The sequence below is a fragment of the Silene latifolia genome, chromosome Y (assembly GCF_048544455.1).
Source record: "Silene latifolia isolate original U9 population chromosome Y, ASM4854445v1, whole genome shotgun sequence".
NCBI lineage: Eukaryota > Viridiplantae > Streptophyta > Magnoliopsida > Caryophyllales > Caryophyllaceae > Silene > Silene latifolia.
Genome location: NC_133538.1, coordinates 8,363,880 through 8,435,968, shown reverse-complemented (window position 1 = coordinate 8,435,968; position 72,089 = coordinate 8,363,880). Strand labels below are relative to the sequence as shown.

The 72,089-nt window shown below is 39.8% G+C and overlaps 1 protein-coding gene, 1 long non-coding RNA gene and 1 pseudogene across 2 annotated transcripts; 1 reads left to right on the top strand and 2 right to left on the bottom strand.

Moving 5' to 3' along the window:
- The first annotated feature begins 31,011 nt into the window (after positions 1-31,011).
- LOC141627170 (KDEL-tailed cysteine endopeptidase CEP2-like) lies at positions 31,012-33,058 on the top strand (annotated as a pseudogene).
- A 641-nt stretch (positions 33,059-33,699) lies between these two features.
- LOC141634193 (pentatricopeptide repeat-containing protein At1g06270-like) lies at positions 33,700-36,323 on the bottom strand. The gene has a single exon (XM_074446448.1). The coding sequence runs from the start codon at positions 35,965-35,967 to the stop codon at positions 34,924-34,926; it is 1,044 nt and encodes a 347-aa protein (XP_074302549.1). The 5' UTR covers positions 35,968-36,323; the 3' UTR covers positions 33,700-34,923.
- Positions 36,324-66,293: 29,970 nt separating this feature from the next.
- On the bottom strand, positions 66,294-68,538 carry LOC141634371 (uncharacterized). The gene is made up of 2 exons (XR_012539098.1): positions 68,306-68,538; positions 66,294-66,693 (listed from the first exon to the last, which is right to left on the bottom strand). It is a non-coding gene; the product is annotated as an uncharacterized LOC141634371 (long non-coding RNA).
- Between the last annotated feature and the right edge of the window lie 3,551 nt (positions 68,539-72,089).

The window sequence follows — 72,089 nt, the reverse complement described above, 5'->3', positions numbered from 1 at the left end:
TCGACGCTCTCATCACAGATATAAATCATCTCAGGAGGAGGATCATCTCTATAAATCAGCTTCTCTATCTCATCCACTTCCTTGCTCCATCGATATGACGCAACAGCAGGGGCGTCAGGTGAATTCCTATCAAAACATAAAGCAAGACAATCATCAAAACTAGGATAAAGAGCATTAATCATATGACAAGAAGCTTTTAAATCAGGAGGGTGTGATGCTTTGTCAAGACCAAAAGTGATAGTATCTTCTCCAATATTAAACGTAAGACTCCCATGTCTAACATCTATAACCGCTCCTACAATATGCAAGAATGGTCGTCCTAGAATAATAGGAACACGAGAATCCTCGTCTATATCTATCACTACAAAATCGACTGGAATGAAAAACTTCCCTATCTTAACTGGCATATCTTCTAAGATACCCATGGGGTGCTTAACAGACCTGTCAGCCAATTGGATAGTCATATTAGTACATTTAAGCTTAGTCATGTTTAATTGCTTGCAAATTTTATAACGCTCGCTCCTAAATCACATAAAGCATTGTCAATATTTAAAGGGCCTATAGTACAAGGAATATAAAAACTCCCTGGATCCTTAAGCTTAGGTGGAGAATTGGCTTGTAACGCGGCGTAACATTCATGAGTGAATCCGACAGTCTCCACTTCATCAAAAGACCGTTTCTTTGACAAATTTTCCTTTAAGAACTTAGCATAAGCCGGCACTTGAGCTACCAATTCAGTAAATGGCACTGTCACTTGAAGATTCTTTACTACCTCCATGAACCTTCCAAACTGTTGTTCAAGTTTGGATTTCTACAATCTTTGGGGAAAAGGTAGTTGAATTTTAATTGGCTCGTCTTCTTTTGCATTAGGAGTACGTTTAGAAACATCAACGTCGGTTACAGAGGTGCCTCGATCGAGCCCAGTAGTTACTCGATCGAGGAACCTATTTTTATCCATTGTCGTAACTGAAACACTATCAGAAGAGGTGCCTCGATCGAGCCCGGGGTGCACTCGATCGAGTAAGGAAGATCCTCGATCGAGCCTGTGTCTACTCGATCGAGGAACCTGGCTTTTCCTCGCTTTTTCGTCTTTCCTCTCAACCCGTGTTTGATCTTTGCAATTTTCTTTCTCGTCATCACTTAGCTCCAAATTCCCCAATCCCTTAGGATGCATGTAGGGAACCTCATCTTCATTAGTGGGCATGTCCGGACCCTTATAAGAAGTACCGCTCCTCAATGAAATAGAATTAACGTGCTCATGTGCTTGTTTACCTTGAGGAGGAAGGCCAGACTGTTTTGAAGGATTTTGAGCCGCCATTTGAGCAACTTGAGTATCCAACATCTTGTTATGAGCCATAAGATAAAAGATTTGAGCCGTTTCCTTTTGTTGCATCATCAAAGTTTGTTGCAATAGAGCTTTTAACTCTGACACCTCATTACTTGGAACTTGAGGAGGAGGTTGAAATTGTTGAAAACCTCCTTGATTTGGCCTTTGATAACCTTCTTGTGGTTGATTACCACGATTTGGAGGAATAATATATGGATTGTGTTGAGGAGCTTGAGCATAAGCATTCGGACTCTTTTCAGTGAAGAAGTTAGAATATGGAGTACCTTACTTGAAAGACTGGAAGGCATGAACTTGCTCAATAGTACTCATACACTTGGCCGCAGTATGGCCATCTATACCACATCTCTCGCAGGACACTTCTTGTTGAACCATATGAACCATCTCTGGCTTACCCAAAGACTGAGTAGTCTTCAATTCAGCTATTTGAGCCAATATAGTCTCCAACTGTGCCGCAACCGCACTATTTGAGCCACTTCCACTCTTACTTCCTCTAGGGTTACCATACTCAGCTGTGTGAGTAGCTATCTGATCAATCAACTTCCAAGCATTACTGTCATTAGTGTTATCTTGGAATCTCCCATTAGTAGCAGAATCAAGTAAAGCTCTATGATCATCATATAACCCGTTATAGAACTGGTTGCAAAGGAACCAAATCTCAAAACCATGGTGAGGGACGGAGCGAACTAGTCTTTTGAAACAGATCCAAGCTTCATTAAAATCCTCAGTAGGACTCTGTTTAAAACTTGTAATGTGACTTCTCAATGCATTAGTTTTCTGTGGTGGAAAATACCTCTTGTAGAATGCAAGAGCTAGAGAAGTCCAGTTGGTAATTGCGTCGGTCTCCATGTCTAAGTCCCTTAACCACTCAGCTGCATCATCTCTCAAGAAGAAAGGGAATAAAGTTTTCTTGACCTGATCTTGAGACACCCCAGCTGTCAAAGGAATAGAACAGCAATAAGTAACAAATTTCTCCATATGCTTTGCGGAGTCCTCTCCTGCTTTTCCTGCAAATAAATTCCTCTCTATCAAGCTTATGTAAGAAGGCTTGATCTCAAAAGTTCCCTTATCAGCGGTAGGGAGCTTGAAGCCTTTAGGAATAGAATCAACCGTCGGTTCGGAGTGACTTGCTAATGTAGGCATATTTGGTGTTGTAGAAGTCACAGCAGAAATAAGTGTGTCCTCTTCTAAGGACGAGTCTACTGCGAAAGTATATCGCTCGTAGTCAAGTGTACTCAAATCTTCTACTTGACTTACTTCTCTTTGAAATTTTCGTCTGTAGCGAAAAGTCTTTTCTGGCTCGGGATCAAACGGTAGGTGTGGGATTTATCTGTATGCATCCCTTTATTTTTAAGGATTATAACGAATTATAAAGTGATGAATACTAGTCATAAAATTAAATTACATAAACAAAAGGGTAAAGAGAATTAGAAATAACCTTCGGTCCTAGCTAATTTGGCCTATGAACAATATCACAATGATATTCTCCTATCAGTTGCACCCAAGATGCTCCAAGAAATACCCCTCAAAATTGCTAGAATGAGATCCCCAATTTTCTGTAAATATTAGGGTTTTTGTGTGATTTTCTGATGAGAGAAATGATGAGCAAAACTAGGTTAAAAATTAAGTTCAAAAAATAATGATCTACCATCCCTTATAAAACCAAGTAAGGTGTAATAGGGTAGATATTTTCCTTCCAAATTTTCGGCCCATATACCGAAATTAAGAGAGTTAATTTCTCGTTTTTTCGGTTATTCCAAAAATGTATAAAATGTGTAAATTGTCATCTAGTGAGGATCGAACCCATGACCTCTTGGTTTGAGTACCCTCAATATTACCACTATGACGCATTCATCTTGTTGATATTAAATATAACCGATTAGATTTAATTACGAATTAACAGATTAATTCGTCCAAGCTAATATTACATACATTTAATTAAATATAACTTATTATATTCAATTTACGAATTGACAGTTAATTCGTCTCAACTAATATTATTTGATCTTCATTAAATAATTGTCTCATCAACACATTGACTAACTGTTTAGTCATATTAGGCATCAATGTGATCATATTTCTATAATCACATCTCTCAAACACATCCTATAGGTGTGACCTTTAGGGACCAGTTGATCACCGCCATCTGTATGATAATAACGTCAAACTTTCTAGCAAGCCAACCGTTATTAGGTAATCGTTAACCAACTGATTAAATATACTAAGTATACCCTTATGAACCTGTAAGAGATTTACAAATGTTATCACACTAATTTGTGGAGGACACAAGCTCCAACAAACTCCCACTTGTCCTCACAAGTGTATGTGCGATAACCGATTCTCATATCCTAAAATTTCTCTCACTCAATGTAAAACAATTTTCAAATCCGCATTCACAAAGGTCGTATTTTACAAGCGATCAATATCAAGAGTGGTTTCTCCGACTAGAGAGTAACTTAACTGATAAACGAATCAACATTCGAGCACGGCCATGCATTTCAGTTACAACTCCTCGAGTGGCCCTGAGAAATAACTATACCTGATAATGATTGGATATTTTCCTCAACTCGAATCCTGCAGATGTAAGCACAGTATGAAATGACCCATAAAAAATCTACTTAGCCTCCAATTACGGCAGACCGTGAGAAAGAAACCAAAGTCACCCAAAAACTGCCTTAATCTCAAGAGACAGTCGATAGTCAAAAGAATCGACTCTAGGAACACAATGAATGTGCTATCCACGACCTGGCACCAAATGTTTTTAAACATTTAGGCCTCCATTACGTTGTCACAAAAAGTTGTCCTACGAGGTATCGTTATAATCTCGCATCTGTGATCGATCAGTCAACCGCTTGACTTATGGCTCGTTGAACCCACCATCAATCGACTGCACAATATAATAGCCGGAGTTATCAGCTCACATTGGCGATTACGGACCAAAACAAATATAATGTAATTCATTTCACTTTGTGGCGTTCAATGTTGTCAGTACAATCCACATGAAAAACAAAATATTATATATAAAACGATGAAGTTATAGTATATGAAATAAGATAATGTATCAAGTCCATAATCAACTACTACAACTCAGGAACACGTTTAATTCCCATGGAAATAATGTGCCCTACATGCTTATCATAATTCAACGATTGAGTAGTAGAATCTGCTACAACACTGTCATGCGGAACTCTTCCAGCTGACCGCAGCACCATTAAGAGTGAAGACGAACCCGGACTGAGATTTTGAATCATCTCGATCCGTTTGGAAGCTAGCATCTGCGTAACCGGTTGCGCATAGCTTAGTATCTCCTACATAAGTCAATACCCAATCCTTAGTCCTCCGTAGGTACCTGGATTCTTTTGGTACTGACTCGTCATACTCAATGCATATGCCACGTCTAGACGTGTGCATATCATGGCATACATGATTGATCCTATGTCTGATGCATAAGGAACACGACTCATCCGTTCAACCCCTTCAGGCGCCGTGGGTGATTGAGACTTGCTCAACTGCATCCTAGACGTCATTGGAAGGTTCCCCTTCTTGGAGTTGGTCGTGCTGAATCTCTCAAGAATCTTATCCAAATAAGACTCCTGACTAAGTGATAACGTCCGTCGTGATCTATCTCGGTAGATATGGATTCCCAAAATGCGTTGTGCCTCACCCAGATCTTACATCTGGAAATGGTTCTTCAACCATCCTTTAACCGAAGATAGGAGAGGAATGTCATTCCCAATCAAGAGTATGTCATCTACATACAATATCAAGAATACAATCTTGCTCCCACTCGACTTGATGTATAAGCACGGTTCCTCGACCGATCCAGTGAAACTATACTCTTTTATCACCTGGTCGAAACGATGATTCCAACTCCGAGAAGCTTGCTTAAGTCCATAAATGGAACGCTTAAGCTTGAATACTTTCTTAGGATGTTCAGGATCTATGAAACCTTCGGGTTGCACCATGTACAACTCTTCCTCCAAATAACTGTTTAAGAAGGCGGTTTTCACATCCATTTGCCAAATTTCATAATCATGAAAAGCGGCAATCGCTAAGATTATCCGAATGGAACGTAGCATGACTACATGTGCAAAAATCTCATCATAATACAATCCATGCACTTGAGTGAAACCTTTTGCCACAAGTCGTGCCTTATAGGTATCTGGTTGCGCGTCTATAGAACGCTTTATTTTGTAAAGCCATTTGCACTGTAGAGGTTTTACCTTATTAGGTAAATCAACTAGATCCCATACGTTATTCTCATACATGGAGTCCATCTCGGATAGCATGGCTTTGAGCCATAGCTTTGAGTCGGAATAGGTCATAGCACCTTTATAGGTAGCGGGTTCATTACTCTCTAGGAGTAAAACGTCATTCTCCTCGACCATACCAATGTATCTGTCCGGAGGATGAGAGACTCTACCCTACCTCCTAGGTTCCTCAGGAATATTAACCGTATCATCAGTTGGAGGAACAACTTCCTCCATCCGTTCTTTGGTTGTTGGTTCTGGAATCTCCGATAGCTCGAAGGTTCTATTACTCGTCTTGTTCTCGAGAAATTCTTTCTCTAAGAACGTCCCACTAGCCGCAACAAAACTCGATGTTCGGTAGGCGAATAGAAGTAATGAACAAATGTTCCTTTTGGATAACCTATAAAGTATGTCTTGACCGATCGCGGGCCGAGCTTATCCTCGTGTCTCCACTTGACATATGCCTCGCAACCCCAAACCCGAATAAAGGACAAGTTAGGGACCGTTCCCTTCCACATTTCATATGGAGTCTTGTCGTGACTTTAGTCGGACTTCGGTTAAGTATAAGAGCAGCTGACAAAAGAGCAAAACCCCATAATGATTCAGGCACTACCGTGTGACTCATCATGGATTGAACCATATCAAGTAAGGTTCAATTTCTCCATTCGGACACACCATTTAATTGAGGTGTTCCAGGTGGAGTTAACTGCAAAACGATTCCACAGTCTTTAAGGTGTTGATCAAACTCATTTGAAAGATATTCGCCACTCCGATCTGAATGGAGTGCTTTAACCTTTCTACCCAGTTGGTTTTCAACCCTGTTCTGGTATTCCTTGAATTTCTCAAAGGACTCACTTTTATGCTTCATTAAGTAGACATATCCGTATCTACTCAAATCGTCCGTAAAAGTGATAAAATATCTATAGCCATCTCTAGCGGTAATTGACATAGGTCCACAAACATCAATATGTATGAGTCCAATAGGTCACTAGCGCGCATTCCTACACCTTTGAAGGAAATTCGAGTCATCTTGCCAATGAGACATGATTCACACGTGCCATATGTAGAAAAAAAATCGAATGCGGGAATAGTCCCATTATCGAGGAGTTTCTTCACGCATTTCTCATTTATGTGTCCCATTCGACAATGCCATAGATAGGTTTGATCTTTGTCACCAACCTTTAATTTCTTATTATTCACGTGTAATACTTCCGTGGTTTGATCTAAGATGTAAATTCCATTCATGGAAACTGCTTTGCCATAAATCATTTCATTAAAAAGAAAATACAGGTATTATCCTTTATTGAAAATGCAAAACCGTCTATATCGAGTACGGAAATAGAAATAATGTTCTTAGATAAACTGGGTACATAGTAACAGTTATATAAAATAACTCAAAACCACTAGGGAGTTGGATTACATATGTTCCCTTCGAGACTGCAGCAACTCGTGCTCCATTCCCGACTCGCAGGTCCACATCACCCTTTTCGAGAGGTATGATGTTCTTTAGGTCCTGCAAATTATTACACAGATGAGAACCACAACCAGTATCAAGTACACAAGTTCCGAAGCTTGTATGGTTAATCTCAATCATATGAATATAAGATGACATACCAACAGGAACGACGCGGCCTGCTTTGATGTCCTCACGGTACATGGGACAATTCCTCCTCCAATGTCCAGTCTTGTGACAATGGTGGCACTCAATGTCACCACCCTTGCTCTTTGTCTCACCGGGCCCACTCGTCTCACCGGGCCCACTCTTACCGTTTCCTGGCTTCTTAAACTTTGGCTCACCTACAGCTAGGTTGCCATGAGTCTTGCCCTTACCTTTACCCTTGTTGAAAATCGTGAGAACATCCTGCTTCACACTCCCACTCAATTTCATATCCTTCTCGGTCTGTACAAGAAGGGAGTGTAGCTCATGAGGACTCTTTTTCAAGTCGATCATGTAGTAGTTCGCCCTGAAAAGGGCAAAACCATCGTGAAGAGAATGAAGCATTCGGTCTGTGACAATGCTCTCACTGATTTTACAATCAAGTGCCTCCAGCTTCTCGACATTCTCAATCATATGAAGAATGTGTGGGCTAACCGGTTGGCCCTTCTGGAGTTTCGCATCAAAGAAGCGACAGGTATGCTCATAAGTAACGATTCTCGGTGCCTTTGAGAACTCGTTAGTGAGCGTGGTGAAAATCTTGTTTGCCCCTGAGCAATGAAGCGTCTCTGCAAATTGGTTTCCATTGCAAAGATGAGTACGTTCTTTATCGCACCCGCTTCCATAACGAAGTCACTATAAGCGAGTGACTCGTTGACTCCTGCATTGGGGCCTGGGTTGACCGGTATTGGCTCAGTTAAGTACTTAAGCTTACCGTCAGCAATGGCAGCATTCCGTAGTGTTGCCTCCTAGTCCGCAAAGTTGGACCCGTCATTTTTCAGACGTGTGAACTGATTCATGTTGTCCATAAAAACTTTCAGCTAGGACGCGCGATCACGTGTGGCACTTGGCATTGGGATTTCGTTATTTCTAGCCATTTGTTGTAACAGTAAAATTAACGTGTTCTACACTGCGAAAAGAAAATTGAATAATAATAAGCATGTGCATCGTTTATATTTTTAAGTCTAATGAACTACTGTCATAACGCGAAGACTCAAAAACATTTATACAATTGACCTCCCTCAAGAATTATATAAATGATCCCAAGACTCAATTCATTGTAAATTGATAAGCTAACCTTTTAGCTAATTCTACCGTTAGAATTCTTGGTCGATAAATTTCTGTAAATGCTATCTTTAGTCCATCATAATCACGAGAAACTCTTCGGACTATAATGTTGAGATAAACTAAGTCAACACAAACTACTTACCCAACGTAGAAGGGGTCATATTATGCCTACCGACGAAGAAGGGATTCATAGTTGTTTGCCCTTATAAAGACTAATCTCAATTTCCGTTTTAGAGGAAGATCCCATCAACTTTATTTCAATTCATTTTAAGTGAACTAATATCTAGCATGCGAGAATGAATAAACTAAGGTGATGGCTTAAAGACTGTGACATCTGCATGTCCATGAAAACTAACATACAACCTATATGAATCAATTTTCATGCATTTTAATAGTAGGTGGTTTGGTTTTAGGCGGAAAATGATGCATTAACTAGCATGTGAATGAAAAGCAATAAGAATGAAAACGTAAAAACAATAAAAAGTCCTAGTGTGGCTCATCCTATCAAAATGAACATTAAATACAAGTTTGGAATCCATCCTTGGACCCGAGAAGCTTGTCTTGATGTTCCATCTTGATCCATGTAGCGGGAGTGAGCTCCAATCTCCATCTTTAGTCTTCTTTGAAAATTACAATAAATAAAATTACATAATAAATCTATTTATTACATTCTAATTTCAAAACCCAAAACTAAAGAAAAAATAAAGGAGATTCGAGATCTCATAATTACATAAAAAATTATGTTTCCTTCATTACGAAAACATAATTTGACTAAGGCCACACTAAATATTACAAATTACAACTGATTGCAAAAATACGTAAATTAAATTCATTCAATCGATTCATTCAACTAAAATAAAAATGCATCAACTAAAAATAAATTAAACATACATGACACAATTCCTTAATTTGTTGATTAATTTTATCCAAACCACCTATTTAAATCAAATTAGGTTACAATTCCTCAATTAATCACATTAATTTCAATCTTAATTCATATTAAACTTGTAATATGAATTTAATCCATCAATATTTTAAACTAGGTTAAAAATTAGGTTCGAAAAATAATGATCTACCATCCCTTATAAAACCGAGTATAAGGTGTAATAGGGTAGATATTTTCCTTCCAAATTTTCGGCCCATATACCGAAATTAAGAGAGTTAATTTCTCTTTTTTTCGGTTATTCCAAAAATGTATAAAATGTGTAAATTGTCATCTAGTGAGGATCGAACCCATGACCTCTTGGTTTGAGTACCCTCACTATTACCACTATGACACATTCATCTTGTTGATATTAAATATAACCGATTACATTTAATTACGAATTAACAGATTAATTCGTCCAAGCTAACATTACATACATTTAATTAAATATAACTTATTATATTCAATTTACGAATTGTGATTAATTCGTCTCAACTAATATTATTTAATCTTCATTAAATAATTGTCTCATCAACACATTGACTAACTGTTTAGTCATATTAGGCATCAATGTGATCATATTTCTATAATCACATCTCTCAAACACATCCTATAGGTGTGACCTTTAGGGACCAGTTGATCACCGCCATCTGTATGATAATAACGTCAAACTTTCTAGCAAGCCAACCGTTATTAGGTAATCGTTAACCAACTGATTAAATATACGAAGTATACCCTTGTGAACCTGTAAGAGATTTACAAATGTTATCACACTAATTTGTGGAGAACACAAGCTCTAACAGTAGGATCTCTAACCTGTTAGACCTGGGCATACACGAAAACAACAAGAAAAGATAAAACTGTCTCAAGGAACTGAAGTTCCTTGAAACAAAAGACAAAAATAAACAGAAACAAATAGAACAATTGTTGCCTCCCTGGTAACGGCGCCAAATTTGATAAGGTTATTTTCAGTCGTTTGCCTTAATCAAAATAAATCCTATATTACTACTAACAAAATAGCTAGCGGTAAGTCAGGGTCGAATCCACAGGGAGGCGGTGATTATCTAGTTTGTATATATTTAAATCCATCTTAAGGTAACCAATTTTGGGGGTTTGATTATTTGTATGCTAATCAACTAATTGCAAGTAAAATAAAGATGATAAACAATAATATTAAAGAGTCTAGGGATTCGGGTTCACTAGGTAGTCATCAAAGGGTAGAATTTAATTCATTGATTGAGCAATTTATATTGTTGAAAGTCATATGATCAGTCGATTCAATATTTCTTTTAGATCTAATTTAACATGCGATCGCTATCATTGAATTATCTCTATTCAATTATCGTGCCCTATACTAGTCTTAACCCGGTCGGTGATAATCCTAGTTTATGCAAGACTAATTAATCAATTCTGATCAGTAATCAACTAATTAGAAGTAATACGATAATTAAACAACAATCAAGAGCAATTTAACAATCAATTCATAATAATCCCTTTTCTAACAATCTAGATCCCCTTTCACCCTAGATTAAAGGCTTAGCTACTCATATTAAAGGTAAGAACAACAATAATAGTAATGAAAAACATGATAAACAATAATAAAGATGAACAAGTAATTGAAATAATAATTGAAGAAAGATTAGAACAATACCGTAATTAAAGGCGATAGATCCGAACAATAATTAAACTAAACTAAGTATTTGAGAGAGTTTTCTAAGGTAGCTATACTAAACCTACCGAAAATAAAGCATAAAATAACCTAGAGTACGAGTTTTGGTATTTATAGTAGTCATAACCAACTTAAGGAAATTTGCGGAATATTATGAAAACAAGTGGTTCCTCGATCGAGCCTACGTGCACTCGATCGAGGCACAAATTCCCAGATACCCCAATTCTCGACATTGCAAAGTTTATTGATTAGGTTGGTTCCTCGATCGAGCCCAAGGTGTACTCGATCGAGCATGAAGCTCCTCGATCGAGCCTCACTGTACTCGATCGAGGCACCAATTTCCTACTTCGCGCACTGAACTTCAAACGGCCGCCATTTCTTCGTTACTTGTCAGAAACAAGCGATTTTCACGGCGTTGGAAAGCTAAAAAGATAAGCTTTCACCTTCAGTTGTAATCACTTGAAAACTAGTTGTATAACTCGATATATGGCTCTTAAAAGTAGGCACTTGTAATAAGAAACTCTTTTCTTCGTGTTTTCTTCTTAACTTCTCTTCCTTCATCCTTATGGATTCTCGTGCCATGCTTCGTGTATCCCTTCATGCCCACTCCGCGATGCCCATTTAATTCCTTTGCTCCTCAAATGCATCATTCCTGCATTAAACATCAAAAGACGGAAGTATCGACATTCTAATTTAAAAGGCATTTAAATGACCTAATTTAGCACGAAATCGTATCAAAAGCAATTAAGGGGAGGCATAAATATCTATATATATATATATATATATATATATATTTTTATATATATATATATATATATATATATATATATATATATATATATATATATATATATATATATATATATATATATATATATATATATATATATATGACTCATCACAAGGTATGTATTTTCCAGTTGGGTGTACCTTGTCTCGTATTCGATGAACTTTTTGCTGATGTAGTAGATGGCTCGTTCCTCGCCGTCGACTGTATGTGCTAGCATTGCTCCCATGGCTGTGTCGGTAACAGTCAAGTATAGGGATAAAGGAATCCCCGGTTGAGGTGGCATGAGGACAGGAGGTTTGGATAGGATTTCCATTATCCTGTCGAAGGCTTTTTGGCAGTCGTCGTCCCAATCGGTGTGATCGGAGGCGCGAAGCTTCTTGAATATTGGTTCACAAATCATGGTGAGCTTGGCAATGAAGCGGCTGATGTATTGGACCTGACCGAGAAATCCCCGAATCTCCTTCTCGTTCCTAGGCCGTGGCATTTGTTGAAGGACTTTGATTTTGGTTGGATCAATCTCAATGCCTCTTTTGCTGACGACATGTCCCAAGAGATTTCCGGAGGTGACCCCGAATGCACACTTCTGAGGATTTAGTCTCATGTTATATTTCCGCAGACGAGCGAAGAATTTTCGAAGGGCGCTTATGTGGCCGTCCCGTTCTCTTGACTTGACAATCATGTCAACGACATACACCTCTACCTCCTTGTGCATCATATCATATAGGAGAGTGGTAACGGTTCTCTGATAGGTAGCCCCGGCGTTGATGAGACCGAAAGGCATGACTGTGTAGCAACATGTACCCCACTGTGTAGTGAAAGCAGTCTTGTGCATGTCTTCCTCAGCCATTTTAATCTGGTTGTATCTGGCATACCCGTCCATGAATGATAGGAGAGCATGTTCAGCAGTGTTGTCTACCAGAATGTCAACATGTGGTAAGGGAAGTCGTCCTTTGGACTCGACTTGTTCAGATCCCTGAAGTCGACGCAAACCCGAATTTTCCCGTCTTTCTTCGGTACAGGAACATTGTAGGCCACCCAGTCAGAGTATTCAGAAACTTTGATGAAACTAGCCTTGAATTGTTTATCCACTTCTTCCTTGATTTTTAGGGCCCATTCAGGACGCATCCGGCGTAACTTAATGATGGGGGTTCTGGTTTCCCGTTTGTCAAGTTCTTTGGCTAGGTGAGGTGGGTAGTCACTCAAGTCAAATTCCTCATAGTCATTCAAAATTGCATTGCAGTTAAATTAAGACGAGTCATAAGCAAACTTAGTGTTCATTAAGTTGACACGAGCGAAAAGCTCAGAGAGGAAAGACATCTCATGGTCGGTCAGAGGCGACACAGCATAGGAGGTGGCCCCTGGAACATGCTCCAGGTTGTAACCTTTCATGGGAGTGGGGGTGACCCTAGTAGACTCAGCCTCTGAATCAGCCACGTCCTTGCGATAAAATAGCGGGAAGGGCACCTTGACTGGGACATCAGGAGTGTTAGGAGCTATGACAGACTCTAACTCCAACTTAGACTCAGATTCAGATTCTTCTCCACTTCCTTCTTTGAACATAGGGCCTTCTCCAGTTGTGATCTTGAGAATGCGGCCTCGGCGATCGGTCCACTTGACGGTTTTCCTCCAGCCTTGTGCGGCTTTCTCCGAGTCAGTGTCGGAGATCAAAGTAGTTGGGTCAAGTTGATTGTCCTTCAGGGCAATGTTTATAATGTCCTCATAGTCGAGGTGCTTGATATTATCCTCTCCAAAGAGGAGGGTGAAAGCTTGTCCATCGAGGCATGACGACGGCTTAGACTCAGTTGATGCAGCTTCGGTGTTGTCGGGGATAAAGTAGCAATCCTGGAAGACTTCCACACCAGGGTACCTGGCCTTGGCTATAGAGTCCTAGATCGCCTCCGGAAAGCCATGGTAGAGCTCTGATTCTCCCTCGGCGACAAAGTATCCGTTGAGGGTCAGATGATAGGGACGGAGGATAACTTCGTGCTTCTTGCGTTTTCGAACTAGGAGGTTCATCTCCTGGATATCTTCATCGGTAGGCTTATATCCCAGTCCGAAGGGAATGTTGGGGACCTTATCCTGTTTCAAGGGAGGTAAGGTGCTCTTCAGTGGATTGAGGGGAAAGCCCGGGAAGTAACCCTGACGCATCATGATGCGCTTGACTGTGAGGTTGGCGAACGGGTCACAATCAAAGGGTGTTGATTCATCAGTTATGGCATTCACAGCTTGGAATCCCCACATTTCATTATCATCTTCCTCAATGGTCTGGGAGGCTATTCCCTTCCTCATGACAGCTTTGATCGGGGAAGCGGGAATTGTGATCGTTTTCCCGTTGAAGGGGACCCTGATCTTCTGGTGGAGAGTTGAGGTAACTGCCTTGACGGCGTGAATCCAAGGACGTCCCAGGAGCATATTGAAGGACGCGTCGATGCCGACCACCGAAAACCTGGTTTGCCTTTCCAGTGGTCCGGTTGCGACAGTAAGAGTGATGAGCCCCGCGACCTTGCGACGAGTGCCGTCGTAGGCGCGTACTCCTTGATTTGTTGGGACCAAATCAGCTTCCTTAGTACCCAGCTTGTGAGCAGTCTTGAGGGGAATGACATTTACCGTGGATCCGTCATCTATAAGGACCATGGGTACATTCTTCTTGAGACATTGTACGGTAATGTACAGGTCAAGGTTATGATTAGCTACGAAGGGAGGGATGTCTTCGTCAGAGAAGACGACTGGGTTGTTCAAGTCAGGGACGTCCCTCGTCATATGTGCCACTATTTCTTCAGGGGAAGAGGTTGAGGGCACAGTCAATTTTCCCAAGGCTTGCAGCAAAGCATGTCGATGCTCAAAGGATGTCGTGATCAGTTGCCAGATCGAGATTTCGGCTTTTGCCTTCTGAAGCTGCTTGAGGATCGAATTCTCAGGAGCTCTTGGTTGAGTGTTTACTTCCGGGACGACTTGGTCGTTTGGAGCGATCACTGAATTGTTCGGGTTCTGATAGGGGCGGTCGGACCGGGTAAGGTGACCGATCTCTTTCGCCCGTTTCTCTTTCCTTGGGACAATATAAACATCTTCAACATCATCTCTCCAGATGCCATTGATTTCAGGATCTCAAAGGCGGCTTGGAGGGGTATTCTTTGGTAGGCAATTTTTTTGAGGGATATTTCTGTGAGGATAGTTTTTGTGGGGTTGATTAATGTGAGGGTGATTATTGTGAGGATATTTATTGTGAGGATGATTATTGTGAGGTGCATGCCAGAATGGTCGCGGGAGCAATCCGTCTTGGTGAGGGTAGTTTTGGGCGCTAGGGGGACACTCCCTCGGGCGTGGTGGTGGAGGATTGAAGATAAGCCGGCGGTAGGTATCGTCAAGTCGGGTAATCCTCTCGGAGAGGCTGGCTATGGTTTCCTCAACCTGTTGGAACATGGTGAGCATAGTTGCGGCACTAAACACAAATACCCCGTCAAAGGGATCTTTCTCTAAGTTGTTCACCTCGTCATCAATTGGCAGGATGAGGTGAGAGCAGTCCAGAGTTGGTTCATCATTGGAGATAGCGTGGATTCCGAGAGGATTTGTTTTGTTGTTCGGCTTAGTTGGTGGGGGTAAAGGAAATTCCCCTTTCTCAATCATGTCTTGGATGATGTGTTTGAGTTTGAAGCAGGTTTTTGTATCATGCCTTTTCCCTTAATGGTACTGACAGTAGGCGTTGGGGTTCCAGAAGCGGGATTTCTTAGCATCGGTCGGATTCGGGGTGGGTCCGATTGGTTGTAAATTTCCTTGGTCCATGAGCCTCTGCAGGGCACTTGCATAAGTTGACCCTATATTAGTGAACACTCTCTGGGGACGCTCAGCTCTCTTAGCAGATGGTTCAACGAGGTTGATCTCATCGATCTTATTCGTTTGACCATAAGGGCGAGATCTGGTTGAGGTGGATCCATGTTAGCCTCTGCCAGAGGTCTTGGCCAAGACACTCTTTCGGAGGTTATCTCCAATGCGTGTCCCCAGAATTTGTAGATCCTGGAAGGTCTTAATATTTTGATACCTCGGTAAGTTGGCATACACTGGGCGGAAATTGTTGACGAACTTTTCCACCAAAGTTGATTCACTCGGCTTGCTGACCAGCTGAGTACTCACCCTCCTCCAACGGGTTAAGAACTCGGTGAATCCCTCCTTGTCGTTCTGGGTTAGGACCTCAAGGGTACGGGTATTGGCTTGGATTTCAACATTGTCAGTGTATTCCATAGCAAATTCAACCGCGACCTCATCCCACGTAGTAAGATTTTTCGGGTCAAGGGAGTAGTAACATTGGCGAGGGATCGATTCCAAGGATGATGGGAAGATCCGGGTGAAGAGCTCCTTTTTTACCCCTTTTGTGGCCATGTAGTCTTTGAAGGCACGGATATGATTGAGCGGGTCCTCCACTCCTTTGAACTTAGGTACATCAGTCAGGGTAAAGTTTTCAGGTAATTGATCCCCAACAGGTTCAAACCTTCGGTTGTTCTCAAGATGGATATTGTTACCCCGGGCTAGGAGCTGTTCTTCTAAGAGCTTTAGCCTCTTCTCAATTTCAGTCAGAGGTGGAGTATTATGTTCTCCAGCTTCTTTGTTTTCCAGGGTGTTGATACGGGTCTCGACATGATCCAGGGTGACCTTAAGAGCGGTGAGCAGGCTGGCTAGTTGAGCAGTCGTGACATCTCTATTGTTATAATTGTTGTTGTTGTTCACAGACGAAGTTGAAGACGGGGTCATCGCTCTGAAGCAGAAAAACGGCTCACATTATAACTCAATCCGACACAGTTCGAAGATTGAACGCAGAAAACACAAAGGACGAGACAAAGATCAGTCTCAACAAGACGAGGATTGTAATACTACGGATTTTCTTTGGTGACTACTCGATCGAGTAGAGCCTACTCGGCCGAGTAGTGCTGTTGTTTTGGTTCTGCTGATGAATACTCGGCCGAGTATAGTGAATACTCGACCGAGTAGAGGATACTCGGCCGAGTATAACTTTAGTCGACCGAGTATTCGGTCTGGCGAGTGTTATTTTGATGGTTTGATTAGGGAGTGTTTAAGATTATTTTTATATCCCGCGTCAGTTTTTAAACATCATTTCAACTTCATCATTTCTACGTTAACCCTAATCTCTCCCTAATCACTACCTAATCATCCCATAGCATTGTTGTATGTGTAATCTTCAGAGTTCTTGCGTATAATTCCTCATTCTACTGTTGGTAAGTTCTATTTCTATGTTATTCGTATTCGTTGGGGTTACTGTGTACATTTACGTAATTGGGAATATGGGGGTTGTGCAATGTGTAATTGTGTTATATGATTATGGTATAGGATAAGACTTCGTAGGAGAGCCTTTCTGATTGTTCGAGTTCATTCCACTGTTGATTGCTAAGGTAGGGTTTCCCTACTCAGTTACTGTTCTTTGTTAAGACATGTTTGTTGTGTGACTATTGTTATCTGTTGATCATCGGAGTATGGAGATTGTCGTGACGATGTTGGTGTGAGGGTGTTGTGACGGCTGTGATGTCGTGTGATTGTGATTGTGGTGGAGTCACTTGCGGGAGTGGCTTCACAGCCTAGTTCGCCCTCCGTGGAACCCGCCACGGGAGGGGATGTGCACATTAAGGGACAGGGATTGTTTGTCGCTCGTTGAGGAGCTGGACTAGGTGGGATCGGCTGCGGTCACCCACTGGCTGCGAGGATTACCTGTTGCGATGGGTAATCTGGCAGGGCTACACACTTCGGTGTGTAGTCGATTACAGTGTGAGAACGGAAGATTGGGATTGGACGATGATCAGTTGATTACTTCGTTTGTTGTCTTATATTGATTGAGTAATACTAACCCCGTTGTTGTTTGTGGAATCTGCGGTGATCCATTCGGGGATGGTGAGCAGGCTTAGCTTAGCGGTATTGCTAGTGTGAGCTTGGGACACGATCATGGGAGTGTTGTCATCACGGTCATAGCATCACCGTCTGAGTCTTAGTTTGATTTCCTTTATTGTCAGACATTGGAATTGTATTTTGTTGAATCAGTATTTGGATTTGGATGTTGTAAACTTTATACTTTACAAAGACTTTAATAAATGTGCTCGATTGACGCTTTTGATATGTGCTAACCTCGGGCAACCGAGACGGTAACACACTTTCATGGTAGGGTGGTCCTGGTAAGGCACCTTGGTATGAGGGGGTGTTACAAAGTGGTATCAGAGCCGAAGATTCCGACACCTAAACAAATGAATTTAATGAACCTAGGGAGTCTGAATAAAATGAACCCGGGGAGAGTTGTTTGGAGCTACCGCAAAGACTCGGGAGACGTCCCGGAGTCGCAAATTGGCCCTCATGAGCCGGTAACATGGGGGGAGTGTGATGAGAGTTGGATTTTATATGTACATGTATGTGAAGATGCATGCTGGTAATAGTTGATAATTGAAAGGGTATGTGTTGAAATTTGTAAGTGTGATGATTGGAAAAATGGTGGAGGTGACGGGTTTGTGAATGTTTGTTTTGTTGGATTTAGAATATGCATGAATTGTATGTTGGTATGATTATAACGTGGCATTTAAGTTCTTGATGTTATGTGTTTGCTGCGAGATAAGTGAGCATGATAGAGGACTTTGTACTGTATACCCGTCTATTGCGTGACTCGGCCGAGGCGGTACTCGGACCGAGTAGGAGCACTCGGCCGAGTAACCAAGCACTCGACCGAGTATTGTTGGGCGATGAGTAGCAATGGCTCGTATGTGATAACTCGACCGAGTAGTCACTACTCGGCCGAGTCTTCGTTTTACTCGACCGAGTGTTGTTTCGAGTTTTCACGTTTGCTTCGGAGTCGAATACTCGACCGAGTATCTAGGATACTCGACCGAGTAGTCGTTACTCGACCGAGTATGGTTGTATACTCGGCCGAGTGTTCCTTTGGCGGAAGGTTGTTACATTTTGAGCCGTAGGCTTTTGTGTTTACGTTTCCTTGTTTCTTGTCAGCTCAAAATGCCGCCCAAAAGAACTCCCGCGCAAATCCAAGCTTCTGAGATGACTCTTGATGAGGTTGCTCGCATGATTGAGCAACAAGAGGCTCTCCTTGAAGCTCTCAAAAATGTGGGAAAGGGGAACGAGAAGTCGATGGATGCTACTCACCAAGATTATCATTGCTCGCTTCAACCCTCCCACATATGATGGGGTAGGTGAACCAAAGCTACTCGAGAAGTGGCACCGTGAGATCGAAGCTCTCATGGAAATGGTTAAGTGCCCCGAAGACATGATCGTCCGAGGTAGTGTACTACCTAAGAGGTGAAGCTGCAGTTTGGTGGCAAAACGTCTAGGAAGATGCTAGAGCTTTTTACCAGGCTGAAGGAGCTATTCCTCGTCCAGGTTGAAGAGTGCTATGAGGGAGCATTTGTGCGGAGCATATCCGACACAAGATGAGATCCGACTTTGATTCCTTCACCATGATGATGAGATGATAGTCACCGACTACTATCATCGGTTCCGGAGCTATCTCGTTATGTTGAGGACATGCGGCTAGGACAGAGAGGTTTGGCTCTCCATTTTGAGAGGGGTTTATCTGTTAAGATCGTGAGTCGTATGCCGGTAGGGGTTGCTACCGACCTCAAGGAAGTGTATCTCGAGAGCGGGTCAAGCCGAGAGAATGGTAGATCTCTCAAGAGAGATCGATGAGAGGACTGCCGCGAAAAAGAGGAAGGCGACAGTGGAAGCAACAGCCAGTCGACCAACAAGAAGGGGAACTTCAACCATGCTAAGGCTTTTTCTGGTGGAGCTGGTTTCTCGGGAGGATCTCGTGGCTGGGGAAAGAATGGAGGTCGGAGTGTGAGTGACAACTCTAACCTTACATGCTTCAACTGTGGTGGGATAGGCCACAAAAGACAGGAATGCACGAGCTACAAGCTCCCCGACCGGTTCACGAGCTCGGTCAGGGAATTTTTCTCAGGGGCCGACTCAGAGTTTTGCTAGTAACCAACCTGGAGGTTCATGGGGCAACAGAGGTGGACAGGGCAACCATGGCGGTTACAACCGCAGTGGTGGTGGATCATATCAGCGCCAAAACAACAGCACCACCCAGGATTCGGCAGCCAAGCCAAGTACCTCCAATGCTTGATTCGGGGGTGGAGGACATAAAAAGTGGGAAGCTTTTCATGATGGACAAGCGGGAAGCACAGGATGATGCTCATGTAGTTCTGGGTACCTTTCTTGTTCATAACGTACCGTCCTTTGTTTTGTTTGATTCAGGGGCTACACACTCTTTTGTGTCTAAGAGTCATGCTGTGTCTATGGGTTTGGGAAGGTTTGAGGTTGTAAAAGATGATGTGTTCATACCTTCGGGGGAGTCTGTGTCGTGTCTCAAGTTGTATAAGGGAGTATCAATCGTAGTTGGAAGGGTAGATTTACCAGTAGACCTGTTAGAGTTTCCTATGGGTGGGTTCGAGGTGATTGTCGGGTTGGATTGGCTGGGTAAGTATGATGCCAGGATAGATTGTCGGCAAAAGAGGGTGTCCTTAAAGGGTCCCAAGAGTGTTAGGGTGTCCGATAGAGGGTTTGTGGTAAAGCCTAAGTGTAGGTTTATAGCTGTGATGACTTTAAAGTCATGTTTGAGGAAGAAGTGTCCCTTGATTCTCTGTCATGTGAGAGACCACCGAGTAGAGCCGCCGACAGCTTCTAAGATATCTGTGGTGAGAGAGTTCGAAAATGTTTTTCCTGAGGAGATACCGAGTTTGCCTCCCAAGAGGGATGTTGATTTCAGCGTGGAGCTTAAGCCGAGAACGGGTCCTATATCTAAAGCACCTTACCGTATGGCACCTAAAGAGTTGGCAGAGTTGAAAAAGCAGACACATGAGTTGCTTGGCAAGGGTTACATCAGGCCTAGTGTGTCACCGTGGGGAGCTCCAGTTCTTTTTGTAAAGAATAAAGATGGGAGTATGAGACTGTGCATTGATTACAGAGAGCTCAATCGTGTCACAGTGAAGAACAAGTATCCGTTGCCTAGGATTGATGATTTGTTTGATCGGCTAAGTGGGCAGTGTGTTTTCCAAGATTGATCTGAGGTCGGGATATCACCAGCTGAGGATAGCAGATGAGGATATTCCTATGACAGCGTTCCGATCTCGATATGGTCATTACGAGTACGTGGTGATGCCTTTTGGGTTGACCAATGCACCAGCGGCTTTCATGGATTTGATGAATCGGATCTTTACACCGTTTTTGGACAAGTTTGTGGTTGTTTTCATCGACGACATCTTAGTCTATTCTAAGACTAAGGAAGAGCATGAGGAGCACTTGAGGATAGTCTTGCAGACTTTGAGAGAGAATCAACTATATGCCAAGCTATCTAAGTGCGAGTTCTGGTTAGAGGAAGTGGCTTTTCTAGACCATGTGATATCTAAGAAGGGGGTCTCTGTGGATCCTAGTAAGATTGAGGCCGTAACCAAGTGGGAATCGCCGAAGAATGTTGCTGAGATTCGGAGTTTCTTAGGCCTTGCTGGCTACTACAGGAGATTCGTGAAAGATTTCTCTACCATAGTGCGGCCTATGACATCTTTGATGAGGAAGGAAGTCAGGTTTGTTTGGGATGAGAGTTGTGAGATGGCGTTTCAGACCTTAAAGGAACGCTTGACCACAGCCCCTATCCTAGCCTTGCCAGAGGGATGTGAGAACTTTGAGGTATATACCGATGCTTCAAAGAATGGTCTTGGTTGTGTTTTGATGCAGGAAGGGAAAGTCATAGCTTATGCTTCGAGGCAGTTGAAGCAATATGAGGAGAACTACCATACTCATGACCTGGAGCTGGGTGCAGTTGTTTTCGCTCTTAAGATTTGGAGGCACTACCTTTATGGAGAAACTTTTAAGGTGTTCTCTGATCATAAGAGTCTAAAATATATCTACACTCAGAAGGAGCTTAACATGCGACAGAGACGGTGGATGGAGCTGATCGGAGATTATGATATGGAGATCATCTATCACGAGGGTAAGGCTAATGTTGTTGCAGATGCACTGAGTAGGAAGAGCGTCCATTCGCTATGTACAGCCATATCTTTGCTGAAGTTGAGGGATGAGATGTCTAGGATGGGGATCTTTATGATACGAAAGGGAGATACCATCGGGGATTTGACGATCGAGCCAGAGTTGTATGAGAACATCAAGAGTAAGAAAGAGCTTGATCCTAAGATTCGGGAGTGGAAGTCAAGGGTAGAGAGTGGAACGGTTTCCAGGTTTTCTATCCATACAGATGGGAGTATTCGTTTTGATGGGAGATGGTGTGTTCCTGAGGATGCAGAGTTGCGAAGAGTGATCTTGACGGAGGCTCATTGCACTCCCTATTCAGTTCACCCGGGTGGTGACAAACTTTACAAAGACCTTAAGAAGACTTTTTGGTGGCCAAACATGAAGAGAGATGTAGTGAGTTTTAGCCGGATGTTTGACTGTCAAAGGGTCAAGGGTGAACAAAGGAGACCACAAGGTAAGATACAGTCTTTGGAAGTACCCGAGTGGAAGTGGGAGTCGATCTCCATGGACTTCATTGTGGGGTTGCCTAGGTCACAGCAAGGTAACAACATGATTTGGGTGATTGTTGATCGGTTAACCAAGTCAGCCCATTTCGTTCCCATGAAAGATACTTGGTCTAAGATGCAGCTGGCATTGGGTTACAGGAGACATGTGGTTCGGTTACATGGTATACCTAAAGATATCGTTTCTGATCGTGATGCGAGGTTCATATCCAAGTTTTGGCAAGAACTGCAAGAGTTGATGGGTACAACTTTGAAGATGAGTAGAGCCTTTCATCCGGCAACCGATGGTTAGACGAAACGGACCATCAAGACCTTAGAGGACATGTTGAGGGAATGTGTTATGGAGTTTGGGGGCAGTTGGGAAGACAGGCTTGATCTGATCGAGTTTTCATGCAATAACAGTTATCATACGAGCATTGGGATGACACCTTTTGAAGCTTTGTATGGCCAGAAATGCCGAAGTCCAGTTTGTTGGGATGATAGTTCTGAGACAGTGATTTTAGGGCCACAGCTGGTACAAGATATGGTTGAGCAAGTCTAGTTAATTCTGCAAAAGATGAGAGCAGCTCAAGATCGTCAGAAGAGCTATGCCGATTTACACCGCAGGGACATTGAGTTTGCAGTAGGTGACAAGGTCCTTTTGAAAGTGTCACCTATGCGAGGTGTTATGAGGTTTGGGAAAAAGGGTAAGCTAAGCCAAAAGTTTATAGGTCCTTATGAGATTTTGGACCGTGTTGGCGAGGTAGCTTACAGGTTAGCGTTACCACCAGCTTTGGATAGGGTACACAATGTTTTTCATGTATCGCAACTTCGGAAGTATGTGAGCGATCTGTCGCATATCCTTGAGATGGAGAACATCGAGCTTGATGAATCCTTGTCCTACGCCGAGATTCCTAAGGAGGTTCTTGATCGCAAGGTTCGTAAGACCCGGAATGGTGAGACGGTCTTACTCAAGGTCCTTTGGTCTAATCATAATGGGGAGGAAGCCACATGGGAACCCGAGGAAGCTATGCGAGAACGTTTTCCTACCCTTTTTAATCAGGTATGTTTGGTTACGGGGACGTAACCGTTGTCTTTTTAGGGGGGTAGGAGATGGTCGCGGTCGTGTGTTGTCTTGTTTTGTTGTTTTGTTTTGAGTCGGGGTAGAGAATTTTATGGTGACTTGTGTAGTTCTTTGGCTTTGTTACATGTGGTTAGTATAGTCTTGTTGCGTTGTGTTGTGCCATGTTTTAGAGTGAAGTGTGAACTTCGGGACGAAGTTCTTTTTAAGGGGGGAAGACTGTAATACTACGGATTTTCTTTGGTGACTACTCGACCGAGTAGAGCCTACTCGGCCGAGTAGTGCTGTTGTTGTGGGTTGTTTTGGTTCTGCCGATGAATACTCGGCCGAGTATAGTGAATACTCGACCGAGTAGAGGATACTCGGCCGAGTATAATTTTACTCGACCGAGTACTCGGTCTGGCGAGTGTTATTTTGACGGTTTGATTAGAGAGTGTTTAAGATTATTTTTATATCCCGCGTCAGTTTTTAAAACATCATTTCAACTTCATCATTTCTACGTTAACCCTAATCTCTCCCTAATCACTCCCTAATCATCCCATAGCATTGTTGTGTGTGTAATCTTCGGAGTTCTTGCGTATAATTCTTCATTCTACGGTTGGTAAGTTCTATTTCTATGTTATTCGTATTCGTTGGGGTTACTGTGTACATTTACGGAATTGGGAATATGGGGGTTGTGCAATGTGTAATTGTGTTATATGATTATGGTATAGGAGAAGACTTCGTAGAAGAGCCTTTCTGATTGTTCGAGTTCATTCCACTGTTGATTTCTAAGGTAGGGTTTCCCTACTCAGTTACTGTCCTTTGTTAAGACATGTTTGTTGTGTGATTATTGTTATCTGTTGATCATCGGAGTATGGAGATTGTCGTGACGATGTTGGTGTGAGGGTGTTGTGACGGCTGTGATGTCGTGTGATTGTGATTGTGGTGGAGTCACTTGCGGGAGTGGCTTCACACCCTAGTTCGCCCTCTGTGGAACCCGCCACGGGAGGGGATGTGCACATTAAGGGACAGGGATTCTTTGTCGCTCGTTGAGGAGCAGGACTAGGTGGGATCGGCTGCGGTCACCCACTGGCGGCGAGGATTACCTGTTGCGATGGGTAATCTGGCAGGGCTACACACTTCGGTGTGTAGTCGGTTACAGTGTGAGAACGGAAGATTGGGATTGGACGATGATCAGTTGATTACTTCGTTTGTTGTAATATTGATTGAATAATACTAACCCCGTTGTTGTTTGTGGAATCTGCGGTGATCCATTCGGGGATGCTGAGCAGGCTTGGCAGGTATTGCTAGTGTGAGCTTGGGGACAGTCATGGGAGTGTTGTCATCACCAGTCATAGCATCACCGTCTGAGTCTTAGTTTGATTTCCTTTATTGTCAGACATTGGAGTTGTATTTTGTTGAATCAGTATTTGGATTTGGATGTTATAAACTTTATACTTTACAGTACTTTAATAAATGTGCTCAGTTCAGACGCTTTTGATATGTACTAACCTCGGGCAACCGAGACGGTAACACACTTTCATGGTAGGGTGGTCCTGGTAAGGCACCTTGCTATGAGGGGGTGTTACAAAGATGACCGTGTGTGGTTCCTCGGTGCTGACCCGATTTGAGACGTGACGGTGTTGACCGAACCTTTAACACGTGTCCAATGTAACGGTGTGACACCATTGGACAAGTCTCGTGGTGAGACGACTCATAAGTAAAGACCCATAAGTACGTTTGCTTCGACTCGATAGACACGAGGCGGAATTGGAATGGTGGACTGATGTTTTCGAAAATAGAAATTTTCAAAAAGATCCATTCGTCACTTTGTGGACGGCTTCCAAAGATAGAGATCTCCGCAAGTCGGTCAGTTGAAAGGATTGTCTTAAGTTTATTTGCTAAAGACGGTTTGAGTTTGAATCGGCTCGGAAAACAAGGCACTGCCTCCCAAGAAGGTTTTTTGAAATTCAAAATTGTATGTTTTGAAAATCGAGTTTGAAATGTTTGAAGAGGTCTCGGGAACGGTGCATGGTCCTCGGGATCTCGAAAGTGTCTCGAAAAAAGGGTGTGTGCTTTTCTCGGGTTTTGAAAGAGCCATTGTCGGCGCGAGACGGGTTAAAATCCGTGTCTAGACGCGGCGATTATAACGGCGTAAAAAGGTGATTTAAAATGGTTGTAGAAAATCGAGTTTGAAAATCGTCATTACGACGGCCTAGAAAGGCGTGTTGAAATGGTTATAAAAAAACTTTATTACGACGGCCTAGAAAGGCGTGTTGAAATGGTTATAAAAAACCGGGTTTGAAAATCGTCATTACGACGGCCTAGAAAGGCGTGTTGAAATGGTTATAAAAACCGGGTTTGAAAATCGTCATTACGACGACCTAGAAAGGCGTGTTGAAATGGTTATAAAAAACCGGGTTTGAAAATCGTCATTACGACGGCCTAGAAAGGCGTGCAACGGTCTGCAAAAGACCGAGGTTTGAAATGGCCATTATAACGACGCAAAAGGGTGATTTTAAAAGTTTGAAAATGACACGGAAGGACTTATGATAAAGTAGCACATAAGCACTCACAGTTCATTATATTATGCATTATGCTAACACGGGTTTTGGCTTAGAAGGGTGGGTTACACACCAAGCAATCAAACCCCGATTTGCGAGAGGGATACCAATCCAAACAAAATGTGTAAGGAGGGTGCCCTAGCCTCGTGCTCGAAAGTGATGAAAGCTCTTTGACGAAACAGAAATGTGTGACGTCAATGGTATGCTTGACTCAATCGGGATTCAAAACGCGGGGATGAGAAAACTCACGCCGACGAGACGAGCCAATTGGCCGATGAAGGTTAGGTTGTGGGCCCGGACAAGGAACCCGGCCGTGACCGTAATATCAATTAATGCATTCCAACCAAGACCTCATTCGAGTCTCACCATATAGGGATCACAAAGACGTAAGTGTCCTAGTTTTTCCCCAGCGGAGTCGCCAATCTGTGGACATGGCCCCGCCTGCGGGTCCGGTTCGATCTGCGGACGTGCAGCGGTCTTTTGAAAGCCACGCTCGGCGGCGTAAAAATGCTTTCGACCGGATTGTTTTGGATCGGTCGGTTTCGTCTCGGTAAGGTTCTCGAAACGATTAGAGATGTTCGGAGTTGCCACCAAGCATTTGTGGGATGCTTGGAACCCGTTCGAAATCCACTTTATACCTCGGTCAAATAGAAGCACAAAGCAGCGTTTGACATAGGTACTAAAGATAAGGAAATTGTCCCTCTTTAGCATCCTATCTTTAGAATGACTCTCGTACACCCTGGATAAGGTCGTCCACTATCCAAAGTTTCTGACTAAGAGGTGAAGGTACGTATTGGGAAGCCCTTTAATCAGACACCCAATTCCGCCTGCGGTAGCGGCCTCTACTGATCGATCTTGATTGGTTGAATGCAAAAGTTGATAAAACGGTTTAAATGCATGAATGCGCATCCAATAAGTTAAACCTAGCATGTGAGAGCTTTCTAAGTCGGTTGATTTAATCCAAGTATCAAGTATAAGATGTCGAGTTGGATTAATGGTTGATTTGCATACAAGACGAAAATTAAACATCCATTTACCGTATTAGGTTTATGGTGCATAACGTGATCCATTTGTCGTAATGAAGCATTTTGCAAATATGATTTTTAATGAGCAAATAGTCGTCTGATCCGTCCCATATCCGGGCTAACCGGAGTCGGGATCGTCCTAGACTGATGCTGGAAAGGGAACAGGCCCTGCACCAGGCGGCCACATGAGACGCGAGCCTGTTGGCAGTGCAAGGGGGTCTCCCCTGGTTTTGGAAATAAGAAAGAAGGGGCCTGTTTAGGCACGGGTCAACTAACGGTCGTATGTCGTGTTCTGACCTTCTGAAAAACATTTATAAAACGTATTGAGAAATGGGTATTTGACCCGATTTGGTTTGAAAGAGTCGTTTAGACCGCATTTGTTAATTTGAGGAACGAGACTCGACTAATCATCATTATTTTGATGATATTCGGTGTCGGGTTCAACTTTGACAAACTTGACATGAATAGTTTTGAAAATAATTATGAACTAATTGTTTTAAGTTCATTTGAATATCATTAGTCGATACTCATCATCGTACCCGGGTTAAAATCCGGCATGGTATGTAGAATCAAGGATGACTTTGTGTTGGTGACTAATATGCTTGTTTTGAAAATGTAAAGAAATGATGAAAGGCTTTAAAATATCTCCCAAAATGAAATAAAAGGCTTTAAAATACCTTTTAAATGTTATTAACCAAATATTATCACCGAACCAAGGATTTAACCGTCATGGTATGAGGAACCAAGGGTGAAAAATGTTTTATGGTTAAAACAAATGAAATAAAATAAAAAAGGGTTTGAAAATATTTGAAATGGTAAAAACCGATTACAAATATGAAAATGAATTAAAGGGGAAAGACGAGAACAAACACGGTTAAGTTCTGACCTGGGCACCCCATTGAGGCGCGAGCCTTTGTGCACAATAAGGGGCTTCTGCCTCAGGCAAAAACTCAGTTTTGGCTCGTTTATCCCATGTTTTAGATCATGTTATGCATGTTTTAGCATGTTATAGTCATGAAACAAATGAAGACATGATAAAAGAAGGATTTTTACACCCTCATACTTACATGTTTGGTTATGGCGAGAAACCGACGTAAGTGTAACAACTCGTTTGGTCGGAAAAGACTCGGTTTAAAACCGTTTTGGTAAGTTTAAAAAGTGTTTTATTAAGATTAGTGACGGTGTAGTGGTCGAAGTGGTCGGTCAAGTGATTTAATACACGATGACGGTACCAAACAATGTGTAAGGCTTGTATTTACGATCGGTAGGTCGTAAATACGCGTCGGATTGTGACTTAAGAAGTCGATTCGAGAATTTTAAGGGAGAAAAGAGGGGGCGGACACTCGCGCAGATTCTCAAATGCGGGCATTTGAGGGGTATTTATAGGAAAATGAGTGGTTGTGTGAGTTTTGAGCGACGTGGCCACCTGGGCTGCTCAAAGAGGCGCGAGCCACGTCGCGGGTCTTCGAGTTGTCCTGTCACTTTCACACAAGTGCAATCATGATTTGTTCTATCCTAGGATTTGTAGTCACATGTTTGGTACTTGACCATTCATGAATCCGGGAAATCTTAGTATAGAAGGTTTGAAATGGTTTGTTTTTTGTGGTTTACTCGGTGTGACTCGTTGTTGGAGTCGGGATTTGAATTTTTGAGTCGGTTTTTGGTCCGGTGTCGGTTTTGACTCTAGCTAGTGTCATTGCGACCTCGTCGTCATGCATTAAACACTCCAGGTACTTTTGAAAAGTTTTGAAAAGTTTTATTTTCGAAATGGTTTTAAGTTTTCCGACTTAAAGTTGTACACAAACTGTCGATCAAACGCCGCGATTCCAAAACATGTTATAGCCCGATAATCATCGGGTGTTTGTTGGAGTCTCAGCAGATACTGGGTATCTACAAGTATCAAGCAAAAATCTTTTGAGTCTCTTAAGTATTGTCTTAGAGGACTCTTAAGAGTTTGTATTATTAAAAATTTATTAATTAATTTAAGAAATTATCCTAAATAATATTTTTGATATAAAAAATATAGTGGAAAATATTTTAACTATTATTATAATTAGAATATAATTTATATTTCCTATATTATATTCAATATTTATAAAAATTACGAAAATAATATAATTAGATTGATGGTAAAAAATGCTACCATTAGAGTATAAATTTCATATTATTTACACATATTTTAATTATGAGAAAAAATAGAAAAAAAAACGTACGAATATTAATAGATGGTATATAATTATTACATATATTGAAGTACCAAATGCCCGTATTCGGAATTTGGGCGATGTCGAACTAGGTGCGAAAAAATGGTGTATTTCTTAGTATGTTATTTGTCCCACATTGAAAAATAATACAGTATGGTAAATATATTATATATAAATAGTAGAATTGTCTCATATCGAAAGATTAGTATAAGATGGGGTGATTCTATGATTATAAATATGAGGCATCATTGGAACTTATGTGTCAATCCAAAATCTTTTGAGTCTTTTAAGTATTGTCTTAGAGAGCTCTTAAGAGTTTGTATCATTCTCTCTACAATATGATATAATTTTCTATATTATATTCAAGTGACGATGTTTATAATTTTTATTTATATATAAAAACGTATACATTTCATTTAGCAAAAAAGTATAGTAAAAAAATATGAAAATTATATAATTAAAATTGTAGTAAAAAAATGTTATCATTAGAGTATATGTTTTATATTATTTGCACATTTTAATTATGATAAAAAAAACATACGGATATTAATAGATAGTATAGTATTTGTACATTATCAAATCGGGTTGGGTGTCAAATTAGGTGCGAAAAATATGGTGTACTTCTAAGTATATTATTTGTCCCACATTGAAAAATAATATATAGTTGAATTATCCCACATCAGAAGATTGTCAAAAAGTGAATTGTCCCATATCAGAAGATTATCATAAGGTCGGGTGATCCCATGAATATATATAATAATCATCATTGGAACTTAGGTATCAACACAAAATCTTTTGAGTCTCTCAATTATTGCCATAATACAAACAATAACATACAAATACTAAGAACGTAATATTTATAGAGGCGATTATATATTAGTGATATTATAATTTGTTTATTTAAAAAAACTATGAAAATAATATAATTAGATTTGTGGTAAAAAAAATATTATCATTTGAGTATAGATTTCATATAATTTACACATATTAAAAATTGTGTACTTTTTAGTTGATAAATTTGTCACACATTGAAAACTAATGTAAGCGTGATGAATATACTATGTATAAATAGTTGAATTGTCCCCACATCAAAAGAAGATTACCCATAAGGTGGGGTGATCTCATTACTATAAATAATAGTATAATTGAACTTAGGTATCAATTCAAAATCTTTTGAGTCACTCAAGTTTTGTCTTAGAGAGCTCTTATAAGAGTTTGTATTAACGGCACGCGTCAGTTACAACAATAACATACAAATATTAATCCTTACAACCATTTTTTGTTCATTAACAAAGTGTGTTATCTTTTATATTATTTGAAAAAGATATTTTAATCATATGTAGATAGATATTTAGACATTAATATTATAACCAAGTTAATTACCCCGTTGGAACGCACGGGTGTCAAACTAGTATCACATGATGGAGTCATTGTATACATAGAACGGTCTCATATGAGTTAAGAGCACGAGAACTTTGGGTGAGTTTACTCCAGCCTGAAAAACGGGACTTTTAAAAACCCAGTTGAAGCATTCACTAACAGATGCAACTGGTTAGAAAATCAGAGCTCATTGCCCAGTTTCTAACAACTCACGAATACGTGTAGGAAAATATGAGCAATTCACACAAAAATGGATTGCTTACGAATTACGATACCTGCCTTACTGATACAAGTAATTGCAGAAGACATGAGAAAAACAGTTATGACTCTTAACTACATTGCTTCATAGTAGTATACAATAAGGCATGAATTCTAGTCTCTATTAATACAATCCTGGGTTTCTGACAATTAACGCTCCATTCTAAATCTTGTCCTCCATCAAAACCAAAAACAAGCTAAAACAGCGCATGGCAGGAGAATGACTAGAGTGTTCCCTCCCCTCCCCCAAAACTGTCCTTTATTACTTCTCTTTTTCTTTAAGTGATTCTCTTTAGGCAGAAACCAAGTTGCTATTAAGAGACAGCACCAAACCAGTGCAATAAACCAGCACTTTCGAAGAAACAAAAGAAAGAGTACAGGATATACACAGCCATCTTAGGAAATAAAATCACCTGAGCCACAATGATAACACAACGACCTCGTATGATCATTTGTTCATTTCTTTTACTAACCAGTATCTTGTGGGTCACTTCAAATACAAATGCTGATATACTCAATCGACCAACATCCTACAACTCAACACTAATGGAGATGAGGTACCGAAAGTGGATGGTGGAAAATAAAAAGCAATATAAGGACATAAAAGAATGGGAACAACACTTTGGAATCTATCAATCCAATGTCCAGTTCATAGACTATATCAACTCACAGAACCTTTCCTATAAGCTTGTGGACAACAGGTTTGCAGATATGACAAATGAGGAGTTCAAGTCAGTTTTCATGGGTCGACTGACAGGAATAGGACTGAGTGACAACCATGCCCTGGACAATACAACCTACCATGCTTTGCCGAAAGTTGTTGACTGGAGGAAGAAAGGTGCAGCTACTTCAGTCAAGAACCAAGGGTCATGTGGTAATTTTTCTGCTCTTTTGCAACACAAGAGTGCTTACACTTTCTTTTTGTCTGATCTTTTAGGCCTATAAGATCCATTTCATCTCAACTTCGTGCCTATGTTATTTCAACACTTCACTTGGCTGCATGTTGCGTGCCAACACAACACTACTTTTGAGATTAAGGCTTTGTTTAGATACAAATAATGTAGGTGGGAAGGGGAAGGGAAAAGGGAAGAGGAGGCCAAGTTTGAGTAACATAGATTCATGCCAAACAAGATTGATTACCTGCATTCGAGTTGACAGCAAGAATAATTCTTGCATTCAGAAAATAATGCCGACTGGGAGCTTCATGACAAACATACAACTGCTGGAAATATTATGCTGTTATTTTCATAAATAATTTCATATAGTGTATATATTCTTAAAATCATCAAAAGCAAACTTGGTGTTTAGTGAGGTGTTTGGCTACCAATGTCTAGGAAAGACCATTGCTCGCTCCATTGAGTCGGATTCACTACATTTTCCATTTCGTTCAATTACTATATTAATTTTATGGATAGAAATCACTTACTTTGAAAAGCTCAAATAAGCCTCACAAAAGCAGGTGCCTTCACTGTATTCCCTCATCCGCTTGCCTTAATTTATGGCAATTTACCATTTCTACCTGTCCTACTTTCCACTATATAGAATAATGTGCCATATGCAAATGTAATGATTTCAACACAACAGATGGATAGCTAATTAAGACCTGGGGTTTTACAGGAGGCTGTTGGGCATTCTCCGCAGTTGCAGCAGTTGAAGGCTTCCACAAGATTAAAACTGGAAAACTGGTTTCTTTATCAGAGCAACAACTTGTAGACTGTGATCGCCGTCAAAATGAGGGCTGTGATGGGGGCTTCATGAAACAAGCTTTTCAATACATTAAAAGAAATAATGGTATTGCCGCGGAGAGATACTACCCATACAAAGGAAGAAATGGCAAATGTAACAAAGCCAAACTAAAAAATCACGCTGTTAAAATTACAGGTTATATGTCGGTAACTAATGATAACGAAAAAAGGTTACAGGCCGCAGTTGCCAAACAGCCAGTATTTGTTGCTATTGATACTTCCGGAATTGCATTTCAGTTGTATTTGATGGCTCGTGTGGGACAAATCTAAATCATGGTGTAACTATTGTTGGTTATGGACAAAAAAGGGGTAAGAAGTACTGGCTCGTGAAGAACTCGTGGGGTGCAGGTTGGGGAGAACATGGCTATGTAAGAATGAGACGTGATATAAAACGAAAAACTGGTCTTTGTGGAATAGCTATGAAAGCCAGTTACCCTATTTAAGTTGCCAGAGAATTAATGTCATATGGAGTAGTATTTAAGCTTATAAGAAAATCCAGTGGAAAAACTCAATAGAAGATTCAACTGGTTAGAACTTCAAAACTGGTACATAACTCAACCTAATGAAAAGTCACACTGTAAATATAAAAAATAAAGCAGTATACACAAAAAATAAAGCAATATACAACATATTATCCTTGGTTTAGCTACCAAGTAATTTTTCTGTGGACTACTGGATAGTTGGTCTCCCTTGAGACAGTCGTAAGTTACGACACAGGAAAGTGACCATTTTATGATAAAATGTGACCAATTTCTGATAAAAAGTGACCAACAGTTTACCACCACTAGGTCAGAAGAAAAGCTTGGAAAATAGGAGACAAAAGAAATCAACCAACTGTTCTAACCTTTTGGCGAGTACTAACTAGGTCAGAAGAAAACCCCTGATTACAAGCTCCTACCCCTTGCTACCAATTGGGTTCGCCCATGGGGAGGGGGAACCTCTATATGGTCAATGAAGCTCGTGTTTTAGAAAAGTCATAACAGCATACTAGCAATTTCCATCACAAAACGTTGTAAAACCTCGACAGAAACCTTCAAGTACTTCCAGCCAAGTCTAGGTTTCAAGACAACAGAAACCATAGATGATGGAATGCCAAACGTAATATGAGGAAAAAACCATCACAAGTGAAAGAGGATGAGGATAAGGAACGTAAAACTATGAAAAACTTGAAGGGTATGCAAAAAAAAAAAAAAAAAAAAAAAAAAAATACCAAGTCACTCCTTTTGCACAAACTTGGAAAATAGGAGACAAGAAATCAACTAATTGTTCTAACCTTTTGGCGAGTACTAACTAGGTCAGAAGAAAAGCTCAATCGTCAGTTCGAGAGACAAGCTCAATGATCCAATCTAAACTCGCTTTACAGTTTGAATATTACAAACATTACAGTTTATTTATTGATTTTTTGTCAGACACAACCTTTAAAAAACTTCTTTTCCCAAACACCACCTTTAAAAAAAAAAGTTTGTAAAACACATCCTTTAATAATTTTTTTTTGTCAAACACGACATTTTGGCCAGAGTTTGACCACTTGAAATGAAGTGACTTTCAGTCGATGTTTGAGATAGCAAACGAGGTCGGTTTGAGGTGTTCTTAGACTCGTTGGAAAGGTGAGAGTATAAGTTTTCCAGGGGTTATCAACATGGTGGTGATATGTGGACTTATGTGGGTCTATTGGTGTGTAAAGTAAGGCTTGTCAAAGTGGGTTGCTCTAAATCTGGGTTTATAGTGGGTGGTCGGGGGTTTCTTGTGAGTCTTTTAATGGGGTTATGATGCTTTATTTGGTCTGAAATTTGGTATGTAGGTAGAACGTAGAAGGGAGTGTAAGATAGGTTGTAGTTGTGTTGTTTATGGTGGTTGTTGGTTGCAAGTGGTGGTTCGAAAGGAGTAAATTGATCCACGAAAAAGTCCTACTTTGACTTTCTTTTTATTTGTTTTTACCTTCAATTCACTCCTCTCGAACCACTAATAGACCCACATAAGGCCACTTTCACCACCGTATTGATAACCTCTGGAAAACTTGTATTCCCACCTTTCCAACGAGTCTAAGAAAACCTCAAACCGACCTCGTATGCTATCTCAAAATCGACTGAAAGTCACCCCATTGCAAGTGGTCAAACATTGGCCAAAATGCCGAGTCCTCCTGCCAAATGTCGTGTTTGACAAAAAAAAAATTATTAAAGGTTGTGTTTTACAAACTTTTTTTTAAAGGTAGTGTTTGGAAAAAAAAAGTTTTTTAAAGGTTGTCTAACAAAAAAAACCTTATTTATTTATCTTAGATGTGTTATTAGTCATTAGTCACAATTTTAAATGACATAACATGATGGATACAAGAAAAAGAAGCAATGGAAAACCTATTTCACATGAAAATAGTTTGGTTACTGAGAAATTTAAGAGACACTCACAAAGCATGAATTTTTCATGTCAACAGGCAACAGCCTTACAGGCTCCCTCATTTCTTCCTTTGCATTTTGATCTGCTGAACTAAGAGTTTAATTCCGCAAATCTACGCCTCACAGTGCATGCTAACTGCCACTCACCAACTGAAGCCAACCCCTCAACTACCTTCTGCCTAACATTAATATACGGTATAAACCCTTTATCAATCATCATCATCACCATCTTTCCTGCCAAAATAAACTCCTTACACTCCAAGCAACCTTCAACCACAAGCTCATAGCTTTCGAACTTAACATGAGAACCCTTCCTCTCTAAGAACTCGAGCATCTCAGCCGCTCGCCATATCTCCTTGTTTGCTCGAAAAGCCGCTGCTAGTTGCACCAACATTCCTTGCCTAGGCGACAATTCCATCTTCCCTACCATTTCCTTCATCAATGCGATAGCTTTGTCGGTCTTTCTAATCTGACAGAATGCAGTTATGACAGAACTATAACTATCAACGTCAGGAATACACCTAGCCCCAAGCATTCCTTTTTGAACCTCAATCGCTTCCTCTAACTCATCAACATTACAAAGAGACTTGATAATGAAGTTACATGTTCCACTGTCAGGACGGTACCCAATTGAGTTCATGTCTAGCAAAATGTCAGGCACTGAGTAACATTCACGTCGGTGATCAATCCAAGCTCTGGAAAGCATAAGGTGAGTCTGAGGAATAGGGGAACAACCCGAACGAAGAGTACGTTGTAAGACTGCAAGGGCAATAGGAAAAGGTTTTGAACTCTGAAGAGTGTGAAGCAGAAGATATTGATATGTAACTTTCAGACGCGTATGGGGTCTAAGGGACATGAAAGATTGCAACATGTCATCAATTACTCGGATTCTATCAATTTTGTCGAAAGAGGACAGGAATGCAAAGGGGTTTCGGTTCTTGCAAGATTGTTCAGCGGGTTTAAGGATGTCGGGAATTTGTTCATACGCTCTGTTAGCAATGGCTACTTTGACGGATTCCTCAACTGACTGTAGGGAATTGTCCAAAGAAAGGGTTGAGAATTTGAGGATAGAATGCCAAATTCGATGACGGTGATGATGATGAGCTCTCAAAGTTGGCGCTATTATGAAAGCCATGTTAGGAGTCTACAGGGTGCAGAAACCAGGGTGAATCAGTGTCGTTCAGAAATACAGTTTTCATTGAGACATTTAGTCGAACAACTTATGGGCATGTCCAAACACGCCGAAACTAAAACGTAAAGTACTTTACCATGAACTACTCGTCTTCAAGCTTTGGCGGTCCACACTACAACAACTGTATTAAATGTGGTGTGAGCATTTTGGATTTAATCGTTTTCAAAGCAAGTGGTAAGAGTGGTGTTGTTATACTAGGAACTCAAGTATACGAAGTAATATAGTCTTTTTTTTTTTAAAACAAACGTGTACTATTTTATAGAAACGGTAAAAAAGGAAAATACATAGTGTCCGATTACATACCTCTACCATACAAACTGGGGTGTACTAGAGACCCCATAGTTGCTAGAAATCCAACGAACTGAGCTAATATTACAAGAAAGTAATTAATGAAAGACGACATTTTTAGAGGAGGATGATAATAGTCTTCAAACTCAATCATCCGAACCTCCTTTCGCTTAGATGCTTTGACCGCACCACTAGTGTTGGAGTACCGCAAAGAAAAAGCAGAATGGTTGTGAAACCCGAGATCTTTTCTTCAAATTAACACCTGCTCGAGCAACACGACCATGGCAATCAGGGTAATCCACCTTACGACTACGTCTCGTGCTTAAATTATCTTGGACCGCAGCAAATTGAAATTGAACCATGGAGACCTTACTAGCTAGAGAAAGGTCAGATGATAGTCGACTAATGGGAGATTGGGAGACGCCAATTCATGGACTATACAACCAGTTGTATATGTTACGGGTGTAAAATCTGAGCTTTGTGATAAAGTATCCGAGCTTTATGTTTTAGAATATGAGCTTATGTGATTTCAACTCGGGTCGTAAGGTTGAGAAAAAGAATCTTATACACATTTTTTATCTAAATCCCATTTGATATTCGGCTTTAAATAATCCAAATGTCGGGATACTATTTAAAGTATTTTTTGGTTAAAGCGGGTTGGATGTGGATTGTAAAATTTAAAATTGGATATAATCACAATTTTAATTTTTTTTAAAGTGAAAATTAGGCAAAATCAGTATCCATTCAATTTCCCTCTACAACCTTTCCATAATCATCCATTCAATTTCACTCTACCACTTTCCATAAAAAGAAAGCCAAATGACCATTTTGTCCTTATGACACCATCTTATTTACAACAATTGCCACTAAATGACTCTATGATGATTATACCTTAATGGTTTGAGAGCTTTACATGGTTTTTGGTGGAGTTGAATGGAGGAAGTATATGTACGTGTAATTGCCCATTAGTTACAAGTATTTTAGCCACCACATGGTCTACCAATGAAAGGGTGTGTGTGCTCAATCATTGTAACTGCAGTATGATAACTCAGTGATGACTGTTCCTTATTAGTTTGAGAGCTTTATTTGGTTGTACCTTAATCATTACTGTTGTTGCTTGTTGAGCATGGTCTACCTTCATTGTGTGTGTGTGTAGGAGGCTTGAATACTTGACTCAACTCAATGATGAGGGTACACTTAGCGTGAGAGTTAGTCTATGCATTTGCAACTGAATTTATCACATTGAATTTTTGTATGCATTTAATTGTTTCTGCCTATTGAATTTGTCTATGCATTTGAAACTGTTAACTGAACTGAACATTTATGTATGCATTTGAAACTGTTAACTGAACTAAACATTTAACTGTATGCATTTGAAACTATTAACTAAACTGAACATTTAACTGTATGCATTTGAAACTGTTAATTGAACTGAACATTTTTGTATGCATTTAACTGTTTCTGCCTATTGAATTTGTTTATGCATTTGAAACTGAATTTATCACATTGCATAAATGTAATACTACGAATGTTTTGAGTTATTGTTGTGATACTTTGTGATAAGATTGGTGTGGTTGATAATCGTAAATGGATGATTGTGGATGATTGTGTTGGATGGTGCTTAGTTGTGAGGATGTTTATAAGTGTCGTGGTAGAAGTTGTGGGCGAACTTCGGGACGAAGTTCATTTTAAGGGGGGCCGTAATTCGATAATAATTTATGAGAATAATTTATGTAATTTAATAATTGATTAAATGACATTTCTAATAATAAATTATTTAAATAATAAACTAAGTGTACAAATCGGGAATTGGGTTTAGCTAATATTTAGCATTGGGCAGTGTGCCATTGTTAGTTGGGCCGAATTTTATGGTTCATCTAGTATGAGTGTTATCGGGATTTGTATCGGGAATTAATAATAATATAATATGGAAATAATAATATATAAAGGTAATAATAATTATATTAATAATAATAATAATAATAATAATAATAAAGTTATGACAATAATAAATTAGTAAATATTATATGAGGAAATCCTAGTTATGGTAAGATTAATAATATAATATTAATGGCAATTCCTATACTAATTAGAATAAGGTAAATTATAATAGTTTCCTAATTGACCTCGCATTCTCTCTAATCTTACACTATAAATACCACCTTAAATCTGAGAAATTAATCACAAATTAAGAGGAGGAGCTTTAGGAGACGGAAGAAGAAGAAATTAACAAAAACCAATTAATCGACTCGAGGTAATTACTCATCCTAAATCGGTTTTATACTTAATTGTGCAAGCATCTTTAAGACGACCGTATGACCTCTATAGACCACCATAGGACTCGAAATTTGGACCTAGAGCAACCTCGGACTGCCGAGATGCTGACCTGACCTTATTGGACAGTCGTTGACCTTGCTAGGATGGTTTTTGGGATGGTTAAAGGTGGCTGGTCAGGGGGTTGCGGGTTTGGATCGTGGGTAGTTGTAGGGAGTAATTGAACCCTCTAATGGTCGAGTCTTGACCTGGGCATGGTAGGGTTGTGATGGGGGGGAGTTAGTCGACCACAGTGGAGGTATGGGCGTGGCGGCAGGTGACGGCTGGTGTTGGTGGTGGCCGGAATTTCGCAAAAACAGGGGATTAACCCGTGTTCTGGGGGGGACTACTTTCGGGGGGAGGGGGGTTGGTGGTTGTAGGTGGTCTGAGTTGGGGTGTTTTTGGGTGGCTTCTGTCGAGGGTGGATTGGGGAGTTGGGTGGTGGTTGTAGGCGACAGGATAGGAGATGTTAAATGGTGTTTAGGGATGGGTTTTGTGGGTGTATCAGGTGAGTGTTGTTGGTGTTGAGTGGAGTTAGGGCGTGCGTTTCTGGTCGGCTGGTGGTGGTTTGATGGGTGGTGAGTGGATGTTTGGATGGGCCGTGGTGTAGGGAGGAGGTAGACAGGTTGGGTGGTGGTCGTGGTGGCCTGTGGTGTCGGGTTGGAGGGTGTTTATGGGGGTGGTTAGTCATGGTTTCTAAACCGTGTATTGGGTGGTGTTTGTGTGTTTGGTGACGGGTTTTTAAATGGTCAATTTGGGTGACTCGGGTTATAATTGAATTGGGTTTTTAAGAATCATAAACCTTTTAATTATGATAAATAATTAATTTGAAGAATGAATGTAATTTAAATAATAATTGATGGAAGAATTATAATATTTTGATTAGGTGACGATTGTGAAGAAATTATAATCGGGTTTGGATTGCTTTATTATTTGGATCGCTTTGAGCTGCTTGATTTGGATTTGCTTGCCAGGTAGGATAGCTACTCAATCACTTTAATGTTTACTTGAATGATATTATCTGATTGTATTGGTTGAATTATTTTGAATTGTGATGGGATGATATATGATTGTTGGTTGGTTGTATTGAGATGATTTGATTATTGACTACCTCATTTCGTGGATCGAGATGATTTAATTATTGACTACCTCATTTTCGTGATGAGATGATTTAATTATTGACTACCTCATTTCGTGTGAGATGATTATATTGATTATTGGATTCCTCGGCTTCGTGTCTGAGATGGTAATAAATTGTGTTGCTCAATTGTTTGCATTTTCATATCATGAGCACTTGCATTGGATACCTCAGAACTGGTTCTGCAGGACATGTTCTGGGATGATGAGACTACCTCAACTTCGGTTGGGATGATGAGACTACCCCGGCCAGGGATTGGCGGGATGAACGGGAGCGTCGGAGGATTGATCATGAGCATACATTGCATTTGCATTTAATATTGTTCTTGTATCCATTTATTGTGGTTGTTTGGCTATTCCTACTCAACCTCGTAGTTGACAGTGTATTCGTGAACACCTGTGGTGAACCTTAATGGGGAGCAGATTTGACAGTTACTAAAGATTAGCTGACTTGGGAGCTTATGGGAATGCGTGAGGACTTGGCCAATCTACCTAGAAGTCTAGACCACATAGATTATTTAATCACTTTATTTATTTCCGCTGCGAGTTGTACTTTAATTTATATTAAGTTTTATTTTGGTTAAGTTGTAATAAACATGAAATCGCTAAATTTTTATTTAAAGTACATTGGTTTGTTGTACTTTGTTATTCACTACCTCGGGAAACCGAGATGGTAACGCTCTCATTTACTTGGGATGTCTAGCTAAAGGCTTCTGAATAAATGGAGGTGTTACAATAAATCTGAACTTACCATTGCATTTGACAATTTATTTAATTTCAAAGTGAATTTTAATGGGCATTTAGAATTGATAATTTTCAACTTAACTTTGAAAAGGATACTTTTAACTTAACTGAGCCTTTCTGTTGTCATTTAACTGTTGGTGTGTGCTAAATTTGTCTATGCATCTTAAACATGCATTTTCATAACTAAGAAGTTTACATTCAACTTTGAATTGAGCTTAATACTGAATATTGCATTTGACATTCCATTACATTTCAAACTGAAGTTTAATTGTCATTTGAAATTGATGTTTCAAATGAACATTAAACTTAACATTACATTGAAAATTAAAGTGAACATAAAACTGAACATTACATCACTTGTATATGACGATGCATTACATTCCATTTAACTGATCTACTATACCTTCAACATTATAACCTAGTTCATTCATAAGATATTCTAGCCATTGTGTTTTACCAATTCCTTGCAAATAGTCAATGCGTTCCCTGACCAACTCCTCATTGACCTCTAAATTCTTTGGTAACATACCAATGGCAGCAAGATGTCCCTTCCCCAAATGTGGATGGGAAAATTTGTTATGACCCTTGCATTTCATAATCTCCACCATTACGCTTGTAATGATAGGAAAATATTATTTAGTTTGTTTGGACTATAATCCACAAATGCCTGCAATTACCTCATTAACTAGATCATCCACTGTCTTTGTTGTATATTTTTTTTAATGACTGTAATGCCCTGAAATAACCTAGGTCATTACAGTTGAGGTCTGGTGAGTTAGGTAGCTGAAAAACCAACTCAATGTGAAATCCATCTGAGTTTGCTGCTGCCATAAACTCAGGATCATCATTCTTCATGTGAGGCCTCGCATTGTCTTGCTTTATGTATATGTGCTTGCTTAAACCTTCTGGCCAAACCCTATTAATTGCTGGAATTACTTGCTGAATTAGGCATTCTTTGATCACCTATTTTGTGATAGACTCAATTGGCTTAGTCTCTAATGTACCCCTTGGCCTATTTCTGCTTGCCCTAACTGCTGATACTTGATTTGTGAATGGAAACATGCCTATTTCACCATCAAATAGGCATTCCCCATCTGCTGAATATATTGGTCTGCTGGCTGCGCACATGAACATCACTTTTGTGATGTACCTCTTTAATTGGTAGCTTATATATGGCAGCTCATCACCCCTCCATAACATATACTTTCTCGTTGTCATCTGTAACGAAGAACCACTTCTCATCCATATGTATTGTGTTGCTCATTTCAGTAAACAAGATTTCAGTGAGTGGCACATTATTGAGATCAAAGAATCCCTCAACTACTTGTTTTACAACTAATGATCTAAGTGAATAAAGTAACCTTTGATCCTTATGTAAGTCACTGAGTTTAGGATGTAATGGGCTTGAATGAGGTTTAAGTAAACTTTCTTTCACCCATGAATAGACTGTTCCAACTAAAACTCTACTGTTTTGTAAAACTCTGAAAATGGTATCCCTTAGAGAATGATCCAGTGACTTTATGTGCTCAATGTTTGGTAGGATTCTTTTCCTATTTTTGTTGCCTATCCTCCCACTCTTCACATCTAACTTCTCACCCACTAACCTTGGTTTTTTGGCTAGTCTCCATATGTTAGATATGCTTCTATCACTCAAAGTGTACCTTAGCTTGCAGCTACCTCCTTGATGGTGCCAGGAGAAAGCTTACCATTTTGGGACTTTTCGAGCAAGTTGTAACACCCCCATACACCAAGGTGCCTTACAAGACCACCTAATGTATAAAAGTGCTACCATCTCGATTACCCGAGGCAAAGTATATCAAATTGACCATAAAAGAACATACTTTAGATAAATAAGTTTAACCGATTACATAACCAAAATCGAAAAACTTTAAAGTGATACAACTGTTCCAAATTATCAAAACCAACTAAAAAGAAAATATAAGTTCGACGACACAGCGGAAGAGTCTAAGTGACACGTGGTGCTTCAATCCCAGCTATCCCATGCGCGTCCATCTCATACCTGCTCAAGAACTTCTCACCATCCCCGAATGGATCACCACAATTTTAAAAACAATTAAACGGGATCAGTTACTGATTACACAATATAAGATACAGCAATATCAACAGTACATACAATTACCCAACTCCGTCATAACTCCAATCACCTGACTAGCCAGGAGGTCTAGCCCTGCCAGATTACGACCGCAACCAGTAATCCTCACCGCCAGTGAGGGACTGCAGCCGTTCCCACATAAGCCCCGCTCATCAATACCTAGCGAAAATCCAAGTTCCTTAATGTTCACATCCCCTTGTGACGGGAACCACAAGGGGCGAATCAAGGGCATGAAGCCACTCCCGCAAGTGACTCCACTCAGGCGAGGACGCTGATGTGACCATAATTAGAGCATATTTAGTCCCAGAATTAGCCTTGTTCCCATGCTTTTTAGTGCATATTTGGGTCATTTATTGTCTTTAGTTCTTTGTTTTGCATGTTTTTTGAGGTTTTGTGTCCTTGGTAGGAAAGGAGTGCATACCTTGCATTTTCATGGCAAAATGAGGCTAAATTGATTGAATTCAATGACCAAGCATCAAAGAGAGACAAGATTAGAAGGCCTTTGTACATATTATAGTAGATGGGCAATGATGAGAAAAGATCCTTGCATCCCCGAGGAAATCCTCAAGGATTTTATGAAGAAAAAGGAAGAAGAGAAGAAGGAATGAAACTGCCTGACAATCCGTGCGGATTGCCCTGAAGACGCCCGTCCCTCACCACAATCCGAGCGTCTTCCTCCACAAGACGCCCGGGCAAAAGCTCCACAAGATGCCCGTCTTCCCCTCTGGACGCCCGTCTAGGAACGCCCAAATTCGCCCGTCCCGTGCTAAAGACGCTCGGATTCCCAGACAGTTCCATTTCGTCTTCTACAAGCTTCAAGGAAGGATGCGCATCTTTTTCTAAGACCGGCGAAAAAGAGACCGAAGTCTCCCTAGAGACCGGCGATTCCTCAAGGATTTAATCGTCATTTAAGCCCTTAGTAAACCCTAATTTATGTACCTAATCCCCACTATAAATACCCCATTAGTCTAATTAGAAGAGCATGTTCTTCTTAGCAATCTTTAGTGTGGTTAATATCAATCAAATCTCTCTTTAATTTTGTAATCAACATTTAATCAAGTTTTAATACAAGTTTTATTTCCTTAATCTCTCTCTTGTTCATCCTTTATTTTGGGTAATTGAAGATTATTTGGGTTATTATTGGGAGATTGACAACCTTCCAATCAAGCATCAAGTACTTCTTTTATTCTTTGCTTTATTATTGGAATCATTAGTAGGTATAATTCTCTTAATCCCTTTTTAATTATTGTTAATTATCTTCATTTATTCATCATGTTTCACTTTGTTGGTATGATTGACAACCTTGCTAGCATGTTCAACATGATAATGAGTGAGTAGTTTCCTTAGCTAGGGTTAATGGGTAATTAGGGGAAATCAACATGGGGAATGATTCATTCTTAAATTAATGTGCTTTCATAGTTTATTTGCTTGCTTGTTGTGATCTCAACTTATGCACATGTTATGTGAAATGCGAGCCTCATTAGACCATGCATATTGTTGAGTAGGGAAGATTAAGTCGACTTGTAGGTGTTGTACAATCTAATCGATTCGGCTGTATGACCCAAACTTTCCTAGGATTGTAAGATATAAACCAACTCGATCCATCACAATAATAATTGCTTGCTTATAACTTGAGAATATGTTTGTATGATCAATTCCCATGAATCCCCTATGACCCCATGACACCCTAGTGCCTTTTATCAATTGTTTACATCTCTTTTAATTCATCTTGCTTGTTTACTTTCATTGCTATTTAGTATAGTGATCTTCTACTTCAAACCCCAATTGTGACACCCTTAGACACCACTAGTTGCAATAGAAATCTCATCTCAATTCCCGTCCCTTGGGATCCGACCTTTACTTGCCTCTTTACTAATTGTAGAGTTTTTTGTAAAGTTATAAATTGTGTTTTGGTCTAGGTGCTCCTAACGACAAGTACTGAAAACATAAATCCCATGAGGGATCACGACCAAAAATGGCGCCATTGCCGGGGACGGTGTTAACTTGATTTAGATTTTCTTATATTGTTATTAGTTGCGTCTTTCTTTGCCTTGGGGAAGTAAAACTCCTCAAGGTTTATTCTAACTATTTTCGAGTTGTTTGGTATTTTGCAAGATGGACCTTATAGATTGTTTTGTAGAGGACCACTTAAGTGTACATTTCTTCAAAGATCCCATGCAAGCATTGGAAGCCTTGGAAGCAAGTGAGGCTAAAAATATGTATTGGGAATTGGAGGTAGATCTTTTTTAGGCCGCTCTAGCTAACAAAGAACTTTCTCATGCACAATCCGAATTAGTGCATAACATCCTTGTGGAAGCATGTCAACCTATAGAAGATGAGCAATCCATCCTAGAAGACATCTTACAAGCTCAAGAGCAAGAGGAATTCGTCATGGAATTCGAATGTGATGAGATTGATGAGAATGAAGAACAAGTTGAATATGCAATGAGAATGGAATGTCTAATGGAGATGGAGCAAATTCTCAATGAACCTTCAAAGGAGGAAAGTGAGGTACAAACCCCTACTCTAAAACCCCTTCCCCCAAATTTGAAATATGCTTACCTTGATGAATCAAAGACCAAACCCGTGATTGTTAATGATAGACTTGATGAGAACCAATTGGGAAAATTGCTTGATGTGTTGAAACAACATGAAAAGGCTATAGGTTATAGTCTAGATGACCTTAAGGGGATAAGTCCCAACTTTTGCATGCATAGAATTCATCTAGAGGAGGACCATAGACCTACCATTCAACCTCAAAGAAGATTAAACCCCCACATGCAAGAAGTTGTCAAAGGAGAGGTTATGAAATTACTTGATGCGGGAATCATATATCCCATATCGGATTCTTTGTGAGTTAGCCCCGTTCAAGTGGTACCTAAGAAAGGAGGTACCACGGAGGTGACAAACGAAAAGAATGAGCTAATACCCACAAGGAATATCACCGGTTGGCGTATGTGTATTGACTATCGAAAATTGAATTCCGCAACAAGAAAAGATCATTTCCCCTACCATTCATTGACCAAATGCTTGAGAGGTTAGCCTCGAACAAATTCTTTTGTTACCTTGATGGGTATTCGGGATTCTTCCAAATCCATATACACCCGGATGACGAACATAAGACCACCTTCACATGCCCTTATGGTACTTTTGCATATAGGAGGATGCCTTTTGATTTATGTAATGCCTTCGCCACTTTCCAAAGATGCATGATGAGTGTCTTCTCCGACTACCTAGAGACCATAATGGAAGTTTTTATGGATGATTTTAGCGTTTATGGAAAGGACTTTGACTCATGTTTGCATAATCTTTATCTTGTATTGCAAAAATGTGAAGATGTTAGTCTTGTTTTAAATTGGGAAAAGTGTCACTTGATGGTCAATGAAGGAATTGTTTTGGGTCATTTAATTTCGGAAAAGGGCATCGAGGTCGATAAAGCTAAGGTTGAGGTGATTGAGAAACTCCCACCTCCCGTGAATGTTAGAGGGGTGAGAAGTTTTCTCGGTCACGCGGGTTTTTATCGCCGTTTTATAAAAGATTTTTCAAAAATAGCGAAACCCCTCACTCAACTCTTACTTTAAGATGCCCAATTCCATTTCACTGACGAGTGTGTTGAAGCCTTTAATAGAATCAAGGAAGCACTAATCTCGGCACCAATCATTCAACCTCCAAATTGGGAACTACCGTTCGAGATTATATGTGATGCTAGTAACTACGCCGTTGGAGCGGTTCTTGGCCAACAGGTAGGAAGAGCTCTTCATGCCATCTATTATATAAGCAAGACTCTTGATCCCTCCCAAGTGAACTATGATACCACCGAGAAAGAGCTTCTTGCCATTGTCTATGCTTTGGACAAATTCCGTTCCTACTTACTTCGATCCAAGGTGATTGTCTTTTCGGATCACCGTGCTCTCCGACATCTCTTGATAAAGAAGGAGGCAAAACCAAGGTTGTTGAGATGGATTTTGCTTCTTCAAGAATTTGACTTGGAAATAAGAGACAGGAAAGGAGCCGAAAATGTAGTGGCGGATCACTTGTCAAGGATCCGGTTTCATGATGAACAAGGAGAAACACAAATCAATGACTCATTTCCCGACGATATTTTGATGGCCATTCAAACACAACTTGAAAGGCACATCACCCCATGGTTTGCCGATTATGCCAACTATATTGTTGGAAGAGTACTCCCTCCAAATTTGAACCACAACCAAAGAAAGAGGTTCCTATTCGAAGTAAAGAGGTACTTTTGGGATGACCCAAACCTCTACAAGGAGTGTAGTGATGGGCTCTACCGGAGATGCATCCCTCAATGGGAAGTCCAAGGAATCTTGGAAGGGTGTCACTCATCACCCTACGGTGGGCACCATGGAGCGAGGAGGACCATTGCAAAAATTCTTCAATCGGGCTTCTATTGGCCTACAATGTTTCAAGACACAAGGGAATTTATCATTCATTGTGATGCTTGTCAAAGAACGGGGAATATCTCGTGGAGGAACGAAATGCCACAAAGGGGCATTCTAGAGGTGGAGATCTTCGATGTTTGGGGGATCGACTACCAAGGACCGTTTGTGACATCCAATGGGAATAAGTATATCCTTGTGGCCGTAGACTACATCTCAAAGTGGGTGGAGGCAATTGCCACTCCAAACGATGATGCAAAAACGGTCACCAAGCTCTTCAAGAAAATAATCTTCCCACGATTTGGAGTTCCTAGAGCAATCATAAGTGATGGAGGAACGCATTTTCATGAAAATAAACTCGCATCACTTTTGACCAAATATGGTGTTCAACATAGAACCGGCTTGGGATATCATCCTCAAACGAGCGGTCAAGTTGAAGTTTCGAATAGAGAGATCAAGCAAATCCTTGAGAAAGTTGTGAATAAGACCCGAAAAGATTGGAGCACAAAGCTTGATGAAGCTCTTTGGGCTTATAGGACGGCCTATAAGACTCCCAAAGGAGCCTCCCCTTACAAGCTTGTTTATGGAAAAGCATGCTACTTGCCAATCGAATTGGAGTACAAAGCTTTTTGGGCAATCCGAGCACTAAACCTTGATCTCAAATTAAGTGGTCAAAAGAGGATGATTCAAATTCAAGAGTTGGAGGACTTCCGACTACAATCCTATGAGAATGCCAAAATCTACAAGGAAAGGACAAGATTGCTCCATGACAAGAGGATTAAGTAAAAAGCCTTGCACAAAGGGGATAAAGTCCTTCTATTCAATTCCCGCTACCGACTCTTTCCGGGAAAATTGAACTCTAGATGGATGGGTCCCTATGTGATAACCGAAGTTGGAAAATATGGGGATTTTGAAATCAAGGCGGAAGATGGAAGCAAGTTCAAGGTCAATGGTCAAAGATTGAAGCCATACTATGAGGGATCGTTTATTGGAGAGGTCGAGGTCACCTACCTCGAGCCTTCTCATCCTTGAAAGAATCATCAAAAGGGAGAGATTGGTGGAGTCCTCCCTAAACCACCACTTGTAAATATACTAACCCTCTAACTTGTATTTATAATTTTATTGTATTCCTTTAATTATAAACATAAACTCTTTCCATGAGAGTAAGTGAGGGAGGGTCACTAACGAATTTTGAATGAAGGAAGGAACCAATCTTCAAGTGTGGGGAAGCATTTATGAAAGGGAAGGAAATCAAAGGAAAATCCGCAAGTAAGGAACCCGAGCGTCTTCCTTGGAATCCGCCCGTCCTGCGGGAATCCGGGCGTCTTTAGCAGAATCCGTCCGTCCATTTAGGCTGTGAAATTGAAATTTTGGGACTGTCGAAGAATCCGGGCGTCCTAGCAGAGAAGAAGCTCGTCTTGAAGAACCCGCTCGTCTTTGCGGAAAGACGCCCGTCTTTTTGCCAGAGCATTTCAAGAAAGGTTCCTGTCTCAGAATCCGCCCGTCTTTGGGAAAAGACGCCCGTCTTCTTTTAGAAAATCCGAGCATCTTGGGGTCGAGACGCTCGTCTTGGCTGCTCAAATTTTTGGAGAATCAACTGTGACAGAATCCGGGCGTCTTCCCTCAAATCCGCTCGTCCCGAAATGCTGGAATCCGAGCGTCTTATGCTCGAATCCGCTCGTCTTCCTACGGTAAATCAACCATGATTTTTCCTAATTTTATTACACCCCACCACACAATTTGTGACACGTCACCCTTCCTTCCACTTGTATTATAAAAACCCACCTCCTTATGACTACAAAGCATATCCCAATCACTCTCTTACCCCACAAAATCAAAAAGCCCCAATTTTTTAGGGTTCCAAAGGCAACATTCAATCCACAAGGAGCATCTTTATACTTTAACAAATCAAAAATTCCAGCTCAACAATCAAAGAATGCCACCAAAGGGATCTTCCTTTAGGGATAAGACAAGACCAAGGGTAAGAGGAAGCTCTTCTACCTCCCATGTCAACACATTAAGAAGGGAGCATGAAGAAATTGTGGATCTTACAAGGCTTGATGATTTCTCAAATGTTGAATTCGTCAATGATGTGCAAAGACTCGTTTTCCATTGGCTTCTTCGTAAGAACATTCTCCCTACTAAGTTTTTATGTCATGATACTTTAAGGAAACCTTGGATTTATCATCAAATGGAAGCTCTTTTTGAAGTGTTTGGTCTCTCTACCCTTTTTAACATGCATAAGCAAACTTACCGATCCCTTGTGCTTGAATTTTTGAGCTTCTTGAAGATTACAACCTTGAATAGAACAATATGCATAGAATTTAGGTTGGAAAGTGTTTCAAGAATGATGACTCTAGTAGAATTTGCTAATGTACTTGGTCTCGATGTCTCGCCTACCCGAACATCAAAACCGAAGAGATATAGTGTTGCACCCCTATGGAGGGCCATGACCGGCCGAGATTTCATGTACATCAAGGAGTGTCTAGCTTTCCACATTCAAAATCCTATTTTGAGACTCACTTACCGGTTCCTTTCCGGCACTCTACTTGCTCGCCGAGATCCGGCAATAGTGAACGAACTTGACCTTGTGTTCATGGAGTCTTATCTCAATATCCAAGGAAGGGGTGGATACCGCTTCAATGCGCCCCTTTTGCTACTCGAAAAATGGGCAAAGTTTAGGAACGGTGATGATGATGGGATGAAACACATTGTTAATGGAGGGCTCATTACGAAGATTGCAAAGCATTTCAATCCAAAATTCAATGAGAATAATGAGTATGCTCCTCTTTCCGGAAATACAAGGATAAATGAATACCTTCTTCTTATTCATCATCATTGGATAACCCTTTTGGGGGTTGATAAAAGGATCAAGTGGATAACGAAAGGAAGTGATCCAATCTACCTACCAATGACCGGCCTACCAAAAATCTCACCAAGAAGAGGACCTTTATCACCAATCCCATCCTACCTCATCCCTCCAAACCCAACCCAAGCAAGGCAGGCACCACCACCTCCAAATCCCCAACAACAACAACAAGAGCAACAACCTCAAGATGAGAAAATCAAAGTGCCTCCCTACCCATTTCCTTATCAACCGTACAACCATCCCAACCCCTTTATCCTTCCTCGTGATGACTTTGTAACGGGAATTCTATAAGATTTGCACTTCCGACAATATGAAACTACCGTGGACAATTATTATGCACTCTATCCTCAATACCACGATATGAATCAAAGGGGAAAGATTAGTGAGGAGGGAGCATTTCCCTGTTGGGCACAAATGGATTTACTCTTCCCCAATTCGGAGAGGGCAAATGAAGGGGCAAACGGGCGACAAGAGGAAGGGAGCAACAATTCTTGCGGAGGGCACACGGTGCAGCTTGGAAGTGAAGAGGACGAGTTCATGGACCCGAATACAAGTGATGCATCCAAGGAAATATGGGATAGTGATCTAGAGGGAGATGACGGCGATCTCTAGAGGATCTCTTCGTAGCTATATGGAGCGGGCGTGAGGCACCCATCTCAAGCTTAAGTGAAGTTTCCTCATCTCCTCTCTTTAATTTTCAAGTTTCATGAAAGAAGTTTATATTTTGTTAATTTGTACATTATTTGACTTTGTCATGGTTGGAGAGTCCTAGCAACATAGAGGACTAACACCTCGGCCCCATTGAAGTGTTCTTATTTCATTGTTCCCACTTTTGAAAATCCAAAATGACAAATTTAGTTTCATGCATTACATCTCGTGTACATGAACTACCCCAACTTTAGGACATTAGAAATAATGTCCATCTCGGTTTGGGGAAGTACATGCATACGCAACGGGAGGTAATCTAAATTACGCTCTCCGTCATAAACAAAAACCCATGCATCATGTAGTGTAGATTAGTATAGCTTGCATTTAGTGTAGAATTCATGCATCATGTTTGCATGATTTTCCATCATTTTGGCCATTGAGGACAATGCCCATATTAGTGTGGGGATGGGGAATTCTAACTTAACTTTTATTCAAAAATCCAAAAAATCAAAAAAAATTCCGAAAAACCATAAAAATTTGAAAAATTGAAAAACCAAAAACAAGTTCTTTTCCATTGTAGTGTAGTCATGTATATATTGCTGTATATATTGTGTTTGCTTTATCCTTGTTCACATTGATTGACTACGCCACATCCGAGACATGAGGATCATGAAGATCGCTTGGTATGATCTTTCCAATCTCCTTTTTCCTCTTTATGTTAATGACTATGTGGCTTTATTTTGATTGATGCGGTATAACAATGTGAACTTAGGACTTGCATTTAGTTTATATGTAATATTAGTTGGTAGAATCATTTGCATTAGGATGTTTATATTCTAGTTGCATCATGGCATGTAGTTGCATGTTAGAAAAATTTTGTGAAACCGTCTACTTGGGAAGCTTGACAAGTGTATATAGGCCCTAGTAGATGCTTTTTTTTCTTAAAACTTTGCTTGTTAGAATGCTTGTAAAACACCCTAAGATGTGTCATGCTAGTATCCTTTGGTCCATGGATTAAGGCCTAGTCAAGAGTAGCTTGTGGTGTGATAACTCATTGGCTACCGTTTATTACAAGGCGACCCTTGAAACCATGCATCCATCCATCATCCATGTTCTACCACATTTTTTGTCATCAAAGGGAATGGGCGCAAAAAGAAATCAATTTGAGTTCAATGAAATGAAAAGTGAAAGAAAGTTTGCAAAAATGCATCAAATGAAAAGAGGAGCAAAAATAGAACTCCTAAAGCTTCAAATATAAGCCACCCTCACTACATATGGGGTGAATTTGAAAATGTTCAAAAAGAAATGCAAAGAAAAGTTGAAAGTTGTCAAGTGTTGAAAAGCCAAAAATCAAAAAGAAATGGCAAGAAAGTGTTATCAAATGTTATATGCCACAAGAAATTGGGGGGAAAACAAAAACAAAAGCTAACTCCCAAAGTGAAACTCAAATTCTATCGATTCCTTTATCCATCGTATCCATTTTTGTGCATGGTAGAGAGGGGACGACCCTTCTTCTTGTCTAGGCAAGAGGGGGAATTTCGCGATCCTCCAGTGTTTCTAACACCATAGGGAGTATATTCTTGACAAAAGCATTTAACGATTGAAGACAAAGGTACCCTAGCTTGACACAACTTGGAGGTGATTTATTGGTATCCTTCTAGGCTTAGTAGTTTGAAGAAATTGCATCTACGAAGGAGTGTGTACCCTTGAATTGCTTCGCTTGTAGATAATTTCCGCCACTTAGATGAGGAAAGTGGCTATTCTTTTGTAGATGCATCCATTACTTGATTTTGTGTGCTTAATGTTTGGATGTGTCGCCATTTTGGCAAGACCCACCTTACCTTGCAAGAAGGCATCCTACCTCATGGTTGTTTTGTTGTGAGTTGAAGGAGCGGAGTGAGACCCGCTAATTGTCTCATATCGGCTATGTTATTAGGTTATTTTAAATAATGGTCCTAGTCTTTGTCACCTCTTTACTCGGGACGAGCAAAGGTTCGGTTTGGGGATATTTGATGTGACCATAATTAGAGCATATTTAGTCTCCGAATTAGCCTTGTTCCCATGCTTTTTAGTGCATATTTGGGTCATTTATTGTCTTTAGTTCTTTGTTTTGCATATTCTTTGAGGTTTTGTGTCCTTGGTAGGAAAGGAGTGCATACCTTGCATTTTCATGGCAAAATGAGGCTAAATTGATTGAATTCAATGACCAAGCATCAAGGAGAGACAAGATTAGAAGGCCTTTGTACATACTATAGTAGATGGGCAATGATGAGAAAAGATCCTTGCATCCCCGAGGAAATCCTCAAGTATTTTATGAAGAAAAAGGAAGAAAAGAAGAAGGAATGAAACTTCCTGACAATCCGTGCGGATTGCCATGAAGACGCCCGTCCCTCACCACAATCCGAGCGTCCCGTGCTAAAGACGCCCAGATTCCCAGACAGTTCTATTTCGTCTTCTACAAGCTTCAAGGAAGGATGCACATCTTTTTCTAAGACCGGCGAAAAAGAGACCGGAGTCTCCCTAGAGACCGGCGATTCCTCAAGGACTTAATCGTAATTTAAGCCCTTAGTAAACCCTAATTTATGTACCTAATCCCCACTATAAATACCCCATTAGTCTAATTAGAAGAGCATGTTCTTCTTAGCAATCTTTAGTGTAGTTAATATCAATCAAATCTCTCTTTAATTTTGTAATCAACATTTAATCAAGTTTTAATACAAGTTTTATTTCCTTAATCTCTCTCTTGTTCATCCTTTATTTTGGGTAATTGAAGATTATTTGGGTTATTATTGGGAGATTGACAACCTTCCAATCAAGCATCAAGTACTTCTTTTATTCTTTGCTTTATTATTGGAATCATTAGTAGGTATAATTCTCTTAATCCCTTTTTAATTATTGTTAATTATCTTCATTTATTCATCATGTTTCACTTTGTTGGTATGATTGACAACCTTGCTAGCATGTTCAACATGATAATGAGTGAGTAGTTTCCTTAGCTAGGGTTAATGGGTAATTAGGGGAAATCAACATGGGGAATGATTCATTCTTAAATTAATATGCTTTCATAGTTTATTTGCTTGCTTGTTGTGATCTCAACTTATGCACATGTTATGTTTGATGAAATGCGAGCCTATGAATCCTTGCATTTTTTACCCATCACCTATCTTTTCAATGGGACTTGTAAGACATAAACCAACTCGAGTCTCATTAGACCATGCATATTGTTGAGTAGGGAAGATTAAGTCGACTTGTAGGTGTTGTATAATCTGATCGATTCGGCTCCGGGACCCAAACTTTCCTAGGATTGTAAGATATAAACCAACTCGATCCATCACAATAATAATTGCTTGCTTATAACTTGAGAATATGTTTGTATGATCAATTCTCATGAATCCCCTATGACCTCATGACACCCTAGTGCCTTTTATCAATTGTTTACATCCCTTTTAATTCATCCTGCTTGTTTACTTTCATTGCTATTTAGTTTAGTGATATTCTACTTCAAACCCCAATTGGGATAGCCTTAGACTCCACTAGTTGCAATAGAAATCTCATCTCAAATCCCGTCCCTTGGGATCCGACCTTTACTTGCCTCTTTTCTAATTGTAGAGTTGTTTGTAAAGTTATAAATTGTGTTTTGGTCTAGGTGCTCCTAACGACAAGTACTGAAAACATAAACCCCACGAGGGATCACGACCAGACGCACCTCGCGAACCACAGACAAACACAACCAACCAACTATACAACAACAATTACCAATTATCAATACCAATATGATATAGATCAACAACATTAACAACCATCCACAATCAACCATCAAATACAATGTAATCAATAACCGAGTAGGGAAACCCTACTTGGAAAAGCAATCACCAAGATCGTCACAATCAGCTAATGAAAACCGTTCTTCTACGAAATCACCTCCTATAATCACATAATCATACAATTACTATCTAACAACCACAATATTCCCAAAACCCCCAAAATACCAAATTAGGGTTTCAACTAAAATCAATGAAACGACATAAAAATCATACTAGAATCATACTCACGATGCGACGGTCTCAATGTCATAAAGAACTCAAAGATCCGACGACTCTAGCCCTTAGGATTTGATAACAATGAGAGAAAGGAATGCTACATAACTTTTCTCTTGTGTAAAATATTTAGAATAAGTGAAAAAATAAAAATAAATGGTAAAAATAACTTTATATAACATTCTCACGTTGCTATCAAAACCTGGCAAAATAACCCGTATAAACCGACTTACTCGATCGAGTAAGTCACTTACTCGATCGAGTGCCTCCTACTCGACCGAGTGCCCCCTACTCGATCGAGTGACACCTACTTGATCGAGTACCTATCAGACAGTACACTGTTTCGTAACCAAAACTCAATTACTCGATAGAGTAAGCCTTACTCGATAGAGTACCCAACAGTACAGAAAACCATAGTATTACAGTTTTCCTCCTTAAAAATGAACTTCGTCCCCGAAATTCAAACCCACACTAAAAAAAAACATACCAACTCAACCACGACCCAACAACGCAACAAAAACTCAAAACAAAACCCCAACCACGACTCTACCGACTCAAAACAACCACTAACTGTACAAAAACAAAATCTCAAAACAAAACCCCAACCACGACTCTACCGACTCAAAACAACCACTAACTGTACAAAAAACTAACATAATACCATACCAAAACCTTATGCGATCATCTCCTACCCCCTCTAAAAGAAACATGGTTACGTCCCCGTAACCACACATACCTGATAAAAAAGAGACGGATACCGCTATCTCATAGCCTCCTCCGCCTCCCAAGTAGCTTCCTCAACCTCATGATTAGTCCATAGAACCTTAAGCAACACCGTTTCTCCAGACCTAGTTTTTCGAACCTTGCGGTCAAGAATCTGTTTTGGCACCTCAAGATAAGACAAGGATTCATCCAACTTGATGTTCTCCACCTCTAACACATTGGAAGGATCACTCACATACTTCCGTAACTGAGGCACATGAAACACATTATGTACATGATCCAAAGCTGGTGGTAAAGCTAACCGGTAAGCAACCTCTCCCACACGATCCAAAATCTCATATGGTCCAATGAACTTCTGGCTCAGCTTTCCTTTCTTACCAAACCTCATAACCCCACGCATCGGTGACACTTTCAGAAGAACCTTATCCCCGACCTGAAACTCGATGTCCCGACGATGCAAGTCCGCATAACTATTTTGTCGATCCTTGGCCGCTTTCATCATTTGCCGGATCACTTTCACTTGGTCTATCATCTCCTGTACCATCTGTAGTCCTAAAACCAGTGCCTCCGCTCTATCATCCCAGCAAATCGGACTCCTACACCTCCTCCCATACAAAGCCTCAAACGGAGCCATCCCAATACTCGTGTGGTAGCTGCTGTTGTAAGAAAACTCGATCAAATCTAACCTATCTTCCCAACTACCACCAAACTCCATCACACAAGCTCGCAACATATCCTCCAAAGTCTTGATAGTTCGCTCAGTTTGTCCATCTGTTACAGGATAAAAAGTAGTACTCATCTTTAAGGTAGTCCCCATCATCTCCTGTAACTCTTGCCAAAATCGAGAAATAAACCTCGCATCTCGATCTGACACAATATCCTTAGGGACTCCATGTAACCTCGCTACATGTTTCCTGTACCCATTAGCCAACTGAACCTTACTCCATATATCTTTCATTGGAATAAAGTGAGCTGACTTAGTCTGACGATCAACTATCACTCATATCATATTATTACCCTGCTGGCTCCTCGGTAAACCCACTATAAAGTCCATGGAGATAGACTCCCACTTCCACTCAGGTACCTTAAGAGACTGAATCTTACCTTGTGGTAGTCGCTGCTCTCTCTTAACACTCTGACATGTCAAACACCGAGCCACAAACTCAGCTGTTTCCCTTTTCATCCCAGGCCACCATAAAGTCTTCTTCAAATCTCTATACAGCTTGTCACCACCTGGATGTACTGAACATAGTGTGCAATGAGCCTCTGTCATGATCACATTTTTCAACTCTTCATCCCTAGGTACACACCATCTCCCATCAAACCGAACACTCTTATCTGAATGAATAGAGAACCGATATACTGTCTCCTTCTCTACTCCAACTCTCCACTCTTGAATCTTAGAATCAAGAGCCTGCTTCCTGCAAATATCATCATAAAGATCCGGCTCCATTGTTAAATCTCCTCCTATATCCCCTTTTTGTATCACATGTATCCCCATCTTTCTCACCTCATCTCTCAACCTCATTAAGGACATAGCTGTGCATAGAGAATGCACACTCTTCCTGCTCAACGCATCAGCAACCACATTTGCTTTCCCTTCATGGTATATGATATTCATATCATAGTCCCTATAAGCTCCATCCACCTCCTCTGTCTCATGTTCAGATCCTTTTGAGTAAAGATGTACTTGAGACTCTTGTGATCTGAAAACACCTTAAAGGTCTCCCCATAAAGATAGTGCCTCCAAATCTTGAGAGTAAACACAACTGCACCCAACTCTAGATCATGCGTCGGATAGTTCTCCTCATAAGGCTTCAATTGCCTAGAAGCATAGGCAATGACTTTCCCATTCGGCATCAACACACAACCCAACCCGTTCTTTGAAGCATCTGTATACACCTCAAAGTTCTCACACCCTTCAGGTAAAGCTAAGATTGGAGCTGTGGTCAAACGCTCCTTTAATATTTGGAACGCCGTCTCACAACTCTCATCCCATCGAAACATGTTCTATTTACTCATCGACGCTGTCATAGGTTTGGCGATCTTTGAAAAGTCTTTCACGAACCGGCGATAGTACCCTGCCAAATCCAAGAAACTCGTGATCTCTACCACATTCTATGGTGATTCCCACTTAGACACTGCCTCTATGTTTGTAGGATCCACAGATACACCCTCTTTAGAAATCACATGTCCCAGAAAGGCAACTTCCTCGAGCCAGAACTCACACTTAGACAACTTTGCATACAACTGATTGTCGCGCAAAATTTGTAACAACAACCTCAAGTGCTCCTCATGCTCCTCCTTAGTCTTGGAATAGACTAAGATATCATCTATGAACACCACCACAAACCGATCCAAAAACTGACTGAAGACCCGGTTCATCAAATCCATAAACACTGCAGGTGCATTAGACAACCCAAACGGCATCACCACATACTCATAGTGACCATACCTCGATCGAAAAGCTGTCTTCGGTATGTCCTCGTCCCGAATCCTCGCCTAGTGGTAACCTGATCTCAAATAAATCTTCGAAAAGACTTCTGCTCCACTCAACTGATCGAACAGATCATCTATCCTTGGCAAAGGATACTTGTTCTTCACTGTAATACTGTTCAGCTCCCGGTAGTCGATGCATAACCTCAAGCTCCCATCTTTCTTTTTCACAAACAGAACTGGTGCTCCCTACTGCGATACATTAGGTCTAATGTATCGCTTATCTATCAAATCATCCAACTGCTTCTTCAGCTCTGTTAACTCTTTAGGACCCATACGGTACGGGGCCTTAGAGATTGGTCCCGTCCCTGGTTTCAACTCCACACTGAAATCTATATCCCTCTTCGGTGGCAAACCTGGTATCTCCTCCGGAAAAACATCTGGGAACTCTCGCACCACTGGTATTTGATCAACTGTCGGACCCACCATACTATGGTCTTTCACATGGCATAGAATCAAAGAACACCCCTTCCTCATATAAGACTTCAATGTCACCGCTGCAATCACTTTGACTTTGGGTTTGACAACAAACCCACGATAAGACACACAAACTCCCTTAGGACCTCTCAAAGAGACTCTCTTTTGGTGACAATCTATTCTAGCCTTGTACTTACCCAACCAATCCACATACCAACTATCATCTCAAAACCATCCATAGGAAATTCTAACAAATCAACTGGAAAATCAACCTGCCCAACTATCATAGATACACCCTTATAGAACCTCCCACAAGACACTGACTCACCTGATAGTATAAAAACCTCATCTTTTACAAACTCAAACTCTCTCAAACCCAAAAGCTTAGCATGACTTGACGATACAAAAGAGTGTGACGCCCCCGAATCAAACAAAACAAAGGTAGAAACATCATTAACAAGAAAGGTACCCGTGATCACGTAAGCATCATTCTCAGTAACTTTCTTGTCCATCATGAATAACTTGCCACTGGTCTTTTGTCCACCTCCCTGAGCGGTACTAGCTGAAGTAGATGGCTTGGCAGCTAACCCCGGATTGTTGTTAGCTGCCGGTTTCTGATAAGAGTTACCGCCATTGCGGTTAGATCCACCGTTGTTGTTACTTTTACCTCCTTGGTTATTCCATGACCCTGCCGGTCGGTTGCTAGCATAAATCTGAGACAGTGTGATGGCCTCTGAAAACCTCTCCCCACGGCACTACTACACTCATGTCTCTTGTGACCCATACCGCCACAGTTGAAACAAGAGATACTCCAGCTGCTATTGCTACCACCACGACCACGCTCATAAGAAGCACCCCCACCAAAACCCGATCCCGATGAGTAAGCCCTCGCCTGGTTATGGTTACCCCTCTTGTACTGGACTGACCACCTCCCTCACTCTCAGCCTTTCACTTTTCAGAACCTCTCTCCTTATTCTGTTTGGCTATCTCGACCAATCTCTCAGCTCTCCATGCCCTCTCGTATACTTCCTTAACATCTGTAAGGACCCCAACTGGTAAATTCTCCATTATCTGGTAGGTCAACCCCTTCTCGAATCTCAGTGCCAAGTTCACCCGACTCAGCCCCATGTCCTCTGCATACCTTGATTTCTCATTGAACTTATGATAGTAATCAACCACTGTCATATCCGAAGTCATCATGAAAGCATCAAACTCCTCCCCCAGCTTACTACGAACATGCTCAGGTACAAACTCCCGGCGCATAGCTCTCTTAAACTCAACCCAAGGTATAGTTGACTTTCCTTGCTTCAGATATAAGTCTAGGGTACTCTCCCTTACCTTGCCCCACCACTCTCCTGTAGCATCTCTCAAGTAGAACGCAGCTTGTTCCACTTTGAAGTCCTCGGAACAATGAACCACATTCAAGATGTTCTCCATCTCCCTATGCCAATTGTCGAGCAAAATAGGCGCACCGGTACCCATATACTCTTTTGGGTTGAAGCGGTGACACGACTGTCGCAACCCTATTAAAAATTAAAACCAACCGGCTCTAATTAATGCAGCAGAGGTAAGTCGGGTATCATATCTACCGGGAGATGGGAATTCTATAAACTAAACTAAGTCTGTCTAAGTAGCCGTTTCTTAGGGCTTTTGAGTTGTTTTCTAGACTAACGAACTGAAACAGCAAAGTGAAATAAAGATGTCATCAAATAGAGAGAAAAAGATGCCAGGATGTCGGTTCACCATGATATTACACAATTCTGCTAAAGGTAAGGTCAGTCGGTCCGATGTGAGAAGGGTAAAGGAAAGGTCTTTCCGGTCCGCTATCCGCCCTAAAATACTACTAACTTAGCTTCCGCCCTCATTCGAGTAGTCTATTATTCATAACAGGTTTGTTCATCCCAATCTTCCGATCTAGGTCTGAATTTAACCAGTTTAATTACTTCAGTTGCATGCATTCAACCTAATAATTACAGTTATATTGCTATGAATCAATTCTCACATATAAACCTTCTAATCTAATTAAAGCATCATTGTTTTACTATTATGGCTCCCATAATCCTTGCATTAAAGGAATTAGCTACGCATAACAATGAATAAAGAAACAATGAAAGATAAAGCTATAATAAACATAGTAATAAAAGAGATGAAGGGAGAGTAAAGAAAATACACAATTGTAGATCCGGAAATAAGCAACGTCGAAACTGATTACAAGCTGAGATAAAAGGTGAAAAGGGAAAAGGAAGAGAACCCCCAAATGACCTAATAATCTCTTATTTATAAGAGAGAATTATTATAAGATAAACTAAGATAGAATAAAAAGGTCTCGACTTAAAATATGCCGCGTCAGACTTGATTTGCTCGATCGACCAACTATAAGTTAGTCGGTCGAGAGGTATCTTCCAAAAAAGCTTTCGATCGAACAGTAAAGTGCTCAAAAGTGGTCGATCGAATACTTAAGTGCTCGATCGTGTAGATTAGGTGGTCGATCGAGTGGTTAAAGGGGTCCATAGAGTAGATTAACCCTTCGATCGAGCAATGTTCAGCGCGTAATTCCTGCTTTGCGCACTGAACTTCAAATGACCGCCATTTCTTCGTTACTTGGGCAAACAGAGCGTTTTTGGTGGCGTTGGAAAGCTAACAGGACAAAATTTTATCTCCAATTTGAATCACTTGATTATCATTTATAGAACTCTAGTTATGGCTCTTAAAATTAGGCATTAGTTATATGAAGCTCTTCCTTTGCTCGCCTAGCTACCTTACTTCTATGCGCATCACAAATTAGTAGTTTCCAATCTCCGACTCAATTCATCTCCTAAATGCACGCATAGGGACATGTTATAAGCTTGATTTTGCTTCTCTTTGGTTCATTCCTGCAAATAGGGCAAGAGAAACCAAAGTAGACAATTCGGGGGACATTTGTAGCTAAACACTATACAAAATGCATAGAGATGCGTGCAAATACGGTACAAAAAGTCTATATAAAATGCACGCATCAAGCGGGCTATCGTAGTGCTCATCTTTACAAAGTCTAACTCGGCATCTTTGTCTTTCCCAAATCTCTTTAAGGCCTCGGTAAGCGCATCTTGATGCTCAAGCATCTTGGCTATATCATTTACGCTCATCTCCTGCGCCCTAGTGTACAAAGAGATCTCTTTGGCGGCATATCTTTGAGCTATAAGAGGAGAGACAAACGTAAGCACATAGCCTATAGCTCAAAGCATATACGACCTGTACAGCACATACTCGATCGAGTAACTACACCCACCCGATCGAGTAGAGGTCACTCGATCGAGTTGCCCACTTACTCGATCGAGTACCTCAACTCCAGAACCTGGCCAGAATGTACAACAAAACGCACTCGATCGAGCTCCACACATACTCGATCGAGTAACCCCCACTCGATCGAGTACTCTTCTTACTCGACCGAGTTACCCAAAACAGCAGCTACTGCCCAACGTTGTCATATACCCACTCGATCGAGCTTAGCCCACTCGATCGAGTCCACCCCACTCGATCAAGTATCCCCCACTCGATCGAGTCATGCCGACTTTCTAGCTACCCGCATGCTTTAACTTACTAACTTTTTGCAACAAAATATATATGTACGTATACATCAAACACAAACATCCTATTCACGTGTTACAATAATGCCACATTATAAATCATCCATGCATCATGCAACATCATTATCACAACATTTTATCATATGATCTACTTCACCATTTTTCCACCAAATACATCCTTCATTCCTCCACAACCATTTTCCAACATTTCTATACAACATATCATCGAACATACGCAATAGAACATTAATAAACACATAGCGATCCTATGACACCCCATAGTGACTGGTTCAAAGTTGTAGGGCGAGTTCGCGACTTTAGGACATCTCCCAAGTCGTTGCATTAGCTCCTAAAAATTTGTACCCGGGTTCATTTTATTTTGACTCCCTAGATTTATTAGGTTCACTAGTCACAGGTTCCAAAATCGTCGCTCTGATACCACTTTGTAATACCCCCATACACCAAGGTGCCTTACAAGACCACCTAATGTATGAAAGTGCTACCATCTCGGTTACCCGAGGCAATGTATATCAAATTGACCATAAAAGAACATACTTTAGATAAATAAGTTTAAGCGATTACATAACCAAAATCCCATAACTGTAAAGTGATACAACTGTTCCAAATTATCAAAACCAACTAAAAAGAAAATATGAGTTCAACGACACATCAGAATACTCTAAGGGACACATGGTGCTTCAATCCCAGCTATCCCATGCGGGTCCATCTCATACCTGCTCAAGAACTGCTCACCATCCCCAAATGAATCACCATAGTTTTAAAAACAATTAAACGGGGTCAGTTACTGATTACACAATATAAGATACAACAATATCAACAATACATACAATCACCCAACTCCGTCATATCTCCAATCACCTGACTAGCCAGGAGGTCTAGCCCTGCCAGATTACGGCTGCAACCAGTAATCCTCACTGCCAGTGGGGGACCGCAGGCGTTCCCACCTAAACCCCGCTCATCAATACCGAGCGAAAACCCAAATTCCTTAATGTGCACATCCCCTTGTGACGGGAACCACAAGGGGCGAATCAAGGGCATGAAGCCACTCCCGCAAGTAACTTCACTCAGCCGAGGACACACCTCGCGAACCACAGACAAACACAACCAACCAATTATACAACAACAATTACCAATACCAATATGATATAGATCAACAACATTAACAACCATCCACAATCAACCATCAAATACAATATAATCAATAACCGAGTAGGGAAACCATACCTGGAAAAGCAATCACCAAGATCGTCACAATCAGCTAATCAAAACCGTTCTTCTACAAAATCACCTTCTATAATCACACAATCATACAATTACTATCTAACAATCACAATACTCCCAAAACCCCCCAAAATACCCAATTAGGGTTTCAACTAAAATCAATGAAACGACATAAAAATCATACTAGAATCTTACCCACGATGCGACGGTCTCAACGGCGTAAAGAACTCAACGATCCGGGGACTCTAGCCCTTAGGATTTGATAGCAATGAGAGAAGGGAATGTTACGTAACTTTTCTCTTGTGTAAAATATTTGGAATAAGTGAAAAAGTAAAAAGAACTGGTAAAAATAACGTTATATAACATTCTCACGTTGTTATAAAAAACCGGCGAAATAACCCGTATAAACTGACTTACTATATCCAGTAAGTCACTTACTCGATCGAGTGCCCCCTACTCGATCGAGTGACACCTACTCGATCGAGTACTCATCAGACAGTACACTGTTTTGTAACCAAAACTCACTTACTCGACAGAGTAAGCGTTACTCGATAAAGTACCCAACAGTACAGAAAACCATAGTATTTACACAAGTAAATGGCGATTTCAGTCCTCTGTGCTTCTGTCATGCACTTGAAGCCCATTGTTGCTGTAATTTGATGTTTTGGACTGTAATAATTTAGGGTTGTAAAGTTTTTTTTTTTGTTGAGTTGTTAATGAATGAGAGAAAGATGTAATTTATGGTGACGATTGTTGTAAATTATGGTGAGGAAATACTGTTTTATTGCTGGACTCCCTCGGTTTTGGTAAGTTAGAGTTGACAGGAAGTGGAGGGAAAATGGAAATAGAAGATTAAGGCTTAATCAAAAATGTTATGACCCACTCATTATGATTTAATAAAGCAATATGCACACTTCCATTTGTACTTCTTTCATTTCTTTATAGTCTCCTTAATACTTGTGCAAAACCAAACATGGTAGAGTGGATTTGAATGGAGGAAGTACTAAATAACAGACTAATAGTACACACTCTCTTAAAAAACAAAACACAAACCCAAACGCTCACCCTTCGTTGTGAAAATTTGAAACTGTATGTTCAGTTTTTATATTTGAACTTTGCAGAATTTGTAATAACTAGTTTTGGTTAGGGGTGTTCAATGGTTCGGCTAGACCTGGTAAACAGATCAGGTCGTGTCGTGTTCGTGTTCGTGTCAACTTTAAGCGGGTCACCACTATCCCAACCCTAACCCGACCCGATTGGGTCATTTGTCTCAACCTTAACCCAACCCATTTAATTTTTCTATAACCCAACCCGACCTGTTTTACTCATTTATCATTTAACAGGTCATGTTTAACCTATTTATCTTTTAGCGGGTCATTTTTAACCCACTTAACCCGTTTAACCCAATAAACTAATAAAATAAACTAAGCTTTATAAGCCTATTATTCCACAAATGAGGAATGAAAATACTTATTTTTAAGTTGTTTGGGTGAATTATTGATTCAACCCAAATATATCACGACACTTTTAAATAAGCGGGTTATTCGTGTCAGGTTCGTGTCAAAAGAGCTCAATCCTAACCCGATCCATTTAAGTTCCGTGTCGTGTCCGTGTCAACCCAATTACTTAAATGGGTCACAACGTCTTGACCCTATCCCACTAACTTCGTGTCGGGTTCGTGTCGTGTTTTCGAGTCGTGTTAATAATTGCCACCTCTATGTTCCGCGTCGGACAGAGCCGAGCCAAACTCTCTGGACCGAAGACCAAATAAGAGTTAACTCTTATTTATATTGGTAGATCGGGGACCGGACCATATTAATATTGGTATGATCCAGTATAGACTAGAAAAACGAGTGGGCCAGATCAACCATATTAATGTTGGTCCCAGACCGGTCTGGAACCAAAAAACGCGTTGGAATTGCCTAACTCATACATTTAACCATTTATAAAAAATTTCCACGGCATATTTTGAAATTATGATGAAATGTAAAATTTATCAATAAATTATGAGACATGTTTATTATTTTCGTGGTTAATATTATTACTTTCATGACATACCTTGTTAATACTATTACGTTAATTGCTCTTTTGTTTACTATTGTTTCTTTAACTACTCCTGCTATATTTATATATAAAATATTTTCTTTAAATTGATTGGCTATATATTTGGTTTGCATTTACTTAATCGAGCTATTTTTCTTATTTGTATTTACTTATTTTGGTTTTTTCTAAAGTACTTATTCAGCTATTTAGCACATTACCCAAGGTTTCATGAACCTATTTTCCTTTTTTCATAACAAACTAGGGATCAATTATCCTCTAGTAAGAAGGAATTCTTAAAGCTGGAGATGATCTTGTGGAGGTTGCTGGTTCAGTTAAGCAGGCCCAGATCTTATTACAGAGTTGGATTACTGGCTCAAAATTCCAGCTCAAACTGATACTGGTGATTGGTCTAAGGGGTTATCCTATCCTGCCATTGTTCCTAGCCATAGAATAACCTGCTCCACAGCTGTGCAAGGGCAGCTTGTTACTCAGGATAACATTCAAAGGAGAGGCTTCCACTTAGCAAATAGATGTTGCCTTTGTGAAACTCATGAGGAGGGCCGTAGTCATCTTTTCTTCTCCTGTCTTTGTTCTGCTTTTATATGGAGCTCCATTTTGCAGTGGATGAAGTTTTCAAGTACTGGGTATACTTTGCATGACATCTTGACTTTCTGCCCCCTGTAGATAGAAGGTCGGCATGGAAAGCAAGCTGGTTTTTTTGTTTCTGTTGCTACTGTTGTGAATCAGATTTGGAGGGAAAGAAAAATTGCAGGATCTTCTGTCAGCAGAAAACTGATGCTAAGGAGATCATTGGTAGGATAAAGCTTCTTGTTTCGGTTAGATTACTAAAGGTTCATGAGCCACTTTCTAGTATTTTAGTTGTCAATGTTTTTTCAATTGGTCTTCCTTGTGACGGGTTACCATTTGTGACGGATATTTTGTGAGATAAAATGGTAACAAAATGGGTTAGTGGAGAAAAGAGACCCATGAATAGTGTTGCAGAGAGAGAAAAAGTGGGTACTTTGTGAGGTAAAATGGTATCCGTCTCTTGTTTGTGACGGATAGGTGCCGTCACAAACAAGAATTTGTGATGTTTTTTAGACAAGATGCACACTAGTGGCTAGTCTTTGCAAATGTAATTTCGTTTCATATTTTGAAATGAAATGATAACTTTTTGCCAAAAAAATAAATAGTAATAAAATTTTATTTATTATAAATTCTTTAATTTAATTACGATAAGTTCCACAAATTTTGAATCAAAGAAGTTCCACATGTTGTAACACCCCTTCTTACCCGGTCAAGGTAATCGGGAGATATTACCGTCTCGATTTCCCGAGGCAGTGAAATCGGAATTACAACTTAGAAACGCTTATATAAATACAGTATTTTATGAATTACATGGTGAATAAGTGAGTAATTAAAGAGTACAAGTCATGACTACTACAACCTTTCTACAGACACTACCTCGTCTAGCATGAGACTATGTTACACGACTCCACGTCCGAGGCTCGTCCCGTCTACCGCGTAACACCAAATCAACCTGTACTCAAACTGCTCCCCATATGATCAGAAATATTATATGGATCAACACAGGCCACCCCGGAAATAGTTGACAATTTACACTTTAACAGCCCTGAATTTTCACGACCAAAGAAGATAAACCAGAGATGAAAAATTCATAACCGTCCCTCCACACTTAGCGGATAAAGCCAAGTGCAAGGTAAATATAGAGACAATATTTGAAAACAAAGTATATATCCGAAAACAATATCAAAATAAATAATAAGTTATAAGTTATAAACTGCTTTATAAACTGCACCAGAAGACATTAAGTCTTACAAAATCCAAAACAACAAATAAGATCCAAACCAATAAATGTTATAAGAGAATATAAATAAATTAAGACGGGGTTCCTTATTCAAAATCCTTTCACGCTCGTACTATCCCCAAATCCATTATGCACCCATGCAACAACTCAAGTATACATATCAACTGTACCCAAATTCACAAATAGGTACAGGTTTCAGAGGAGGAATGACCCAAAACAGAAGGACGTCAGTTTTAAGAAAATAAGAAATAATGACAAATTTATAAAACAATATTATAAATTAACACTGCTAGACCAGAAGAACTCCCATAATCTGCTACATAATCTCAAAGACGGCTTGCGCCAAATAATTCCAAAGAATGACCCATGGTAACATAAATAAATATTCAAAAACTCACAAAAGCTAGTAGAAATTCATCATTACCAAAAGTATGTAAAAACTATTTAAATGTTAAACCCAACATGCTCTTACTTAATTTAAAAAGGGTACTTACCTTTCAAGACCGTCAATCCAAACTAGCTTAATCCAAACATTTATTTATTTCGAAAGCACAAGCTACAAGTATAGAAATTAATTGATTACTACATTTTTTAATATCGAAAATAACCCCAATATCATTTTATTTTCTATGCGTTCTTGCTGAACACTTGACAAGTAGAATTCCGAACTACTCATCACTGCCCAAGTAATCAGCTAATTTAAATACAACCCCAACCAACCTAAGTATATATTATCATGATACAACAATCCAAAACCCTCCCATCCATATAAATCTAAACACCATTTTAAATTCTATACAATAAATAATTCATGTATCATTGAATGAAACCATGTTCAATATGAAAGCACTCTCACCACCAGTTGTTAACAATAATACAACATATTAAGAAATTTCCATCTACTCATTCTACTACTCCTCATACTTAATCATGATGAATAAATTAAGCTACATCAACATCTCACCATCAAAGCGTTTAGCACTAAAATATACTCCCTCCGTCCCGGTCAATTGTTGTCCTTTCGTTTTGGCACAAAGACCAAGGAAAGAGTAGATGACCAATAACTAAATGACAAGTGGAACAAATTGAATGAGAATGATCAAATTACTCTTCAAGTTTATTCTTAAAATAGAAAGGACAACAAATGACTGAGACCCCCCAATATAGAAAAGGACAACAAATGACCGGGACAGAGGGAATAGTACTTATAGCCATAACTAATAACTAATCATAGTTATCAAATCCTCTGTCTTTATATCAAATTTACCCCTCAATCTAAATAGATACTCCGTACATCGTATGCACATAGCCCTGCAAATGGTGCTTATAATAGGAGCAATAAAATTGTATTACCTTTCAAAGAGAAAATGAAACTCGATTTGTAAAACTGAGAAAACTATGTTGAGTGAATACTTACAATTTATATAATACGAAACAAGAGAAAGAGATGGATGATCGACGATTGTGATCGGACTCCAGAAACCATCGTCGTGCCTTGATGTAAACTGTAAACGCCAGAAAAAGAAGCAAAGAGAAAAGATTAGAGGGAAGGCAGATGGCGAACAATTAAGGGAAAAGAAATAAAAAGGGTTTTGGGATGTATATGAGGGAGGAGAGGAACTGTATGGAATTTGGCAAGTATAGGAGTATGTATTTGAGTAAATTATAAATTACTCTCTTTTAAGTTGCACTTTTCTAAACTTACTCCCTTATAAGTTATTTTTTTTAAATTACTCTCTTAAGTTGACCTCAGGCCAAAAATTGCTACCATATTTCAACTCCGGTGAGTATTTCCGTTTTTATTTAAATTTTCCGTCAATTTCTCTAAATTTGTGACGAAAATGCCCCTAAGATTCCTTCACCCTATGTTAAAATCACTCCTCTTCCTCCTTATCATCTTGCCCAACTGCCCCACCACCCGCCACCCCCTCCTTCCTCTCCAACACCACAACACCCGCTCTTCTCCTTCCTCATGAGAACCCCACCATCCGCCCTTATCACTCCGTTATTGCCCCGACCCCTTTGCGTTTTTTGCCGATAGCGATCACATCCGATAAGCGACGTCGTCGGTGACTCAACCACGAAAATGTCAACGAAACCAGTTTCGGGCTTTAATTTTGCCGACAACGTCGTCGGAGATATTACCTTATGCGTCATTTTTTTTGTAGATTTAGCTTTTTGAATTTACGCCAACGTACGATAGGGCTGGTTGAGATAATCGTCGGTGTGTTAGGTGGTGGAGCAAGGTGTTGCTTGTTGGTCGGCAAATTGAAATGCGGATGGTGATGCGTGCGGTGGGGGCGTTGTCGTACATCAGGTAGTGGGAGGGAGGTCGTCGGAGAGTCTGGAGGTTGTTGGGGTGACGGTGGTGCGGTGGTGGCGGTTGTGCGATGGTGTGGTGGCAGCAGGGTGGATATAGGAGATGGGGAAGAGTGAAGAGATTAATTTTTTTGAAGGGCAATTTTGTCCATTTACTTATTTTTTTCACCTGAGAACTAGCTTGATAGCAATTTTTGGCCTGAGACCAACTTAAGGGAGTAATTTTAAAAAAAAAACTTATAAGGGAGTAAGTTTAGAAAAGTGCAACTTAAAAGGGAGTAATTTATAATTTACTCTATGTATTTTATCCCTCCAATCATAATTCATAAATTGTATTTTTGTCAAAGACTAAAGTTTGGGCTTGAAATCATCTTTCGCTTCTAGAATAATCTAAAATCAATTTATTTTCGAAAGGTATAAAATAAAATAGCTTTATTTTTCATAACCGTGATAAATAACACAAATTATTCTATAAGACCTATATTTAGGTCAGACTAACTTAATAACATAAGGCCCAACAAAATTACTTAATAAAAATATGAAATAATACTTTTATTTTAATAACCAGATATTTTAAATTAATAACTTATATATTTAAATATGTTAGTTTTCATTATAAAGTACTCCCTCCGGCTTGCTGTTTTCTTCTCATTTCATTATAATACTCCTCACATATATTAGAGAAACGGAAGAAAATTAAAAGCCAGAGAGAGTATATAGTTATTAAAATAAAATCATAAACTTAAATCTAAATGCTTTTGCTTGGGCTTTTCTTCTATTGGGCTAGTCCTATGCTATAGGACGGTCCTATAAGAGAGTTGTTGAATAAATAATAAATAATTATTTTTCTTAATAATTTACGATCTAATTTTAAAATTAATAAAGAATGAGAAAGTAATGTCCTATAAATAAATTGAAAAATAACTGGGTATTACAAACTTTCCTCCTTAAAACAAAGCTTCGTCCTTAAAGCTTAACTCACATTACTAAGAATTATACCACCACACTTCATCTACCAAAATTTAACTATCATAATACAACACTCATTTCCACATATTAGTTTTGAACACAATCGCTCATTTCCCATATTATTACTAACTTACTAACTGCCAACTAGAATTTTCCCTAATTTTTTTGAAAGTGAACCGCGCCATTAAGAAAGCTATGAGCATGTCAAATAGTTAGAAAACAAATTTTAGAGATAGGTACCGAAATATCTATCTATCTATATTATTAAATGAAACTTTTTTCGAGCGATTATAGAGAATCCACCTTTTATGGACTACCTATATATTAGATTAAATAGCTATACGATTAAGATTATACTTAAAATCTGTAACTAACATTTAAAATCAAAATGTAGTTGAGTCTTAGTGGGACTTGGTCACTTGGCCAGAAAAAAATAAATGAAGAGAAGAGTTTGAGGGTACTAGAATTTAACTAGGATGGAAACACAACTAACCTATATAAATAGTATTGACTTCCACGTTTATTATTATCACTAGTTGGAAAGTCCGTGCGGTGCACGGGGCTCCATTAGGATTATCTGTAAAAATACATTCTTAAGTTGATTAAAAAACTCCTACTATGTTGTCATTGATGAAAAAAAAAATTCATGATTGGTATAGATGATAACCGATGAATCATTAATTGGTACTTTTAGCATAAAAGTTTTGTCAGCAATTAGTATAACATCAAGTGACATAGTTATAATATGTCGCTAGCTTTTTCATTGTTACAGGCACAACAGGTTTTTAATTAAATACAAAACGCTTTCTCTATAAACATGGTGAAGCTCACCAATATAAACCCTTAATAACAGAGTTATATCTTTATGAGTTTTGCAAATTATTTTATAACTACGTAAAACTGAATGATGTTACAAAAAACATGTATCATAATTATATATATTTATTGCGTTGAGAGAAAATGTTAGATCTCTTACAGCATAATTTTACCTTGACTATTTACAATTAAGAGTATTTGCTTCTTATAGGCATCTCGCAATATCTCCGATTATATTACATAAAATGCACGAGCACTTAGTAGTATTATCTGTGAGTCTGTGACAACATCAGTTAGTAGTTTATCTCTCTTTTTTTTAAAATAGTTGGGTTACCAAGTTAGTATAATAATGTCAGTTAGTAGTATATTTTTTATGGCACCGCTGAAAATGTTATTTTACGTTACCATGGTCTAGTAATAGAAAATTATTAAATTTAACAAAAAGTAAAACTATGCTAAAAATGGAAGCAAACAAAAATTCGGGGATTGATTTAGATGAGGACAGATTAATCATCAGTTCCTATAACAAAAAACGCAACGAAAGCATTGTGGCATTTGGTATTTAACTATATCAGTTGTATACTAACTTTCAGAGATATAGTTGGACTATAGAGTTACCGTTATTATTTTCTTAGCGCCATCTATTTTTTACCGAAATAGTCTTTGACTACTTATCCTTCAAAAATCCATGCAAAATATATAATAATTCATCTTAATTTGGTAAATTATGAAAACTTCTTTGTAAACAATGTCTTTGTGGCCTTGATACATTTGGTCTCTATCATCGATGTAGAATCTTAAACTACATAAAGCTTACCATTAATAAAAATTGGTTTCGGTAGGTAAATTTCAACCTGATTTAGTGACTATTCCTAACTCTTGTTTATTGTTATGGCACAACATTAGAGCCGACAAACAATTACACGACACGAAAACACGACAAGAATCCGATACGAATTTAACGGGTTTGGGTTGACATTTAACGGCCCATTTATGTAAGTGGGTCGACAAGAACACGACACGAGATTTAATTGGCTAGGTTTGGGTTCAGCACTCTACACGCGAACCCGACATGAATAATCTATTTACTAAATTAA

Coding starts and splice junctions, on each gene's coding strand:
- LOC141634193 (XM_074446448.1), bottom strand. CDS start 35,967: ATGGCTTTCATAATAGCGCCAACTTTGAGAGCTCATCATCATCACCGT.